Genomic DNA, 72,089 nt, shown 5'->3' with positions numbered 1-72,089 from the left:
TTCTCCTGCGGACTTCTTGCTCATGCGTGGTTTGCGTTCCTCACTTCTGCCGGAGAGTGTACAATAAATCTCTATTGCGCAGGCGCCGGCAGATGCGGAGGAAGCGACGCTTCGTGCCAGAAGACTGAAGATAGGAATGTATGTTGGGGACGGGGGGTGCGGGAGTATTGGTGATGCTTCGCTTCCGGAAATACAAAAATGGAACGTCACCAGATCATCAGAAAATGTGCCTGGGGTGGTGACATGACTGCCCCAGGTATGTAGGTCAATATAGATTTTTTTTTTTTCAAAGAAGTCATTCAGAAGTTAGGTGGGGGAGGGGGGTTTAGTTTAAGATTTATTTTCAATTTATCCCGGACAACCCCTTTAACATTGACTTTTTCTCTGCAGAAGATCCACCAGTCAGTGAGAAAGACAAAGCGAAGTACAATGACAAACTGGAGAATGTTGACTCGTCTTCACTTCCCGTTCTAGATCAGTCTTCATCATGTCCAGACATTGAGGACGACCTTGGATGTCAACCAACTCCCAGCAGATCCCAAGAGGATCTGACTGGAAACCAACCCGAAAATGCCTCCCCATATGCAGACAGTTTAAGCCCCAGCACGTCCCATCCTGACACTACAAAGGACGAGGGGGAGAAGCTCTACCAGTGCACAGAGTGTGGCAAAAACTTTCGAAAGCGGGACAGTCTGAAGCGGCACCAGCAGACGCACACGGGAGAACGTCCCTATAACTGCATTGAATGCGGGAAAAGTTTCATCCAGAAGCAGCACCTGGTGACTCACTTGAGGACCCACACGGGGGAGCGGCCATACAAATGTGAAGAGTGTGGGAAAAGCTTGAGCACCAACGAGCGTCTGAAGATCCACCAGAGGATCCATACAGGAGAGAGGCCATACAAGTGTGGGGATTGTGGGAAGAGCTTCAGAGCCCACCGAGTCCTCAAGGTTCACCAACAAACACACACTGGGGAGAGGATCCATAAGTGCGAGGACTGTGGTAAGAGGTTTAGGCACAAGCAAACTCTCCTGGCTCACCAGAGGAGTCACTCAGGTGAGACCACCTATAGTTGCAATGAGTGTGGTGAGAGCTTCCGCACCTTTAAGCACCTTAAGTTCCACCAGAAACAGCACCGTGGTGAAAAACCACATGCATGTGAGGACTGTGGGAAGGGATTCAGGAAAAGGGAACACCTGAGACGCCATCAGCAGATCCATACTGGTGAACGTCCATTCTCTTGTGAAGAGTGTGGCAAGGGTTTTATACAAAAACATCACCTTGTGAGACACCAGAGAACGCACACGGGTGAGAGACCGTTCACTGTGGTCATTGTGGAGGAATTCCCCTACAATAACTCCTCCACTGGCACATGTCGAGGAAGCCCCCATATCTGCAGCGAGTGCGGTAAGAGCTTCACGACGTATGAGCATCTCAAGAGGCACAACAGGATTCACACCGGAGAGCGGCCCAACAAGTGCAATGACTGCGGCAGAACCTTTAAGTCTCAGAAACAACTCAAGGCACATAAAAAAGCACAGGACGAGGAGACGGGTCTCTGCCGAGATGAAGATAGCGAGAACAGCGAGAGCCAGAGGGCAGGACCCGGCGAAAAGCCATTTGAATGTGGTGAATGCGGCAAAACTTTCCGATTCCTGAAACACTTGAAGTTCCACCTACACACTCACACCGGGGAGAGACCCTTCAAATGTGAGTCGTGTCAGAAGACCTTCCGTAAACGTGACTGTCTGAAGAGACATCAACAGATACACACGGGGGAGAGACCCTTCACCTGTGCAGACTGCGGAAAGGGCTTTATCCAGAAGCAGCATCTAGTCAGACACCAGCGAACGCACACCGGGGAACGCCCTTATATTTGTAGTGAATGTGGGAAGACCTTCAGTACCTGTGAGCACCTTAAAATACACGGTCGGACCCACACCGGGGAGAAACCCTACAAGTGCAATGACTGTGGGCAAAGCTTCCGGAAGAGAGAATACCTCAAATGTCATCAGCAGACCCACACTGGAGAAAGACCCTTCAACTGCTCCGAGTGTGGGAAAAGCTTCATCCAGAAGCACCATCTCATTGCTCATCTACGGACCCACACCGGGGAACGACCATACCAGTGCAATGACTGCGGCAAGACCTTTAGGCACAAGCAGAATCTTACCACACATCAGAAGACCCATGGGATTGGCCTGTAGGGTGGAAATGTCCTGATGTCTTCGAACGCCACTGTGGACCCTGGAGATTGGTATCTGCTGCCCTTCTCCTCTGTTACCTAGTCTTTATATTCATGGCCATATTACAGAACGCTATAGTCAATATTAAGATGATTATGACCAATCCCACCACAGTTTGCAGGTGCTTCAACTTCAATGAGTCAGGTCCATGGTTCTTACAATATTTTTTGGTTTTCTGGTTGACAAAGGTGGAAATGTCCTGTTGTCTTCGAATGCCACTGTGGACCCGGGAGATTGGTATCTGCTGCCCTTCTCCTCTGTTACCCAGTCTCAATATTCATGGCCATACTAGAGAACGCTAGTCAATAATAAGACGACAATGACCATCTCCATCACAGTCTGCAGGTGCTTCAACCAGTCAGGTCCACGGTTCTTACAATATTTTTTGGTTTTCTGGTTGATGTCTCTTTTCCGATCCACACAATGAAGTTTTAAAGAGATGTGAGATGTGCCAAGTGTGATTTAAGCTTCCACCACCTGTATTCTGAAGACTTTGCTTTGTTACGGTAACACGCTGATCCTCACCCCTCCCTGGTTCGATGCTCTCTTTACCCTTACAGGGCCTTGCACCCAGAGCAGTTTTCTTCAGTATAAACCAGTTGTATTGTGGACATGCTAGGGATGGCGTGTGCCAACATACCCCAGATATGCACTTCTAGTGTTTAGCCACATAGTATTATGCGGCAACAAGACACATGAGCACAGGTGCCATTGACAGACTGCTCCCTTACTCCGATCGCAGGACGTCAGGACAGGCAGAGTGACTCCACGTAGAAGATCCTCAGCCTCGGGGGAGCAATGGCTGACCTTGTGTGACCCGCCATAGAACATGTTACATTGTCAGCTGGGTATGTGGAATGTGCAGACCCCAGACCGTACCATTATTTTTATAATATAAAAGGCAGTATTTACTTTATGTCTCCTCCTTTATGTCTCCATATGATTTTTGGTCTCCGGGTGGCAGTGTTATCCACAGCTGCAGGTTATCAAGGAATGCTGGGAGTTGTAGTTTTACAACAGCTGCTCATAGTGGAAGAGTATAACTACACTATACATATGAAAGACATTTTTTGAGAGAAGTCCTCAGTAGTTGATACCTTTTTTAATGGCTAACTTAAAAAAAAATTTGATGACATATCGAGCTTTCAAGACTCTATAGAGGTCTCCTCATCAGGAGGGTATAACACAATTTCTGAAGTTAGGTACATATATATATACAGAGGAGTGGAGTGTTAGATGCAAAATAGATGGAGAACAGAACATGTAAATAAACAGTTTAAAAAAAACCTATATATCAGTTCACAGGAAAGTTCTCTGGGTTTATGGCTTCTTTTGATCAGTGATGTGTTGTCTAGTGGTTATAAAAGGCCATAAAACCCTGGGCCTGATTTAACCCCTTTTGGAGAGTGTTGAAGGTCATCATGAGTTTAATCTCCCATATGAGGCGATCTTTTCTGCTCTTGAAGTTTCCTCTTAGTACCAGGATCTTCATATCCTGGGTCATATTACGACTTTCATTGCAGAAGTGTTCTGGCACCGGGAGGTCCATTCTCTGCTCTCTAATCATATGTCTGTGTGAGTTCATCCTCATCCTAAGTGACTGTCCTGTCTCACCTACATACAGGCCCTCAGGACACTTAGTACACAATATCAAATACACTACATTAGGTGGCTGCAGGTGAAGTTACCCGGGATCTTGTAGTGTCGATCAGAGTTTGGGATCTTTATTTTATCCATGGTCAGTATGTGCAGGCAGGTTTTGCACCTCTTCTGTCCACATGGGAATGTTCCTGTGTTAGTTGGAGGTGACAGTAAGCTGCTAATAATCATATTCCTGAGGTTTGGTGGCTGTCTGTAGCACAGGAGAGGGGGATCTGGAAATATGGATGTTAGACGGTGGGCTTTTTGCAGTAGTGGATGCAATTTGCGTGTGATTCCTCTCAGCATCTCCAGGTGGGGGTTATATGTGACAACCAGGGGCACCCGATTGTTCTCCTGTTTGGTATTGTATCTTAATAACTCCGATCTTGGTATTCTCGTTGCCCTGTTAATTTGGTTTTCAACTGTTCTTGGATGGTAACCCTGCCTCAAGAATGTGTTTTTGAGGCCTCCGAGGTGTTCATCTCTGTCCACAGGGTCTGAACATATGCGAAGGTATCTGATGGCCTGGCTTTAGACAGTGGAATTCTTTATGTGTTTCGGATGAAAGCTATCCCATCTTAGGTAGGTAGGGCGGTCATTCGGCTTCCGATATAGTGATGTCTCCATTTTGTTGTCCTGTATCTTGATGACTGCGTCCAGGAAGTTTATTTCAGAGAAGGAGTGATTGAGCGTCAGGTTGATGGTGGGATGGAACTGGTTGAATTGTTCATGGAAGGTTTTCAGCTGTTGTTCAGACCCAGTCCAAATGATTAGGATATCGTCAATGAAACCGTAGTAGGCCAGAGGTTCGATGGTGCAGGTGGAGAGGAAGTCACTCTCAAGCATGGCCATGAAGAGATTACCGTACTGTGGCGCCATTTTGCTCCCCAATGCGGTGCCAGTCTGCTGTAGATAGATACAGTCACCAAAAGAGAAGTAATTGTGGGTGAGGATGAATTTTGTGAGTTTCACCACTGATTCAGCGTTCATACCTCGCTTTTCCATGAATATCTGGCACCGTCCTGGTGTGGGATGTTGGAGTACAAAGATTCTACATCCATGGTGGCCAGGATGGTTCCACCTGGGAGAGGACCTATAGTGGATAGTTTATTTAATAGGTCTGTGGTGTCCTGAAGGTAGCTGGCTGCATCCTTCACTAAGGGTTTGAGGATGCCCTCCACCCATCCAGAAATCTGAGCGTCCCAACACATGAAATGATAGGTCTCCTTGGGTTCCCAGGTTTGTGCAGTTTTGGAAGCATATAAAAAGTCCCTGTCCTTGGACTTGCCGGTATGAGGCTGCTTAGGCCTTTGGCTCCATCAGATAGGCCGGAGATCACCTTTTTTTAGTTTTTTGGAGTATTCCACTGTGGGGTCTGAATCCAATTTGGAGTAGTAGTGTGTGTCAGTCAGTTGTCTGTGTAATAGCGTGTGTCAGTCAGTTGTCTGTGTAATAGTGTGACAGTCAGTTGTCTGTGTAATAGTGTGTGTCAGTCAGTTGTCTGTGTAATAGTGTGTGTCAGTCAGTTGTCTGTGTAATAGCCTGTCAGTCAGTTGTCTGTAATAGCATGTGTCAGTCAGTTGTCTGTGTAATAGCGTGTCAGTCAGTTGTCTGTGTAATAGTGTGTGTCAGTTGTCTGTGTAATAGTGTGTGTCAGTCAGTTGTCTGTGTAATAGTGTGTGTCAGTCAGTTGTCTGTGTAATAGCGTGTATCAGTTGTCTGTGTAATAGCCTGTCAGTCAGTTGTCTGTGTAATAGTGTGTGTCAGTCAGTTGTCTGTGTAATATCGTGTGTCAGTCAGTTGTCTGTGTAATAGCGTGTCAGTCAGTTGTCTGTAATAGCATGTGTCAGTCAGTTGTCTGTGTAATAGCGTGTGTCAGTCAGTTGTCTGTGTAATAGCGTGTCAGTCAGTTGTCTGTAATAGCATGTGTCAGTCAGTTGTCTGTGTAATAGCGTGTGTCAGTCAGTTGTCTGTGTAATAGCGTGTGTCAGTCAGTTGTCTGTGTAATAGCGTGTGTCAGTCAGTTGTCTGTGTAATAGCGTGTGTCAGTCAGTTGTCTGTGTAATAGCGTGTATCAGTCAGTTGTCTGTGTAATAGCGTGTCAGTCAGTTGTCTGTGTAATAGCGTGTATCAGTCAGTTGTCTGTGTAATAGTGTGTCAGTCAGTTGTCTGTGTAATAGCGTGTCAGTCAGTTGTCTGTGTAATAGCGTGTGTCAGTCAGTTGTCTGTGTAATAGTGTGTGTCAGTCAGTTGTCTGTGTGCTTCATGTATGTAGTCTGATATGTTCATCATGACTATGGCACCACCCTTGTCCGCTGGTTTAATGATGATGTCTTTGTTAGTTCTCAGGGATTGTATGGCCCTTCTTTCCTGGGCACTGAGGTTAGATGGCAGTCTTTTGTCTTTATCCAGTATAGTTGATTTGACCATGTGTCTGAAACAGTCTATGTAATTATCCAGATGGATATTGCGTCCGTTGGGAGGAGTCCTTCAGATGTCTCCTTTTTGGCTAAGGTTGGACCCTCTGTATGAGTAGACTGGGTTCCCTCTGTGTCATCTGTGTCATGAAAATATTCCCTCAGGCGCAGTCTCCTGAAAAAATCCTCCACGTCGCTGCACAGTTCTATTTTATCCACGGTTTTTGACGGACAAAATGAGAGTCCCCTGGAGAGTCCCCCAAATTCTGCTTCGGTGGGTTCATAAGTAGAGAGATTGATCACACAGTTCGGTGTTTCCAAATCTGTGTGTGAGTGATGGTCCCATTTATTAGGTATAGCTTTTAGCTTATAGCTTTTGCTTTGTGTGTATTCTTATAGACTCCTGCAGCAAGCCTCAGTCTGTGGAGTTTCTTTTGTCAGGACAGTCACTTAGGATGAGGATGAACTCACACAGACATACGATTAGAGAGCAGAGACTGGACCTCCCTGTGCCAAAACACTTCTGCAATGAAAATCATAATATGACCCAGGATATGAAGATCCTGATACTAAGAGGGAATTTTAGGAACAAAAAGGATCGCCGCATATGGGAGATTAAACTCATGATGACCTTCAACACTCTCCAAAAGGGGTTAAATCAGGCCCAGGGTTTTACGACCTTTTATAACCACTAGACACCAATCAAAAGAAGCCGTAAACCCAGAGAACCTTCCTGTGACTGATATATGTGTGTGTTTAAACTGTTTATTTACATGTTCTGTTTTCCATCTATTTTGCATCTAACACTCCATTCCTGTATATATATATATACCTAACATCAGAAATTGTGTTATACCATCCTGATGAAGGGACCTCTATAGAGTCTTGAAAGTTCGATATGTCATCAAAAAAAAATTTTAAGTTAGCCATTCAAAAAGGTATCAACTACTGAGGACTTCTCTCAAAGAATTTCTTTCATTTCATATCCACTGGCTAACACGGTACAAAGACATTTTTTCTTATACACTATACATGTTATAGGTCACTGGTTAGACTCCGTGGGAGAATCACTGGGTTGTCTAGTGGCACGGACTCTGCAACTGAATCAGCAATGGAATCCACAGCAAGATTGAGAAGGACCCTTATTTTTATCTGTATAATCTGTATGTAGTGAGCTCCCCCTAGTGGTGACTGTATAATCTGTATGTAGTGAGCTCTCCCTAGTGGTGACTGTATAATCTGTATGTAGTGAGCTCCCCCTAGTGGTGACTGTATAATCTGTATGTAGTGAGCTCCCCCTAGTGGTGACTGTATAATCTGTATATAGTGAGCTCCCCCTAGTGGTGACTGTATAATCTGTATGTAGTGAGCTCCCCCTAGTGGTGACTGTATAATCTGTATGTAGTGAGCTCCTCCTAGTGGTGACTGTATAATCTGTATGTAGTGAGCTCCTCCTAGTGGTGACTGTATAATCTGTATGTAGTGAGCTCCTCCCTCTAGTAGTGACTGTATAATCTGTATGTAGTGAGCTCCCTCTAGTGGTGACTGTATAATCTGTATATAGTGAGCTCCCCCTAGTGGTGACTGTATAATCTGTATGTAGTGAGCTCCCCCTAGTGGTGACTGTATAATCTGTATGTAGTGAGCTCCTCCTAGTGGTGACTGTATAATCTGTATGTAGTGAGCTCCTCCTAGTGGTGACTGTATAATCTGTATGTAGTGAGCTCCTCCCTCTAGTAGTGACTGTATAATCTGTATGTAGTGAGCTCCCTCTAGTGGTGACTGTATAATCTGTATGTAGTGAGCTCCTCCTAGTGATGACTGTATAATCTGTATGTAGTGAGCTCCCTCTAGTGGTGACTGTATAATCTGTATGTAGTGAGCTCCTCCTAGTGATGACTGTATAATCTGTATGTAGTGAGCTCCTCCTAGTGGTGACTGTATAATCTGTATGTAGTGAGCTCCCTCTAGTGGTGACTGTATAATCTGTATATAGTGAGCTCCCCCTAGTGGTGACTGTATAATCTGTATGTAGTGAGCTCCCCCTAGTGGTGACTGTATAATCTGTATGTAGTGAGCTCCTCCTAGTGGTGACTGTATAATCTGTATGTAGTGAGCTCCTCCTAGTGGTGACTGTATAATCTGTATGTAGTGAGCTCCTCCCTCTAGTAGTGACTGTATAATCTGTATGTAGTGAGCTCCCTCTAGTGGTGACTGTATAATCTGTATGTAGTGAGCTCCCTCTAGTGGTGACTGTATAATCTGTATGTAGTGAGCTCCCTCTAGTGGTGACTGTATAATCTGTATGTAGTGAGCTCCTCCTAGTGATGACTGTATAATCTGTATGTAGTGAGCTCCTCCTAGTGGTGACTGTATAATCTGTATGTAGTGAGCTCCCTCTAGTGGTGACTGTATAATCTGTATGTCGTGAGCTCCCCCTAGTGGTGACTGTATAATCAGGTCAGTGTAAGGCCCCCTATGGCGCATGTCCTATGGCTGTAACAAGTTACCAATCAGTATTCATGCAGAAAATCCTTTCATGGGTTATTTATTTCTGTTATATTTCGCCATCATCTTCCGCAGCGCTTTTACAGACATTGTTGGTCACAGTATTATATACGGCTTACAATCTACATTCCTGAGAAACCCATACAATCAAAGGGAGAACATATAGACTCCTTGCAGATGTTGTTCTTGGTCAAATTTGAACCCAGGGCCCCATGATTACCTCACTGTCCTGGACCATACCACTGTATAAAGGAGGATGCGGTGCCGGTCAGAAATCCCAACCAAAGGATCCCAATAAAAAGTCAAAAAAAGAGGTTTATTCTGGAATTATTTAGCTCATTAATGCGACTTCCAGTTCCCATAGTTAAAGGATTACCGTCCGGTATTTTCTGGCCTGTAGAAAAGATGGAAAATCTTAATTCTGGCCCAAAAATTTTTAATTAATTTTTTAAAAAATTAAATACTGTAAATAGAGATGAAGTGCTCAATGCCAGGCGGCAGCTGCAAAAGCAAACACTATGTTAAAATAACTACTGAGAGACTCTCCCTCCACAGGTAATAGTGGCCTAATTATCTCCCCCCTATAATAGTGCCAACCCCCACATAGGTAATAGTGTTCTAAATACCCACCCAGTCAGATAATAGCCCCCCCCCCCCCCAATAGGTAATAGTGGCCTAAGTATTCCTCCGGCTTACAGGTTGTCTCCTGCAGGTAATAACGTTCTAATTGTCCCCCCACATAGATATTCGTGACTCCCAAAGTAAATCACATACAGTCCAGGCTACACAACTCTGAGGAATGTCATACTTACGTCTTCTTCCTGCAAAGTGCTGATGTGGTCCCAGGCCGTGCTCCTCTTCTACTGTCCTCCCAGCTGTCCACCCTTCTATTCTCCTCCCAGCTGTGCACCTCTTCTGTTGCCCTCCCAACTGTGCACCTCTTCTGTTGTCCTCCTGGTCATGCACCTCTTCTGTTGTCCTCCCGGTCATGCACCTCTTCTGTTGTCCTCCTGGTCATTCACCTCTTCTGTTGTCCTCCCAGCAGTACACCTCTTCTGTTGTCCTCCTGGTCGTGCACCTCTTCTGTTGTCCTCCTGGTCATGCACCTCTTCTGTTATCCTCCTGGTCATGTACCTCTTCTGTTGTCCTCCCGGCCATGCACCTCTTCTGTTGTCCTCCTGGTCATTCACCTCTTCTGTTGTCCTCCCAGCAGTACACCTCTTCTGTTGTCCTCCCAGCAGTACACCTCTTCTGTTGTCCTCCCAGCAGTACACCTCTTCTGTTGTCCTCCCGGTCATGCACCTCTTCTATTCCCCTCCCGGCCATGCACCTCTTCTGTTGTCCTCCCAGCCGTGCACCTCTTCTGTTGTCCTCCTGGCAGTACATCTCTTTTGTTGTCCTCCTGGTCTTGCACCTCTTCTGTTATCCTCCTGGTCATGCACCTCTTCTGTTATCCTCCTGGTCATGCACCTCTTCTGTTGTCCTTCAGGTCATGCACCTCTTCTGTTGTCCTCCTGGTCATGCACCTCTTCTGTTATCCTCCTGGTCATGCACCTCTTCTGTTGTCCTCCTGGTCATGTACCTCTTCAGTTTTCTTCCCGGCTGTGCACCTCTTCTATTATTGTCATGGTTGTGCACCTCCTCTGTGGTCCTCCCGGTCGTGCACCTCCTCTGTGGTCCTCCCGGCCGCGCACCTCTTCTATTATTGTCACGGCTGTGACCCTTTTCTATTTTCGGCCCGGATACCCTGTCACCTGCACTATAGTACGGCAAGTGATACCACACAGTGGCAGACAGCATGGTCAGAAGGACATCAGCACTATCCTGGAAGAAGCGGTAACTATGAAATTCCCTACACCTGGAAACAGTAGTGTGGTGAGAAGGCCTATGAGGCCACTGGTTTAAGGGCCTGTTCACAAGGGCGACTACTGTGATCCCTATAGCTGCTTGCTCTGTCTTTGGCTGGACAGTCCACAGCCCCCCCCCCCCCAGCTATACAGTACTGAGGAGACATAAGTGATGTCACATAACGTGGCTCACTAGCCCCCAACACATAATATGGCTCCTACACAGTATGGCCCCTGTTTTTTTGGTATCCCACACAGTATAGGATCTCCCTTTTTTGTCCAGGCCACTCTCTGCGGTCACCACCAGGGCACGCTGTACCAGACGCGACATGCAGCGCCGCCTAGAGGCAGCAGAGGAGGGTGAGTAAATTATCACTTCATGGCAGCCACGGGCCTTGTGTTTGGCCCCATTGGTAATATAGGAAGTGCAGACAAAGTATGTCACCTAAGTAATAGTGACTATGTGGTGATGGTGATTTGTATCCACACAGGAGATGCCACGGAGAGGCCACTGACCTGTCTCCACCATGTACAATGCAGACCAATTACCAGCAGAATGAAGATGGCGGCACACATCGCTCTCACAGCCAGCGGCGGGATTAGATATTGTCCGTCCTTCCGTTCCTCTTCATAATTACAGACGTATTGTGTGGGGTCTAAAAAGACAAAACATAGGAAAAACTCTACAGTATAATACACAAGTGGTGGTATACAATACTGTGCAAAAGTTTCAGGCAGGTGTGGGAAAATGTTGCAAAGTAAGAATTCTTCCAAAAATCAAGCCCATCAATATTTGGTGTGACTTTTGCCCTTTGGAGGAGGAGTCCTGGAAGTGATGATCCCGCCCCCACAGATAGAGCCCTGATCTCATCATCATCCAGTCTGTCTGGGACGACAGGAAGAGACAGACGGATTGGAGCAAGTAACAGCCACAGATCTGGGCTCAGTTCTCCAAGATGGTGGGAATAACCTCCCTGCCGAGGTCTGCCAAAAAGTTTAAAGAGAAGAAGACAAAGGGCAAAGGTCACACCAAATTTACATTTCTCTTTTCTTCATTCACAAAAGTAGTCTATTAACCCTTCCATTTCTGGAAGCATTCTTACTTTACGGCATTTTTTCCACGCCTGACTATAACTTCTGCACTACATAGAAGAGATCGCAGCATTGCAGGAAAGACTGCCAGTTTTGAGCAATGTAGGTGCTCGCCCCGCGGGATTAGGATTAGGGCAGAATGATGCACTGAATGGCCACTTTATTAGAGACCCCCATCTAGTATCATGTGGGACCTTCACAATGGTAGTAATGTGCAGCAGCATACACTGGTATCGTCCATAGGTATTAGAGGACTCGGGGGCACCAAGAAGACCTTCCCCCACCCTTACTGACCACTGATGGGATGAGTTCATCCGTTCCTGCCCCCTGCGGCCTATTCTCCCCCCCATGAACCGGGCGTCACAGAAATCTGGATCCATCTGACCAGGCCGTGACTCTCCCCAGCTCAGCGATATTATATTTGTTCTTCTACCCCCTGGGGCCTCATCTTTCCCGTAGACGGCCATGTCACCCGCACTTATCAACTGCTCTGGTAGTCCATCCATGCTGAGGGGTGAAGAGTTTTGGACACCGGGGTTGTATTCAGCAGAGGGGACTTTGCTCCACCTAACCACCTCCAATTCATTCATCACAAGCTGTTTCTGTCCCCAGGGCGGTGGACACCATTGATGACATTCTTGGTATACTCTCCATACTGCAGTACCAGACAAGCCCACAAGATGGCAGTGTATGAAATCCTGGCCCCTACTAGTTGATCAGGCCTGTCCACGACACTCCGATCGCTGGAGATTTCCATCTAATGTGGATTCGCACTTGTCATTGGATTTTATCCTTTACTCCGGGGTCACATGACTAATGTCCATACAGTGAAAGAGTAGGGGTCTCTAATAAAGGGGCCATTCAGCACAGGTCAGGGTCACATCTCGTTTCTAGGCTTACCGACAAAATATTAAGGTTTCGAAAGACTTTAACTTAGGTGAAGAAGTCCAACATGACAGGACTATCAATAGATAGGACCTCATGACATAACGTCAGCCAGGGCGTCGTACCTGGGTCACCGGATGTGGTCTCAGGGTCATGTATGACCAACATCATGGATCGACTTTGGTTCAGCTCTTGAAAGGTCACTGTATATCGCCCCGAGTCATCCCACCGGACGTCCCTGAGCAGGAGGGAGGCGTTCTCTGGGAAGAAGACCACTCTGTGCTGATACCGCCCCACAACAATATGATACTCATCACTAATCCTCAGGGTTGGCGGGTCCTCGCTGCCGCACATGGTCATCTCTGAAAACAGGACGATGGAGTTCTCATGGTTCCAAATGACCTGCAGGGTGGTCGGCGGCTGAGAGATGCTGTAGGACACCGGCAGAAGGACAGAGTCACCAACTACCGCCTGTACAGGCTCCGCAGGGACCGAAATATTTACGGCTCTGGAGAATCCTGTAATAAGGTGACAAGAGTCAGGTGTTAGGGAATTCTGTGTTTCCTCATTGACGACGCTCATCTATTAGCCAGAGTGGATGTAAAGAGAGTCTCACACTGGAGGACCCAACAAGTCCATTCATATGGGAATTGTGTAATGCTTCACTTCACCTATGGAGGCACTGCAGGGATATTAGACACAGGCTGGCAGATCTCCAAAGTTGGGAGTGAAGGACTATTATTCTAATAAAAGGGGTTATATGAATAGGCCTAAGGAATGCTAACGGAGTGCAAATAATGGCCGAAGGGGCAGAGAGGCTTTCACAATGGTCGCACAACACTGCAGACAAGAGATGACTTGGGAATCGGTGGGAGAAAGCGGAGGGAGATCACATTGCAAATCAAAAAGCAGCTACAGGTCATGTACACTGTCATTATAGGTAGGGGGCACTTACTTTTCCTATACATATTCTACATGCAACGATATTTCAGCAATTGTGCAATGTGATTACTCAGGTTACCCCGGCCACTCAAAATACATACATACCCCGGCCACCCTAAATACATACATACCCCAACCACCCTAAATAAATACATACCCCGGCCACCCTAAATAAATACATACCCCGGCCACCCTAAATACATACATACCCCAACCACCCTAAATAAATACATACCCCGGCCACCCTAAATACATACATACCCCAACCACCCTAAATAAATACATACCCCGGCCACCCTAAATACATACATACCCCGGCCACCCTAAATACATACATACCCCGGCCACCCTAAATAAATACATACCCCGGCCACCCTAAATACATACATACCCCGGCCACCCTAAATACATACATACCCCAGCCACCCTAAATACATACATACATACCCCGGCCACCCTAAATAAATACATACCCCGGCCACCCTAAATACATACATACCCCGGCCACCCTAAATGCATACATACCCCGGCCACCCTAAATACATACATACATACCCCGGCCAGCCTAAATACATACATACCCCGACCAGCCTAAATACATACATACCCCGGCCACCCTAAATACATACATACCCCGGCCACCCTAAATACATACATACCCCGGCCACCCTAAATACATACATACCCCGGCCACCCTAAATACATACATACCCCGGCCACCCTAAATATATACATACCCCGGTCACCCTAAATACATACATAGCCCGGCCACCCTAAATACATACATAGCCCGGCCACCCTAAATACATACATACCCCGGCCACCCTAAATACATACATACCCCGGCCACCCAAAATACATACATACCCCGGCCACCCAAAATACATACATACCCCGGCCACCCAAAATACATACATACCCCGGCCACCCAAAATACATACATACCCCGGCCACCCAAAATACATACATACCCCGGCCACCCTAAATACATACATACCCCGGCCACTCTAAATACATACATACCCCGGCCATACATACTTAGATAAATACATACCCCGGCCAACCTAAATACATACATACCCCGGCCACCCTAAATACATACATACCCCGGCCACCCTAAATACATACATACCCCGGCCATACATACTTAGATAAATACATACCCCGGCCAACCTAAATACATACATACCCCGGCCACCCTAAATACATACATACCCCGGCCACCCTAAATACATACATACCCCGGCCACCCTAAATACATACATACCCCGGGCCACCCTAAATACATACATACCCCGGCCACCCTAAATACATACATACCCCGGCCATACATACTTAGATAAATACATACCCCGGCCAGCCTAAATACATACATACCCCGGCCACACTAAATACATACATACCCCGGCCACCCTAAATGCATACATACCCCGGCCACACTAAATACATACATACCCCGGCCACCCTAAATAAATGCATACATACCCCGGCCACCCTAAATACATACATACATACCCCGGCCACCCTAAATACATACATACATACCCCGGCCAGCCTAAATACATACATACCCCGGCCAGCCTAAATACATACATACCCCGGCCACCCTAAATACATACATAGCCCGGCCACCCTAAATACATACATACCCCGGTCACCCTAAATACATACATACCCCGGCCACCCTAAATACATACATACCCCGGTCACCCTAAATACATACATAGCCCGGCCACCCTAAATATATACATACCCCAGCCACCCTAAATACATACATAACCTGGCCACCCTAAATACATACATACCCCGGGCCACCCTAAATACATACATACCCCGGCCACCCTAAATACATACATACCCCGGCCATACATACTTAGATAAATACATACCCCGGCCAGCCTAAATACATACATACCCCGGCCACACTAAATACATACATACCCCGGCCACCCTAAATGCATACATACCCCGGCCACACTAAATACATACATACCCCGGCCACCCTAAATAAATGCATACATACCCCGGCCACCCTAAATACATACATACATACCCCGGCCACCCTAAATACATACATACATACCCCGGCCAGCCTAAATACATACATACCCCGGCCAGCCTAAATACATACATACCCCGGCCACCCTAAATACATACATAGCCCGGCCACCCTAAATACATACATACCCCGGTCACCCTAAATACATACATACCCCGGCCACCCTAAATACATACATACCCCGGTCACCCTAAATACATACATAGCCCGGCCACCCTAAATATATACATACCCCAGCCACCCTAAATACATACATACCCCGGCCACCCTAAATACATACATACCCCGGCCAGCCTAAATACATACATACCCCGGCCAACCTAAATACATACATACCCCGGCCACCCTAAATAAATACATACCCAGGCCACCCTAAATACATACATTCCCCGGCCAGCCTAAATACATACATACATACCCCGGCCACCCTAAATACATACATACCCCGGTCACCCTAAATACATACATACCCCGTTCACCCTAAATAAATACATACCCCGGCTACCCAAAATACATACATACCCCGGCCACCCAAAATACATACATACCCCGGCCACCCTAAATAAATACATACCCCGGCCACTCTAAATACATACATACCCCGGCCACCCTAAATAAATACATACATACCCAGGCCACCCTAAATACATACATACCCCATCCACCCTAAATACATACATACCCCGGCCACCCTAAATAAATACATACATACCCAGGCCACCCTAAATACATACATACCCCGGCCATACATACTTAGATAAATACATACCCCGGCCAACCTAAATACATACATACCCCGGCCAGCCTAAATACATACATACCCCGGCCAACCTAAATACATACATACCCCGGCCACCCTAAATACATACATACCCAGGCCACCCTAAATACATACATACCCCGGCCACCCTAAATAAATACATACATACCCCGGCCACCCTACATACATACATACCCCGGCCACCCTAAATAAATACATACATACCCCGGCCACCCTAAATACATACATACCCCGGCCACCCTAAATACATACATACCCCGGCCACCCTAAATAAATACATACATACCCCGGCCACCCTACATACATACATACCCCGGCCACCCTAAATAAATACATACATACCCCGGCCACCCTAAATACATACATACCCCGGCCATACATACTTAGATAAATACATACCCCGGCCAACCTAAATACATACATACCCCGGCCAGCCTAAATACATACATACCCCGGCCAACCTAAATACATACATACCCCGGCCACCCTAAATACATACATACCCAGGCCACCTTAAATACATACATACCCCGGCCACCCTAAATACATACATACCCCGGCCACCCTAAATACATACATACCCCGGCCAGCCTAAATACATACATACCCCGGCCAGCCTAAATACATACATACCCCGGCCAGCCTAAATACATACATACCCCGGCCAGCCTAAATACATACATACCCCGGCCACCCTAAATACATACATACCCTGGGCTACCCTAAATACATACATACCCCGGCCACCCTAAATACATACATACCCCGGCCACCCTAAATACATACATACCCTGGGCTACCCTAAATAGTGGCTAGTCTGTGCCAAATACACAACACCCGAGGAATCTACAAGGGGGTGAATAATTCTGCACAGCTCTGTGTTTCCTTCTCTGTACATTATACAGACATATATGAATGACTCGCAGATACCTACAGATCTGGGTCATTGTGTGACATCGCTCAGGTCACCTACCAATGAGTAGAACGCAGGCAAGATAAGTCACAGGCGATGGCGGGGGTGCAGGCTTCATGTCTACGGCTTGCTGGAAGAAGGGACAGGAAGTGAGTGACGTATACATCGCCTTTATATAGGCTTACCTTCCAACTTTTGAAGAACTGGTAGAAGGACAAAATGTCGGCGCGCGTAATTTTAGCAAATTTAGCCCTGCCCACTTTTATGTTGACTCTGCCCTTTCTCATTAATTTTTCATGTGCCCCCAAACAGTATAATCCTTCTACAGTCACCAGTAAATTATATGCCCCCCTCCATCTCTCCCCCAGTTTCATATACACCCTTCATCTGCCGCCAGTTTCATGCCCCCCCAACTTTGCCCATAGTTTCATGTCCCCCATCTCTGCCCCCAGTTTTATGTCCCCCCATCTCTGCCCCAGATTCATGTCCCCCCATCTCTGCCCCCAGTTTCATGTCCCCCATCTCTGCCCCAGACTTATGTCCCCCCCCCCATCTCTGCCCCCAGTTTCATGTCCCTTCCATCTCTGCCCCCAGTTTCTTGTCCCCCCATCTCTGCCCCAGTTTCATGTCCCCCATCTCTGCCCACAGATTCATGTCCCCCATCTCTGCCCCCAGATTCATGTCCCCCATCTCTGCCCCCAGAATCATGTCCCCCATCTCTGCAGTTTCATGCCGTTCCCCCCCCCCCCCCTCATCCGCCCCCAGTTTCATGGAACCCCTTCGTTATGTTCAAGCTCAATGTTTAACACAAAAAAACCACCTATACCCGCCTTTCCTCGCTCCCCCGCCGCTCTCTCCGCAGTTTCACTAGAATTGTAGGCGCGATGTGACGTCATCACATCGCACCTACACATCCACTAGCCGGAGCGACGCAGCAAAGCAAGGAGCTGAGCTGTGACAGCTCCTTGCTTTAGTCACATATGTATTCAACTCAGACCTGCGTGATTTGAAACCGGGAAATACCTCCCGCCGACATGGACCGCGAGACAGGACACCGAAATCGTGAATGTCCCGCTGAAATTGGGATGGTTGGGAGGTATGTATAGATGGTATAAGATCAGGCAATGTAGTAGAGATCACCCACATATCATCAGAGGCTCCGCCCCACAACCTTACCTCACAAAAATTCTCAAAAATATCAATCTTTGGGTCTACTTGGCTGCTTTTTACTTTTGTTTCTGACAAGCTAGGTCATATCCAATAAGACTGCCATTACTGGTCCAACAAAAGGTGTCCTGCAGTGTAAAGCATGGTGAAATGGTGAATACAACACAGCTGCCTGACCCTCTGATGAAACAGAACAGGCTTCTCAGACCTCTGGTTACTTATCAATCCTCCACACAGAAGAATACGGGGACGGCACTGACTGGTTTGTCGTCCTCCTGGCTGCAGCAGGAGCCTCCCCCTCTGATGTGTCCTCAGATACTGCCATACTATATCTATAATACAGGGCCTTGGGCAAGGATCACACTATTGTCCTTATGGCAGGGTCCGTGTAAAAGTAAAAGCAGAGCAATGGATGATAGAGATCAGCGCAGGGTGTCCAGCGTGACCACAGCGCAGCCACTACAGCTCCACTGCAGCCGCTGCCATCTTGCCTTGTAACCTCCAGTAACACCACAAAGCCAGCACTGCTACATCATTGACCTCTCTCTGTCTCACTTCAGGCTGACCTACAATTATCAGACAATGGTTTAGTCCTTTTGTTCAGGACCCTATTATACTGCCTCTGTGCTGCTTATTCTTCCTCATACTGTTCGGCACGCACTACTTTGCTACCTCCATGGTCTCCTACACGCTCATCTGTGCTGTCTCCATGTTCTGCACATCTACAGCTATCTGTTGTGTCTTCATGTTTTCACCCCTCATACAAACCTGTTACCTGCTTTGCTACTTCCATGTTCTCCCCCACATATGTCTCTGCAGTCTCCATGTCCTCCACAGATAACTGGGATACCGCCAAGTTCAGCTTCCTGCACACAACTCTGCTACCTCTGCACTTTTCCCGAAACTCACAACTCTGCTGCTTTCATGTTTCCTCCCTGCATACAGTAATCTCCCACCAACACTCTGCTCTGCTGTCTCCATGCCCCTGTCACACACTGCTCTGTTACATCCACATTTCCTCACACACTCAGCACTGCTGCAGTCTACAGTCCTATGAAAAAGTTAGTGCCCCCCTATTAATCTTACTCATTGTTAGCTGTAAATATTTTGGTGTTTGCCATGTCAGTCTGATCTATCTAATAACTGATGGACACAGTAATATTTCAGGATTGGAATGAGGTTTATTGTACTAACAGAGAATGTGCAATATGCAATACACCAAAATGTGACCGGTGCAGAAGTCTGGGCACCTCAACAGAAAAGTGGCAGTAATATTTCGTAGCTCCTCCTTTTGCCTCTAGTCGCTTCCTGTAGCTGTTAATCAGTTCCTGGATCTGGATGAAGGGATTTTGGACCATTCCTCTTTACAATTCGCGTTCAGTTCAGTTTGATGGTGGCCGAGCATGGACAGCCCGCTTCCAATCATCCCACAGATGGTCAATGATATTCAGGTCTGGGGACTGCGATGGCCATTCCAGAACATTCTCATTGTTCCTCTGCATGAAGGCCTGAGTCGATTTGGAGCGGTGTTTTGGATCATTGTCCTGCTGAAATATCCATCCCCGGCGTAACTTCAACTCCGTCACTGATTCTTGAACATTATTCTCAAGAATCTGCTGATACTGAGTGGAATCCATGCGACCCTCAACTTTACCAAGATTCCCGATGCCGGCATTGGCCACACAGCCCCAAAGCATGATGGAACCTCCACCAAATTTTACAGTGGGTAGCAAGTGTTTTTCTTGGAATGCTGTTTTTTTGGACGCCATGCATAACACCTTTTTGTATGACCAAACAACTCAATCTTTGTTTCATCAGTCCACAGGACCTTCTTCCAATATGAAGCTGGCTTGTCCCAATGTGCTTTTTCATACCTCAGGCAACTCTATTTGTGGCGTACGTGCAGAAACGGCTTCTTTCTCATCACTCTCCCATACAGCTTCTCCTTGTGCAAAGTGCGCTGTATTGCTGACCGATGCACAGTGACACCATCTGCAGCAAGATGATGCTGCAGCTCTTTGGAGGTGTCTGTGGATTGTCCTGGACTCTTCTCACCATTCTTCTTCTCTGCCTTTCTGATATTTTTCTTGGCCTGCCACTTCTGGGCTTAACAAGAACTGTCCCTGTGGTCTTCCATTTCCTTACTATGGTCCTCACAGTGGAAACTGACAGGTTCAATCTCTGAGACAACTTTTTGTCTCCTTCCCCTGAACAACTATGTGGAACAATCTTTGTTTTCAGATCATTTGAGAGCAGGCTGTCCATGCTCGGCCACCATCAAACTGAACTGAACGCGAATTGTAAAGAGGAATGGTCCAAAATCCCTTCATCCAGATCCAGGAACTGATTAACAGCTACAGGAAGCGACTAGAGGCAAAAGGAGGAGCTACTAAATATTACTGGCACTTTTCTGTTGAGGTGCGCAGACTTTTGCACCAGTCACATTTTGGTGTAATGCATATTGCACATTTTCTGTTAGTACAATAAACCTCATTTCAAACCTGAAATATTACTGTGTCCATCAGTTATTAGATAGATCAGACTAACATGGCAAACACCACAATATTTACAACTAACAAGGATTAAGATTAAATAGGGGGCACTAACTTTTTCATAAGACTGTATGTTTCCTGAACACAGATCTATAATATCCACACACTCAGCTCTGCTACATACACATTCCAACACAAACTCAGCCCTGTCACATCCACTTTTCCCTCCACTCAGCTCTACTACATCAAAATTTCCCCTACACACTGAGCACTACTACATCTATATTTTCTCTTGCACTCTCAACTCTGCTACATACAGTTTCCTCACACACACTCAGCTTTACTAAATACACCTGTCCGCACACACTTAGCACTCCTACCTCCGTGTTCTTCTACAAGCAATCATAGATAGATCCTATAGTATAGAACCTATACTGTATACTTAGCTACTGTGCAAGGTCTGCCCCTGCATGTGACTGGTCACACAACTACAGCGCCACCACAGGACAGATGAAGCATTACACATATTTCATTGACTATGTAAAGCAGGGCAGGTCCTCCGGAGTGCCAGACACTCTTTGTAGCCCCATCCGAAGCTGCACTCACTGTATATAGTTTTATTCTCCAGTCACACCCAAATCTGCATTCACAATTCTGCCAGCTGCTGAGTCATCTGTAATATCCCAGCCCCACAATATACTGTATATAGGGCCGAATTATCAAGACTGACGGTTTCCAAATGAGAAGTTTTGCACAAAGAATTCAACTTTCTGAGTTTCCGAATTGTGCAAAATAATTGCAGTGTTTTCATGGCTTTGTTGGCCAGTTTTTTGGGACACGTCATGATAAATCCGCCCCTATGGATCCTGGGAAGCTGATAAAATATACCTGTTATCGTAGCTATAAATAAAACACATAGTAGTACTGACACAGTGGTTATAACCTGTCCATCACTGTAAGTAGGTCGCGGTCACCAGGTGGTTTATATTGGTGAAGAGTATACAGCAATGTCCGGAGCCACATATACAAGTGAGGTTATGTATTACCGACAGGGCGGAAACCAGCAGCATCCTGCAACGAGACAACACTTCAGATATAGTATATACCGTACAGAACACCCACGGCCTAACAGGAAGCATCAGCACCAGTGATGTTATTCCCCTTCTCCTCCAAATAGGGGTGCACCATGATCAGCGACCCCGAGAAAGTAAACGCTAACCCCCCCAGTATGTTATATCAGTGCAATAACTGGGGACAAATACATGGCATATTATTATAGTACCTGTAATATTGTGGAACTGGAAGGTGTATACAGCAGCATTAGCCGGACACTATAGAGCAGTATAATAGTAATAAAGAGAGCAGAGATAACAAGAGAAACTCCTGGAAACTGAGAAACAAGAAATGGCCTAAAGGTCTCATGTAAATAGAGAAATATTCTAATACATTACATTATATCTGCATTAATACATTGATATACATTACAGGCAGTATTATAGTAGTTATATTCTTGTACATAGGAGGTAGTATTATAGTAGTTATATTCTTGTACATAGGAGTAGTATTATAGTAGTTATATTCTTGTACATAGGAGTAGTATTACAGTAGTTATATTCTTGTACATAGGAGCAGTATTATAGTACCGTATTTTACGGACTATAAGGCGCACTGGACTATAAGCCGCATTGCCCATGAGCGCCTTATAGTCCGTCTCGGTTCATATATAAGGCGCACCGGACTATAAGCCGCAGTCCGGTGCGCATTATATCTTATTGAAAGCGGCGGCAGGCAGACTTTGCCAGCGGCCGCTTAACCCCCCGCGTGCCAGCCGCTTCTATTGGAAGCGCTCGGCAGGCGAGGAGGGGCTCTATCAACAAAATCATGCTGATAGAGCCCAACCGTAAACGTTAGATTAAACTACCCCCCCCCCCCCCCCCCGTTTTAAAATAAAAGCCTGAAACAGAATGTGAAACTTACCGAGCGGTGCAGGGTGGGCGGGCATTCAGGCCTCCTCTTCCTCCGATGTTCCGTCCTCCTCCGGCGCTCGCAAGCTGATAATGGCCAGGGCACATGCGCAGTAGAAGCATTATGATATTGCGCATGCGCCCTGGCCATTATCAGTGAGCGCCGGAGGAGAAGGACGGAACATCGGAGGCAGAGGAGGCCTGAATGCCCGCCCGCCCTGCACCGCTGGGTAAGTTTCACGTTCTGTTTCAGGCCGGCGTGACAGCAGGGCTGCCGGACACTTCCTATTCATTTCTATGGGAGCAGGCATGCGAGCGCTCCCCATAGAAATGAATGGACTGCTTTTTTCCATTCATTTCTATAGGGAGCGCTCGCATGCCGGCTCCCATAGAAATGAATAGGAAGTGTCCGGCAGCCCTGCTGTAACGCCGGCGTGTACGGCTGTGATACACGCCGGCGTTCGGTAGTGTGAATGCACCCTTACGGTGCCTTTTATGTATGTATGGAAGCGGCACGCAGTCTTTGCCGCCGCTTCCATCCATATATAAGCCGCACCGGACTATAAGCCGCACTTACGATTTCTGAGGAAATCGTAGGTTTTTATGTGCGCCTTATAGTCCGGAAAATACGGTAGTTATATTCTTGTACATAGGAGGTAGTATTATAGTAGTTATATTCTTGTACATAGGAGGTAGTATTATAGTAGTTATATTCTTGTACATAGGAGCAGTATTATAGTAGTTATATTCTTGTACATAGGAGCAGTATTATAGTAGTTATATTCTTGTACATAGGAGCAGTATTATAGTAGTTATATTCTTGTACATAGGAGCAGTATTATAGTAGTTATATTCTTGTACATAGGAGCAGTATTATAGTAGTTATATTCTTGTACATAGGAGTAGTATTATAGTAGTTATATTCTTGTACATAGGAGTAGTATTATAGTAGTTATATTCTTGTACATAGGAGCAGTATTATAGTAGTTATATTCTTGTACATAGGAGCAGTATTATAGTAGTTATATTCTTGTACATAGGAGCAGTATTATAGTAGTTATATTCTTGTACATAGGAGCAGTATTATAGTAGTTATATTCTTGTACATAGGAGCAGTATTATAGTAGTTATATTCTTGTACATAGGAGGTAGTATTATAGTAGTTATATTCTTGTATATAGGAGCAGTATTATAGTAGTTATATTCTTGTACATAGGAGCAGTATTATAGTAGTTATATTCTTGTACATAGGAGCAGTATTATAGTAGTTATATTCTTGTACATAGGAGTAGTATTATAGTAGTTATATTCTTGTACATAGGAGGTAGTATTATAGTAGTTATATTCTTGTACATAGGAGTAGTATTATAGTAGTTATATTCTTGTACATAGGAACAGTATTATAGTAGTTATATTCTTGTACATAGGAGCAGTATTATAGTAGTTATATTCCTGTACATAGGAGGTAGTATTATAGTAGTTATATTCTTGTACATAGGAGCAGTATTATAGTAGTTATATTCTTGTACATAGGAGTAGTATTATAGTAGTTATATTCTTGTACATAGGAGTAGTATTATAGTAGTTATATTCTTGTACATAGGAGGTAGTATTATAGTAGTTATATTCTTGTACATAGGAGTAGTATTATAGTAGTTATATTCTTGTACATAGGAGTAGTATTATAGTAGTTATATTCTTGTACATAGGGGCAGTATTATAGTAGTTATATTCTTGTACATAGGAGGTAGTATTATAGTAGTTATATTCTTGTACATAGGAGTAGTATTATAGAAGTTATATTCTTGTACATAGGAGTAGTATTATAGAAGTTATATTCTTGTACATAGGAGTAGTATTATAGAAGTTATATTCTTGTACATAGGAGTAGTATTATAGAAGTTATATTCTTGTACATAGGAGTAGTATTATAGTAGTTATATTCTTGTACATAGGAGGTAGTATTATAGTTATATTCTTGTACATAGGAGCAGTATTATAGTAGTTATATTCTTGTACATAGTAGGTAGTATTATAGTAGTTATATTCTTGTACATAGTAGGTAGTATTATAGTAGTTATATTCTTGTACATAGGAGGTAGTATTATAGTAGTTATATTCTTGAATATAGGAGGTAGTATTATAGTAGTTATATTCTTGTACATAGGAGTAGTATTATAGTAGTTATATTCTTGTATATAGGAGGAGTATTATAGTAGTTATATTCTTGTACATAGGGGCAGTATTATAGTAGTTATATTCTTGTACATAGGAGTAGTATTATAGTAGTTATATTCTTGTACATAGGAGGTAGTATTATAGTAGTTATATTCTTGTACATAGGAGTAGTATTATAGTAGTTATATTCTTGTACATAGGGGCAGTATTATAGTAGTTATATTCTTGTACATAGGAGGTAGTATTATAGTAGTTATATTCTTGTACATAGGAGTAGTATTATAGAAGTTATATTCTTGTACATAGGAGTAGTATTATAGAAGTTATATTCTTGTACATAGGAGTAGTATTATAGTAGTTATATTCTTGTACATAGGAGGTAGTATTATAGTTATATTCTTGTACATAGGAGCAGTATTATAGTAGTTATATTCTTGTACATAGTAGGTAGTATTATAGTAGTTATATTCTTGTACATAGGAGGTAGTATTATAGTAGTTATATTCTTGTATATAGGAGGTAGTATTATAGTAGTTATATTCTTGTACATAGGAGTAGTATTATAGTAGTTATATTCTTGTATATAGGAGGAGTATTATAGTAGTTATATTCTTGTACATAGGGGCAGTATTATAGTAGTTATATTCTTGTACATAGGAGTAGTATTATAGTAGTTATATTCTTGTACATAGGAGTAGTATTATAGTAGTTATATTCTTGTACATAGGAGTAGTATTATAGTAGTTATATTCTTGTACATAGGAGGTAGTATTATAGTAGTTATATTCTTGTACATAGGAGGTAGTATTATAGTAGTTATATTCTTGTACATAGGAGTAGTATTATAGTAGTTATATTCTTGTACATAAGAGTAGTATTATAGTAGTTATATTCTTGTACATAGGAGGTAGTATTATAGTAGTTATATTCTTGTCCATAGGAGTAGTATTATAGTAGTTATATTCTTGTACATAGGAGGTAGTATTATAGTAGTTATATTCTTGTACATAGGAGCAGTATTATAGTAGTTATATTCTTGTACATGGGAGCAGTATTATAGTAGTTATATTCTTGTACATATGAGCAGTATTATAGTAGTTATATTCTTGTACATAGGAGGTAGTATTATAGTAGTTATATTCTTGTACATAGGAGTAGTATTATAGTAGTTATATTCTTGTACATAGGAGGTAGTATTATAGTAGTTATATTCTTGTACATAGGGGCAGTATTATAGTAGTTATATTCTTGTACATAGGAGTAGTATTATAGTAGTTATATTCTTGTATATAGGAGGAGTATTATAGTAGTTATATTCTTGTACATAGGAGCAGTATTATAGTAGTTATATTCTTGTATATAGGAGTAGTATTATAGTAGTTATATTCTTGTACATAGGGGCAGTATTATAGTAGTTATATTCTTGTATATAGGAGTAGTATTATAGTAGTTATATTCCTGTACATAGGAGTAGTATTATAGTAGTTATATTCTTGTACATAGGAGTAGTATTATAGTATTTATATTCCTGTACATAGGAGTAGTATTATAGTAGTTATATTCTTGTACATAGGAGTAGTATTATAGTAGTTATATTCCTGTACAAAGGAGTAGTATTATAGTAGTTATATTCTTGTACATAGGAGTAGTATTATAGTAGTTATATTCTTGTACATAGGAGTAGTATTATAGTAGTTATATTCTTGTACATAGGAGCAGTATTATAGCAGTTATATTCTTGTACATAGGAGTAGTATTATAGTAGTTATATTCTTGTACATAGGAGTAGTATTATAGTAGTTATATTCTTGTACATAGGAGCAGTATTATAGCAGTTATATTCTTGTACATAGGAGTAGTATTATAGTAGTTATATTCTTGTACATAGGAGTAGTATTATAGTAGTTATATTCTTGTATATAGGAGCAGTATTATAGTAGTTATATTCTTGTACATAGGAGCAGTATTATAGTAGTTATATTCTTGTACATAGGAGCAGTATTATAGTAGTTATATTCTTGTACATAGGGGGTAGTATTATAGTAGTTATATTCTTGTACATAGGAGCAGTATTATAGCAGTTATATTCTTGTACATAGGAGTAGTATTATAGTAGTTATATTCTTGTACATAGGAGCAGTATTATAGTAGTTATATTCTTGTACATAGGGGGTAGTATTATAGTAGTTATATTCTTGTACATAGGAGTAGTATTATAGTAGTTATATTCTTGTACATAGGAGTAGTATTATAGTAGTTATATTCTTGTACATGGGCAGTAGTATTATAGTAGTTATATTCTTGTACATAGGAGCAGTATTATAGTAGTTATATTCTTGTACATAGGAGTAGTATTATAGTAGTTATATTCTTGTACATAGGGGCAGTATTATAGTAGTTATATTCTTGTATATAGGAGTAGTATTATAGTAGTTATATTCTTGTACATAGGAGTAGTATTATAGTAGTTATATTCTTGTACATAGGAGCAGTATTATAGTAGTTATATTCTTGTACATAGGAGCAGTATTATAGTAGTTATATTCTTGTACATAGGAGTAGTATTATAGTAGTTATATTCTTGTACATAGGAGTAGTATTATAGTAGTTATATTCTTGTACATAGGAGCAGTATTATAGCAGTTATATTCTTGTACATAGGAGTAGTATTATAGTAGTTATATTCTTGTACATAGGAGTAGTATTATAGTAGTTATATTCTTGTACATAGGAGCAGTATTATAGCAGTTATATTCTTGTACATAGGAGTAGTATTATAGTAGTTATATTCTTGTACATAGGAGTAGTATTATAGTAGTTATATTCTTGTATATAGGAGCAGTATTATAGTAGTTATATTCTTGTACATAGGAGCAGTATTATAGTAGTTATATTCTTGTACATAGGAGCAGTATTATAGTAGTTATATTCTTGTACATAGGGGGTAGTATTATAGTAGTTATATTCTTGTACATAGGAGCAGTATTATAGCAGTTATATTCTTGTACATAGGAGTAGTATTATAGTAGTTATATTCTTGTACATAGGAGCAGTATTATAGTAGTTATATTCTTGTACATAGGGGGTAGTATTATAGTAGTTATATTCTTGTACATAGGAGTAGTATTATAGTAGTTATATTCTTGTACATGGGCAGTAGTATTATAGTAGTTATATTCTTGTACATAGGAGCAGTATTATAGTAGTTATATTCTTGTATATAGGAGTAGTATTATAGTAGTTATATTCTTGTACATAGGGGCAGTATTATAGTAGTTATATTCTTGTATATAGGAGTAGTATTATAGTAGTTATATTCCTGTACATAGGAGTAGTATTATAGTAGTTATATTCTTGTACATAGGAGTAGTATTATAGTATTTATATTCCTGTACATAGGAGTAGTATTATAGTAGTTATATTCTTGTACATAGGAGTAGTATTATAGTAGTTATATTCCTGTACAAAGGAGTAGTATTATAGTAGTTATATTCTTGTACATAGGAGTAGTATTATAGTAGTTATATTCTTGTACATAGGAGTAGTATTATAGTAGTTATATTCTTGTACATAGGAGCAGTATTATAGCAGTTATATTCTTGTACATAGGAGTAGTATTATAGTAGTTATATTCTTGTACATAGGAGTAGTATTATAGTAGTTATATTCTTGTACATAGGAGCAGTATTATAGCAGTTATATTCTTGTACATAGGAGTAGTATTATAGTAGTTATATTCTTGTACATAGGAGTAGTATTATAGTAGTTATATTCTTGTATATAGGAGCAGTATTATAGTAGTTATATTCTTGTACATAGGAGCAGTATTATAGTAGTTATATTCTTGTACATAGGAGCAGTATTATAGTAGTTATATTCTTGTACATAGGGGGTAGTATTATAGTAGTTATATTCTTGTACATAGGAGCAGTATTATAGTAGTTATATTCTTGTACATAGGAGCAGTATTATAGTAGTTATATTCTTGTACATAGGGGGTAGTATTATAGTAGTTATATTCTTGTACATAGGAGCAGTATTATAGTAGTTATATTCTTGTACATAGGAGCAGTATTATAGTAGTTATATTCTTGTACATAGGAGTAGTATTATAGTAGTTATATTCTTGTACATAGGAGTAGTATTATAGTAGTTATATTCTTGTACATAGGAGCAGTATTATAGCAGTTATATTCTTGTACATAGGAGTAGTATTATAGTAGTTATATTCTTGTATATAGGAGCAGTATTATAGTAGTTATATTCTTGTACATAGGAGCAGTATTATAGTAGTTATATTCTTGTACATAGGAGCAGTATTATAGTAGTTATATTCTTGTACATAGGGGGTAGTATTATAGTAGTTATATTCTTGTACATAGGAGCAGTATTATAGCAGTTATATTCTTGTACATAGGAGTAGTATTATAGTAGTTATATTCTTGTACATAGGAGCAGTATTATAGTAGTTATATTCTTGTACATAGGAGTAGTATTATAGTAGTTATATTCTTGTACATAGGAGTAGTATTATAGTAGTTATATTCTTGTACATAGGAGCAGTATTATAGCAGTTATATTCTTGTACATAGGAGTAGTATTATAGTAGTTATATTCTTGTACATAGGAGTAGTATTATAGTAGTTATATTCTTGTACATAGGAGCAGTATTATAGTAGTTATATTCTTGTACATAGGAGTAGTATTATAGCAGTTATATTCTTGTACATAGGAGCAGTATTATAGTAGTTATATTCTTGTACATAGGAGTAGTATTATAGCAGTTATATTCTTGTACATAGGAGCAGTATTATAGTAGTTATATTCTTGTACATAGGAGTAGTATTATAGCAGTTATATTCTTGTACATAGGAGCAGTATTATAGCAGTTATATTCTTGTACATAGGAGCAGTATTATAGTAGTTATATTCTTGTACATAGGAGCAGTATACAGTTATATGTAGAGGAATAACACAGGTTTTGTGTATATACCATGTGGTGTAATGTTTTATACTATAGCCTCTCTCACATGCTGCCATGTTAGTGCCTATAGATTATTACACTATATATATATATGGGGTGTATTATTCCTGTATACTGTGTGATGTCTCTCTGTACTACTTCCTATATATAGACTATACATATACATTTCTAGACCATACATTACTGGGTCACGTGATAAGGCTCGGCTTCCATGGTGACTGAGTCATTTGGGGATTTCCGTCGATTTTCTTTGGCTCCGCCCTCTGTTTATTGTTATTATAGGCTCCGCCTCTTATTCCAGCCAATCCCACACGTCCTGCCCTTCCTCCCCGATAACACTTCCCGCCTTTTCCTGTGGTAACATGGTTGCTCCGCCTCTTACCCAGAACCAATCGCTAGGGACTTCACGCTCCTCACATTAGCCCCTCCTTCTGACTCCGCCTTTCTCGCTGATCCAATCCCACGCCGTCTTTCTTCCTCCCGCCTCATTTTAACTCCGCCTTTGTTTTCAGTCCAATCGTCCTTCGCCTGCTGTCTCCGCCTCGTTCTTATTCCCGCCTCCTCCGTAGCTCCGCCCCCGGCACGATTCGCTCCTCCTCAGTTTCTCGCCCAGTTTTCGGGCTGTAGTCGGTGACCGGGAGCGGCGGAAGATGGAGCGGCCGCTGCTGTCGGAGAGTCTGGCGAAGGTAAGAGCGGCTGTGAGGAGCCGGGGTGCGGGGAGCGCTGCTGCTTTGTTCTGTGTGCACGGCGCCTCACTCATCCCTGTATATATGTATGTGTGTTGTGTACATGAGGGGCTGTGAGCAGTGTGTATACGGTCCTATATACAGCCCAGCGTGTTCTATAGGGGCTCCGCACTGCACTAGGTAACCTATGGCTCCTCCATCCTATGTTATGTATAGGTCCAGCAGCTATATGCTCAGTGCCAAGTGCTCCTGCTTCTCCCTGTTATCTATAGGGCCAGCACCTATATAATGTATTATATACTGATCCCGCACTCCCCTATGTCATCTATAGGACCAGCATCTATATATAATGTATTATATACTGGTCCCACATCTATATAATGTATTATACACTGGTCCCACATCTATATAATGTATTATACACTGGTCCCACATCTATATAATGTATTATACACTGGTCCCACATCTATATAATGTATTATACACTGGTCCCACATCTATATAATGTATTATACACTGGTCCCACATCTATATAATGTATTATACACTGGTCCCACACTCCCCTATGTCATCTATAGGGCCAGCACCTATATAATGTATTATATACTGATCCCGCACTCCCCTATGTCATCTATAGGACCAGCATCTATATATAATGTATTATACACTGGTCCCACATCTATATAATGTATTATACACTGGTCCCACATCTATATAATGTATTATACACTGGTCCCACATCTATATAATGTATTATACACTGGTCCCACATCTATATAATGTATTATACACTGGTCCCACATCTATATAATGTATTATACACTGGTCCCACATCTATATAATGTATTATACACTGGTCCCACATCTATATAATGTATTATACACTGGTCCCACATCTATATAATGTATTATACACTGGTCCCACATCTATATAATGTATTATACACTGGTCCCACATCTATATAATGTATTATACACTGGTCCCACATCTATATAATGTATTATACACTGGTCCCACATCTATATAATGTATTATACACTGGTCCCACATCTATATAATGTATTATACACTGGTCCCACATCTATATAATGTATTATACACTGGTCCCACATCTATATAATGTATTATACACTGGTCCCACATCTATATAATGTATTATACACTGGTCCCACATCTATATAATGTATTATACACTGGTCCCACATCTATATAATGTATTATACACTGGTCCCACATCTATATAATGTATTATACACTGGTCCCACATCTATATAATGTATTATACACTGGTCCCACATCTATATAATGTATTATACACTGGTCCCACATCTATATAATGTATTATACACTGGTCCCACATCTATATAATGTATTATACACTGGTCCCACATCTATATAATGTATTATACACTGGTCCCACATCTATATAATGTATTATACACTGGTCCCACATCTATATAATGTATTATACACTGGTCCCACATCTATATAATGTATTATACACTGGTCCCACATCTATATAATGTATTATACACTGGTCCCACATCTATATAATGTATTATACACTGGTCCCACATCTATATAATGTATTATACACTGGTCCCACATCTATATAATGTATTATACACTGGTCCCACATCTATATAATGTATTATACACTGGTCCCACATCTATATAATGTATTATACACTGGTCCCACATCTATATAATGTATTATACACTGGTCCCACATCTATATAATGTATTATACACTGGTCCCACATCTATATAATGTATTATACACTGGTCCCACATCTATATAATGTATTATACACTGGTCCCACATCTATATAATGTATTATACACTGGTCCCACATCTATATAATGTATTATACACTGGTCCCACATCTATATAATGTATTATACACTGGTCCCACATCTATATAATGTATTATACACTGGTCCCACATCTATATAATGTATTATACACTGGTCCCACATCTATATAATGTATTATACACTGGTCCCACATCTATATAATGTATTATACACTGGTCCCACATCTATATAATGTATTATACACTGGTCCCACATCTATATAATGTATTATACACTGGTCCCACATCTATATAATGTATTATACACTGGTCCCACATCTATATAATGTATTATACACTGGTCCCACATCTATATAATGTATTATACACTGGTCCCACATCTATATAATGTATTATACACTGGTCCCACATCTATATAATGTATTATACACTGGTCCCACATCTATATAATGTATTATACACTGGTCCCACATCTATATAATGTATTATACACTGGTCCCACATCTATATAATGTATTATACACTGGTCCCACATCTATATAATGTATTATACACTGGTCCCACATCTATATAATGTATTATACACTGGTCCCACATCTATATAATGTATTATACACTGGTCCCACATCTATATAATGTATTATACACTGGTCCCACATCTATATAATGTATTATACACTGGTCCCACATCTATATAATGTATTATACACTGGTCCCACATCTATATAATGTATTATACACTGGTCCCACATCTATATAATGTATTATACACTGGTCCCACATCTATATAATGTATTATACACTGGTCCCACATCTATATAATGTATTATACACTGGTCCCACATCTATATAATGTATTATACACTGGTCCCACATCTATATAATGTATTATACACTGGTCCCACATCTATATAATGTATTATACACTGGTCCCACATCTATATAATGTATTATACACTGGTCCCACATCTATATAATGTATTATACACTGGTCCCACATCTATATAATGTATTATACACTGGTCCCACATCTATATAATGTATTATACACTGGTCCCACATCTATATAATGTATTATACACTGGTCCCACACTCCCCTATGTCATCTATAGGGCCAGCACCTATATAATGTATTATACACTGATCCCACATCTATATAATGTATTATATACTGATCCCGCACTCCACCAATGTCATCTATAGGACCAGCGTCTATATATAATGTATTATATACTGGTCCCACACTCCCCTATGTCATCTATAGGGCCAGCATCTATATATTGTATTATATACTGGTCCCACACTCCCTTATGTCATCTATAGGGCCAGCATCTATATACAATGTATTATATACAGGTCCCACACTCCCTTATGTCATCTATAGGGCCAGTATGTACGTGCTATGTATTATATACTGGTCCCACACTCCCTTTTCTGATCTATAGGTCCCTTATCTGTATACAGTGGGTTATATGGAAATCATACGGTTGATATGACATCTGCAGGTGCTGATACGCAGAGAATAGCGCAGGAAGCAGACAGCGCTGTTCTCTGTGCAGTGGTCAGATCGGGTACTGCAGGTCAGCCCAGGCTAACCGTTCCATTCCCCTGGAGGTCGGGGCCCCACATGATGTAACCGTTACGTGTTATGGCCCCTATAGTGGATGAGTCCGGCCAATCCCATCCATCTATGGGTGAAATAAATCTGCCGCAGAAAAGCTTCCACTTCAACATCACTCTAGTATTTGCAAATCTCAGCCTGACAGATCTATCTGCGGAAACGCCGACCTCATTCATGGAGGTGTTATAAGGGCGGGAGGTCCGCACAGGAAAACGCTGAAGACTTTCTGTGAAAAATATTGTAGAAATAATTGCAACGCATTTCTGCCACACAGTTTTCAGCCACGGCTCACTGTGGGGCTTTATCCTCAACACTAATGTCCCACATTGTGGAAATGTAGCAGAGAAGACGCTGCGACGTGAATGAGATTGTGGCTGTTCACGTCCGCACGACGCGTTTTCCCTAAAGATTTAATAAGGGAAGAAAATCTTGGCAAAAACACTGCGTGAAATAATGCAAAGAGTTTCTGCTGCGTTCCACAACGGGAGGCCTTAATAGAAGTCCTACACTCTTCTATAGAATCTATAGGTCCTGTATAGAGACCTCTGTATGTTGTGTTCTATAGGGCCTTACCCCTATGTAGTGTATTGGTCCAGCATCTATATACCACATATTATATAGTGGTTCCACATTCCCCTATGTAATCTATGGGTCCTGTAGCTACAGTATATACTGGTCCGCTATAGAATACATGAGGTTCTGTACATTCCACTTGTGTTTGTATAGATTTTGTTGTCTTGTATATATGTCTGTAGTCCTGTCCATCTATAGGTGATAGCAGCTGTATAGGATCACTCCCGTAGTTTGGGTCCCTTTGCTCTTATTTCTGGTGCGTGTTATACTTCTCTATAGGTGCTACGCTCTCTTACATGTATGACTACGTATGTATAATCTATGTAGGGGGATATATAGTAACTAATCCCTGCCAGACTTCCCATATACATGATGGGCCCACACTTGGGAGGTCTTTTTGACACTTTTTGCTTTGTTGTGGTGTCAGATTGTCGCACTTTATTTTCGCACAAAGACTCACCAGATTTAGAGGGAGAGTTTAAGCCGAGGAGGGGCCAATGACGGGGGCTGGTGCTAAACCTGCTGTGTATGGGCGTGGTGTATTCTGTGTTTATACCCACTTAGTCATTGTTGCAATTAGGAGTCCTTTGTAATGTTTATCAAAGCCCCGCCTCCTATTATTGCACTTCCCTCTGTGAATGAGGCTCCGCCCCTCAGCTCCTCCCTTCGGTTTCTGTTTCCTGTTGAGCTTTTGTTTATAAACAGCAGCAAATGTGAAGAAGTGGAGCTGCAGTGTAAAGTAAAGGTAACCTGGTCCGAGTATAGTCCGTTTCCATGCGGCTTGGATCCTGATATTTACTTTTCCTGTAATGGGATCATGTGAGATGTAAGAAGATAGCGGAGGATTGAATGACGGATATACTAGTCACACACAGAGCAGCAGGTTACATTGTATCCAGTGCAAGAGCTGCAGTAACCGAGACGTAACTTCAACTTAATGGACCTGAATGACATCATGTCTTGTCAGTCAGAGCTGCATTCTTAATTCTGCTGACTTTATCTCTCCGGGCCCAACGTCTTACAGCTTTATATAATTGCAGAAATGATCAGGCAGCTGGATGTCGGTATGTCCGATTCTTTTGTTCTGATGAATCTTTGTTGACACTTTCTTGCAGATTTTGGGCAAGTTGTGGCTTAAAGGGGTTGTCCCATAAATTAAAGTGGAAGGACCTAAGAGCCAGGTCGTGTGTGGGTGGGACTGGTGGCCAGAGATAAAATCCAGCCCTCCCCTTGAAGTGAATGGGAGCACCAACCGTCACCAGTCCCGCCCACATTCAGCCCGGCGCCTCCCACTTTACTTCATGAGACAATCCCTTTAATGTTTAGATTTGTTCTGCAGTGAAAACCATTTGTCACCGCTTTGTTTTTATACTTTTTTATAGTTTTATCTCCATTTTTTTTTAACTTTTTGACAAAATTGGATATTACAAGAGGTTAAAAAAGAGAATCGGCAAATTTTCTTCGAAGATGTTTTGTTAGGATAGTTTTTTTTAAATCTAGTTGTAGGCGCTTGGCGATTGTTACCGCTGGTGGTTCCATACATTTTCTGACTTTATTTGTATATTACCTTCTGTTAGGACTGAACATGTAAGGAAATTAAATCAGTTCATTTGTATTTTCAAAGTACAATTCAGATTTTCATCAGAATCGTGAAATCGGCGCATGTGGCCTGGGCCGGAGTCCGATGTTCAGAGCTGATAGGCAGGTGGGCGGGAAATACTGTGAAGTAAGAATGGGTTCAGAAATAGAAGGGTTAATAGTATATTCTATAAATTGAGTGAAGGAAAGAGAAATGTAAATCCCATCAATATTTGCCTTGGCCTTTGCCTTCCATCAGTTTTTGCAGACAGTTTTTGGCACAACAGGGAGGTTGTTCCCGCCGCCATCTTGGAGAACTAAGCCCAGATCTTTCGTGGATGTTGCTTGCTCCAATCCGTCTGTCTCTTCACATCAATCCCAGACAGACTGGATGATGTTGCCATTTGGACTATATTTGTGGGGGCCGGATCATCACTTCCAGGACTCCTCCTCCAAAGGGCAAAGGTCACACCAAATATTAATGGGATTTACATTTCTCTTTTCTTCATTCACTTCAAAAATAAACTATTAGCGAGGGCCGGGCAACCTAAAACGAAATCACGAGTAATCGGGCACTTTACCTTGATTACGATTTATGGCGATTATTTAGGTCACACCCCTTTTAAAGTATATGTTGGGATGAACCTCATGACCTTCATCTCACAGGGTTTTTTTTTTTTTCTGAGACTCCTCCTCACTGTGCCAGTCCACTGAAATAAAAAAAATTTTTAAAGCAAAAATTGGAAAATTACCCATGAGCTTGAATAAAATTGATTTTATTTTTAGGTCAACCTGCTCAGTCCTGCCTTATTTCTAAAACTTTTTAAAGGGATCCTATCTTTCAAACACATTTTTTTTCTGAGTAAGATGTTGTAATAGCCTTCAGAAAGGCTATTCCTCTCCTACCTTTCGTTGTCTTCTCCGTGCCGCCGTTCCGTAGGAATCCCGATTTTTAACGGTATGCAAATGAGTTCTCTCACAGCACTAGGGGTGGGCCCCAGCGCTCAGACTGTACTGGAGGCGTCCCCAATGCTGCGAGAGAACTCTTTCCAGCGCCGCCTCCATCTTCCAGCTTACAATACTGTGTAAGCGGCCATTTTCTTGTGGCCAGGCGCAGTCTGCTCTGCCCGAGGCCTAGAAGTCTGAAACCTGCCCCAGAAGAAGAGAATGTTGCTGATGAAGATGGAGGCGGCGCTGGAGAGAGTTCTCTCACAGCATTGGGGACGCCCCCAGTGCTGCAAGAGAACTCATTTGCATGCCGTTAAAAACCAGGATTCCTACAGAACGGCGGCCCGGAGAAGACAATGAAAGGCAGGAGAATAGACTTCCTTAAGGCTATTTCGACGTGTTACTCAGAAAAAAAAAACCTTTGTATGATAGGATCCCTTTAAACCTTATTAGAGTGCGGGTTTCTATGCCATAGAGGATTCGGACGGTTGGGTGATGGTCCTTACGGCACAGTAATAGCTTTTATTACAATGGAAGACTTGATGCCCAAGGTTGACGTAGTTCTTGTGACTTTTCTTGGAATTTGGATTAGTGGTGAATAACAAAAGAGGATTTCCTTATTCTGGGAAGGGACGGCCAACCATAACACTTCCTGAGCAGCCGGAAACTTGAGGTGTGTGGGAATACTTTGCAAATCAGCACATCCCGTTAAAGGGATTTTCTCAGGTGCATGACCACATGTAAATTTCTAGACAAAAGTAAAACATTTTTACAAATAATTAAAAAATTCAGCAAAATTGTGAAGGATTCCTCTAACCATCTTAGTGGTGACATCTGTTGTCTTGATTGGATGCCTATGGGTATGACTATGAATGCAGGAATTTTCTATAGTCTTGGACTTGTTAGATACCCAGCCTTGGTTTCCTTATTGTGGCCGGTTTATCTTATACATATAGTGTCCCTGCCCAACAACCCGGCCACAATAAGGACAAATTCCAGATCATAGAAAGTTTTTTCATTCATGGACCAATCCATTGGCAACTGATCAAGGCGAAAAGATGTCTCCACTAAGATGGTTAGAGAGAATCTTTAAAACTCTTCAATGTTTTTAGACAAGTTTTCAAAAATGTTTAACTTTTAATTATTTACAAATTTTAACAACAAAGACAGTTTTTCATCTCAATGAAGATCTTTGAGAATCACAAAGACGACAGAAAAAACATCCTAGAAGATCTTTGACCATTGACCAAACTTTTCACTGACGGCACATATGAATGGTCTGAATCTTATTCGACAAGTCTTGAGAAGTCCAACATGGTTGGAAGACTGAAGAAGGTTGGCAACATGACCAATGAAGACAACCGTAAAGATCATGAAGACCCAACCGGAAAATGAAGATCTTTGTGCATCACAAAGATGCCAAGTAAACACCCAAGATGATCTTTGACCAATGGCCAAATCTTTAACTTGCGGCACAAATGAATGGATTGAATATCATTCAACAGGAAATGAGAAGAACCCGTTCCGTAGAGAAGACCAACATGGTTGGACGATTGGCAATATGATGGATGAAGACAACTGCAAAGATTATGAAGACCCAACCAGAAAATGAACATTCTGGAGAAAACCACTTCTCAAAGCAAAGCTATGAGTAAGAGACCTTGCGTCTTGAAACGCGTCAGCTAGAGCTATCAGAATGTGGTTTTAATCACCATTTTTCTTCTTTTTTGTCATTTCACATCTATTTACTTTTGTGTGTTTTTTAACCATGTCGGATTAAAAGTTATTTTTTAACTTACCTGGTCGAGCGGATCCTACTATCCTTTTCTATATGCTTTAGCTTTAGTCCTGTACAGGAGGCCATAGAGATTATTGACTGTCTCGGAGTCAGGGTGTGACTGCCATGATGTCACCCCACTATGTAATTAAATGTTTTATAAACTACCCCCACCCTGTGGGAGGTGCCCAGCCCATCCCATGCACTATGTAAGGTCCTGAATCAGAGGTGGCAGTCTTGAGGATTACAGACGGTTTCCTGGGTGTATGTATCGTTGGACAAGTCTTTATCGTGTTCCTCAGATTCTTACACAATGTTTTGCCTCTTCTCCATATTTACACACATGTTTAGACCTGAAGACTCCACCACCATGTAAAATGCCATACTGGATCTATTCTGGCCCACGTAGCATCTTTTTGGGTTCAGGTATCGGACTCTTGATGCTAAAGCTCGTCTTATTGGTCAGGGCTGGAAACGATCATGGAAGAGGAGCAGCCGGGGTGTCTTAGAAGTCTTAAACTAAGCCGTAAGTCAGCCGTGGAAATAAGACGACAAGCAGTGGATCTTGGAGCAACAACAAAAATACGTTTATAACTTGTAGTGACTTCTAAGCGATCCCTGATAAGCCGGTCTACGAGAAAATGCTTTGTAGGTATGACTGCGCGTTTGTTGTGTGACCTGGGATATAAGGCCCCATGGACTCGACAGTAGAGCTCGTGTAAAGATGGATCCGACCGCAGAGATGGAATTTCTATCAATCCATCTGTAGAATAGATGGACCGAGCCACAAAAACAGACGGAATAGGACCTGCTCCATGTTTTGTAACCTAGTAGATGAGGTTGGATGAAGACCTAGGTCCATCAAGTCCAACCTGTGACCCTAGAAGATGCCAACCCCATGCCAGAGGACAATATGGCTTCCTGACTTGCCTTATCTAGTTTTAAAAATGAAAAATTTACATTTTTTTTTCCACACAACATAGAAATAAAATAAAAAGAATAAAACCTATGTGTAAGAGCGAACGGGAACATCAATGAAATTGTAAAATACCGTATGCACTCGAGAATAAGCCGACCCCCCCCCCCTTAATTTTACCACAAAAAACTGGGAAAACTTATTGACTCAAGTATAAGCCTATGGGGGGAAATGCAGCAGGTACGGGAAAATTTCAAAAATTAAAATGGTTTTTGGGTGCAGTAGATGCTGGGGAAGGGGAGGGGGTGTTTTGGTTGTCTGCCCCTTCCCTGAGCTTGAGGAATGGTCCCCCCCCCCCCCCCCAACTGGAATTCAGCCTGGCTGAATATAGGGGATCTGTGGTGCTCCTATAAACCCCTTCCCGATGGAACAGGAGCACTGCAGATACCCTATAATAATTTATATTTTTTATTTATTTTTTTTTTTTGCTTGACTCGAGTATAAGCCAAGGGGTTTTTTTTAGCACAAAAACTGTGCTTAAAAATTCGGCTTATACTCGAGTATATCCGGTAATTGTGTAATCTCAATAAAAATGCACCTGGTGTTAGAGTTAATCACAAATGGCTCTGTTGTGCTGCTGTAGGCCGAGATAACCCTGTGTAGACAGATAAGTCTCTGTACGCAGCTCCCCTGCCGCTCCCTGGTCTCTGGGGGAGGGCCAACACTGCCGCCAAGGAGACTGTTGTTATCTCTGACATTCTATGCCATAAAGTGCACACGCCATGCTGCACAGCCCATACAGGAAGGGTGTGTTTTTTCAACATGGCCTCCCCCAGGGAAACTTCTATTTAGTTGAAATTAAGTTTGTGCTACCCCCTCCCCCGATATTCTTGGGATGCTCCGCAAGAAACAAGCATAGGGCTACATGGTGACGGTGGTATCTGTGACTTCTAAGACCTTGTGCACACAGCTGGATGGCAGCACCTATACAAGTCCATGGCATTAGATTATAGTCATACTTGATGGTTTTGGGGGCAGCCGGGGGTCTGATACTGATTTTTGTTGCGGTTCAGGAGCTACAAGCTGCTCCTATGTCGGTGCCTTATAAAGGAGCGTTCTGTAACGTCCTGGCCCCGGGGCATTGTGTGAGGAGTACATTGTAGAGATAAGCAGATGCTGCGCTCCTTATCTGTCGCCGTCTGCTTGTGCTGCAGGTCACCAGGGTGGTCGGCCCGGGATGGACCAGATTTATACAGTAAGGCAGTGTTCACATTGTAGTTATGGTGCGGTTATTGTTGTGATGTTGGAAGACCGTGACAAAAAGCGCAAACCCTGATCCAGATCTAATGCAGGGCATACAGCTGCAGGTTTGTTACTGTGTATCGGTGTTTGGCCTGGTGCACACGACGGACTCTGCAGGCTGAGGAGGAGCTGATTTTGATTATGCACCCGGATGACATCCAAGTAATTTCCATCCCCCACTAATTTCAAGGGGGATTCAGGAGTATCGCTGCCCCCCTCCAAGAACACTCCCTTGGTCATGTACACGGGGCCTTTGGCTCAGAGGATTGTCTACACCGTATATACTGTAATTGTAGTAAACCCTCCGCTTCGCTCTGTGCAGGACTTCAGTCACTGACAGCAAGCAGAGCTCCTAATACCTGGATGAGCCCCTGTAACCCAGGATTGTCCTACAAAACCGGTCCGGACCACGGCTATAATGTGCCCCGACTACCAGCGCCCCAGTGATACCTCGTGCCGGTCGTTTAGGATTAGGGCTGGGATTTTCAGCCATGTAGAGCGCCATCTGAAGGACTCGGTGATTGTGCGCCGTGCACCTGTTACCTGCGGCTCCCACCTCGCTGTATGAAGTTCTGCGCTGAGAATCATTTACACTCCTCACATTAAATATTTCTCTTTATTTGCTAATGGTTTTGCACTAATTGCCTCTCCGAGAGGTTAATAGCCGTGCGTGTAAATCCTGCTAATTGCCGTGTAATTATTCACTGTGAGCACGTGTATGCAGATGACGGCGTCTACAAAGCATCAGAGAGAAGCAGCGAATACTCCCAATCCTGGACGGCGGCCTCACACCTTCTCTACTGCCTGCAGGGGACTACAAGGCTCAGCATGTCAGGAGATCCTTCAGTTTGCTGAGATTATGAAGTCTCCTCCAAGATCCCATTTATTTACCGTGTATGTTACCGAATCCCGCTCCTGCATTTAGGGAACAGGGCCGGGTTGCACCTTTTGCAGCTTCAGTAGTCTCCAAGGGCGAGGATACGGTAAGAGCGGAGCGTGCCGCGCGTCACCCCAGCTACCATAGACTAAAGGAGAAGATTCTGTATAGCGGTCTGGTCACATCTTGCTCACTCTTGCCGTTTCCGGATAGGTGCAGCCGCCTCGATAAGGCGCTGAGGATGCGCCCAGTGGATATGCTATATATTAAAATGAGAATATTCGTGCTTTAATAATATATATCCTATGCCCACTTACTGGAGAATGGCTGGTGATGAAGAGCTAGATCAGGCTTCCGACATCTGACACTCTGATACCAATCGCCCACCGGCAGCAGAATTGGAACCACAGTTTTATGCCGTGTGTAGTAGCCATGGCCACTGCACCACAGATGCAGTAACCCAACTTGTCCACTGCATGTAGAGTGGCGCTGTGGTTCTGGCTCTGATCTCTGTGTTTGTGACAACAATTCCCATTGGAGTGTCAGATGTAGGAGCCACATCAGTCTGATATTCTGAGGAAAGGTCTATTAAGGTCATGCCTTAGAGGGGTTCTCCAGGAAAAAGTCAAAACCCAAGGACTTGCCTATCCCCGGCACTCTTGTACAGCCTCGGGATCAGTGGCCAGAACGGGAATCATGGCTGTACAATGAACGGTGCGACACGGTAGTCGAGTGTGACATTTAATTCATGATTTTTTTTATTCCCGGCTGCTCCTGGGTTTTGACTATATATTCCTGGAGAACCCCTTTTCTTCCCAACTTAGATGCGGACGTTGCTGATGCTTAATCCCCAGTGGTCGCTGCAGCTGCTCCCCAGGACTCTATGAAGATACCGGCTGTGCGGGTGGCAGGCTGGTGTTGGATTTCCATCGGTGGAAGGGTCGTCCTTCTACTTCACCACCAGTGACTGATTGGCTGGTGGGGGAGGCCAAAGTGCATACATGCAATTTTGCCTCCCCTAATTTTTTGTTGAATTTTTGTTCGTTCTAAGGCATGTCCATACCAACTAGCCTACAATGGTTAGCAAAGGAATGATGAAAAAGGAGGAAGGACTTCTAAATCTCCTCCGACCAAATTTTTGCAATGATAAAAAAAAAAAACTAAAACTTAACCTAAACCCATTTTGTGTCTCCCTCTCAGGTGACCTTTGACGATGCAGCGATTTACTTCTCAGAAGAACAATGGCAGAACCTGGAGGAGTTTCAGAAGAAGATTTACAAGGAGCTCATCAAAGAAATCTATGAGACGATGCTGGCGCTGGGTAAGGATGGCGCACAATGGTCACTAGAAGGAAATCTCTATCTGCAAATCTCTTTTGTGTGCAAATTTTCAGCGAGGGCAAATTTACAACAATTTGCAACCAGTTTTCTACAAATGCCAGCATTCCTTGTTCTCCTCTATGCACATCAGTTTGTGCCCACTACTTGTTTCGGTAGCTCCTTCCCCAGTCCAGCCTGTAAGATTGTTTTCTTCCTGGGATAAAGCATGCATAGTGCCATACCCTAATGGTCTTGCTGTGCCAACACGACCAGGAAACAGAGGCCGTACTCGATCACGTGGGGCTGTGTCAGGCGTCACCAGATCGCACCACGTGGCCAGGTTGTTGAGTCAGATCAGAATTGAAAAAGCAAATATTTAGTAAGTCCCTCATCGACTATAGTGAGAGTGATGGGTAATTTTTGGCCTCCAGATAAGCAGACAGCCCTGATACCATCACAAGTGCAGGTAAAGGCAGACCTTGTCCTAGTCTGTAAGATTTCTTCTGCATCCTCTGGGTCTTCGGTTTCACCGGACGACAAATTTTTCCCATAACAACTCCGCCGGTTCCTCCGCCATTGGATCTCCAATTTGCATTCTCGGCTGTTTCATACAAATCTAAAGACTAAACATATTTTCATCCAACCAAATCCGCCCCTGACTTGTGAAATAGAAAGGTCGTCTTTATTTCCATATAACCAAAGTGACATCCGGTTTGCCTACAGGCAGCTGACTGTACGCACCGACATCACGATCTTGGCTGATGTTCTTATGTTGGGCTTACCATAAAGTTTATGGCACGTACAATAATATGATGGCCGATATAATGTGTCTCTGCTACATGTGTTTTAGGGGCGGGTCAGACATTGCAAATTTTGCAGGTCAGAGCAAAAAAAAATTTCAAAGAAATAGAACACAAGCAATAGACGGGTATTGTAAACAAGCGAGCGAAGATTGTCACAAAACGAAATCTGACAAGTCAAGTCGGTAACCAGGAAGCCATACATACCAGTCAGATTATATCAGCAGCTAGAAACCTTCAGCCTCAACCCAAAAGAAGTGGGCTAGTGAAGGGCACCACATCAAAGGGGTGTGCCATAAAGGGGGCAGTAGAATAGTAAGCAGCTGACCCCACGGTATGATGTCATGGAGCTGATGGGGTTGGCGTCACCAGGCCATGTTGTGAATGCCAGCCAGTACCTTTAGGACTCTTCACTAATTTACATAGTCCCCGGAGTCCCAGGTATAGCAGGGCCTTCCATAGAAGTGGACTACAGCAGTGTGTAGTCATGGATGGTTGAGCATGGCCTCTGTCAGAGTATAGTCCATTAAAGCCAGGTAAAATATGGAGTGCTGAAGAAATGCAACCAGTCCTGAGCACTGCGCCCGCTTTACCCTGAGCTAGTTCTTAAAACAAAAATGGTAAACTTGTGGTGTGATTTTCAATCTACTTTTTTGTTTCATAGGATACCGCATCCCAAAACCTGAAATTGTGTCTCGGATTGAGCGGGGGGAAGAGCCATGCATTGATACATGCAAGAAGCCAAAACTGCAAGAGTCTCAGCCAGAAGGTGCTCCAGATGCTAGTAAAGGTGCCTGCATTATAATACTACCTCCTATATACAAGAATATAACTACTATAATACTACTCCTATATACAAGAATATAACTACTATAATACTGCTCCTATGTACAAGAATATAACTACTATAATACTGCTCCTATGTACAAGAATATAACTACTATAATACTACTCCTATGTACAAGAATATAACTACTATAATACTGCTCCTATGTACAAGAATATAACTACTATAATACTGCTCCTATGTACAAGAATATAACTACTATAATACTACTCCTATGTACAAGAATATAACTACTATAATACTGCTCCTATGTACAAGAATATAACTACTATAATACTCCTCCTATATACAAGAATATAACTACTATAATACTACTCCTATGTACAAGAATATAACTACTATAATACTACTCCTATGTACAAGAATATAACTACTATAATACTACCTCCTATGTACAAGAATATAACTACTATAATACTACTCCTATGTACAAGAATATAACTACTATAATACTGCCTCCTATGTACAAGAATATAACTACTATAATACTGCCTCCTATGTACAAGAATATAACTACTATAATACTGCCTCCTATGTACAAGAATATAACTACTATAATACTGCCTCCTATGTACAAGAATATAACTACTATAATACTACCTACTATGTACAAGAATATAACTATAATACTGCTCCTATGTACAAGAATATAACTACTATAATACTGCCTCCTATGTACAAGAATATAACTACTATAATACTACCTCCTATGTACAAGAATATAACTATTATAATACTACTCCTATGTACAAGAATATAACTATTATAATACTACTACCTATTGATAGGGAAATTAATACATTCATATATATTTCCTATATGTGTGTACATTCATTTTCTCCAGGTCAGCCTGACCCATCTTCCATATTAATCAGAATATATGCAGACTGGTGCACCCAGATAATAAACCAGATCATAATAAAGTCATAAACTTCTATTAATACAGTACAGATAAAATTAATAGTAGACAGTCATTGGGACTTTGCCTTGTCATGTAACACGATGATTTCATCTAATATTACCTCGGCTATCATGTGGTGTGATTGAAATTTACCTTTTTGGGAAATTGTCATTGGATACTAATAGAGATTAGTGAGTAGTATTCGATTGAATGCTGCGGTATTCAAAATATTCGTACTCGGTCAAATACTACTAACCGCAGTAAAGATTCGATTCAAAGCCAGCGTTTATTGGCCGAATGCTATACAGTGTATAGCATTTGGCAAATCAAGGTTCTGCAGCAGGCTCGTCCTTGCTCGTCGAGAGAGCTGGCAGCTTGCTGTTACGAGCGAGCTTACTTTTTCTCATAGGAATGCATTGACCAGCGTTGATTGGCTAGTGTACAGTCATGGCCAAAAGTTTTGAGAATGATACAAATATTACTTGTTACAAAGTCTACTGCTTCAGTTTTCCTAACGGCAATTTGCATCTACTCCAGAATGTTATAAAGAGTGATCAGCTTAACAGCAATTACTTGCAAAGTCAATATTTGTCTAGAAAATGAACTTTATCCCCCAAAACACATTTCAACATCATTGCAGCCCTGCCTTAAAAGGACCAGCTAACATAGTTTCAGTGATTGCTCCATTAACACAGGTGTGGGTGTTGATGAGGACAGGGCTGGAGATCAATCTGTCATGATTAAGTAAGAATGACACCACTGGACACTGTAAAAGGAGGCTGGTGCTTGGCATCATTGTTTCTCTTCTGTTAACCATGGTTATCTCTAAAGAAACACGTGCAGTCATCATTGCACTGCATAAAAATGGCCTAACAGGGAAGAGTATTGCAGCTAGAAAGATTGCACCTCAGTCAACAATCTATCGCATCATCAAGAACTTCAAGGAGAGAGGTTCCATTGTTGGGAAAAAAGGCTCCAGGGCGCCCAAGAAAGACCAGCAAGCGCCAGGACCGTCTCTTAAAAGTGTTTCAGCTGCGGGATCGGGCTACCAGCAGTGCAGAGCTTGCTCAGGAATGGCAGCAGGCAGGTGTGAGTGCATCTGCACGCACTGTGAGGCCGAGACTCTTGGAGCAAGGCCTGGTCTCAAGGAGGGCAGCAAAGAAGCCACTTCTCTCCAGAAAAACCATCAGGGACAGACTGATATTCTGCAAAAGGTCCAGGGAGTGACTGCTGAGGACTGGGGGAAAGTCATTTTCTCTGATGAATCCCCTTTTTGATTGTTTGGGACATCTGGAAAACAGCTTATTGGGAGAAGAGGAGGTGAGCGCTACCACCAGTCTTGTCTCATGCCAACTGTAAAGCATCCTGAAACCATTCATGTGTGGGGTCGCTTCTCAGCCAAGGGAATCGGCTCTCACAGTCTTGCCTAAAAACACAGCCATGAATAAAGAATGGGACCAGAATGTCCTCCAAGATCAACTTCTCCCAACCGTCCAAGAGCAGTTTGGCCACCAACAATGCCTTTTCCAGCATGATGGAGCACCTTGCCATAAAGCAAAGGGGAGAACTAAATGGCTCAGGGAACAAAACAGAGAGATTTTGGGTCCATGGCCTGGAAAGTCCCCAGATCTTAATCCCGTTGAGAACTTGTGGTCAATCATCAAGAGACGGGTGGACAAACAAAAACCTACAAATTCTGACAAAATGCAAGCATTGATTGTGCAAGAATGGACGGCTATCAGTCAGGATTTGGTCCAGAAGTTGATAGAGAGCTGCCAGGGAGAATTGCAGAGGTCCTGAAGAAGAAGAAGGGGCAACACTGCAAATATTACACCGCTGCAGTAACTCCTTCTAACTGTCACTATAAGCTTTTATTACTCAGAATATGATTGCAATTCTATCTCTGTATGTGATAAAAACATCTGACAAACACACAGAAACCAGAGGGAGCAGATCATGTGACAAGAGGAGATTTGTGGCAGTCTCAGAACTTTTGGCCATGACTGTACAAGAATATAACTACTATAATACTACCTACTATGTACAAGACTATAACTACTATAATACTACCTACTATGTACAAGAATATAACTACTACTAGCTGGTACCCGCGACTTCGTCTGCGGTGATTGTAGCAGTGGGTATATACAGGCGCGGGTAAGGTTTTCGTACTGTGTATAAAGGATGGGATATGAAATGTAAGTTTGTATCTTGTTGTTGCTGTAATTCAGAGAATACGTGAGACTTTTGTGTTGCAGTTACTTTGTATTAGAGCTGCTATATATACGGTGTTGTGAGAAACTTTACATAGTGACTTTGGGACAGAAGTATTTGAAGTTAACCCTTTCCCGCCGATGGCATTTTTTGATTTGACTCCCCTCCTTCCAAACCCCATAACTTTTTTATTTCTCCGCTCCCAGAGTCATATGAGGTCTTAATTTTTCCAGGGACAAATTTTTCTTCATGATGCCGCCATTATTTATTCTATATCATGTACTGGGAAGCAGGGAAAAAATTCAGAATGGGGTGGATTTGAAGAAAAAATGCATTTCTGCGATTTTTTTTTTTTTTTTTTTTTTTTTTTTTTTTTTTACGGGCTTTGGTTTTACGGCGTTCACTTTGCAACCAAAATGACATGTCCCCTGTATTCTGTGTTTCGTTACGATTCCGGGGATACCAAATTTATATGGTTTTATTTACATTTTGACCCCTTAAAAAAAATCCAAAACTGTGTTAAAAAAATTTTTTTTTCAAAAGTCGCCATATTCCGACAGCCGTAACTTTTTTTTATACGTGCGTGTACGGGGATGTATAGGGCGTCTTTTTTTGCGGGGTCGGGTGTACTTTTTAGTTCTACCATTTTCGGGAAATGTTATTGCTTTGATCACTTTTTATTCAAATTTTTATCAGAATCAAAACAGTGAAAAAATGGCGGTTTGGCATTTTTCACCATTTTTCCCGCTACGGCGTTTACCGAACAGGAAAAATATTTGTATAGCTTTGTAGAGCGGGCGATTTCGGACGTGGGGATACCTAACATGTATGTGTTTCACGGTATTTAACTACTTTTATATGTGTTCTAGGGAAAGGGGGGTGATTTTAATTTTTAATCCTTTTTAATTTTTTTTTATATTTTTTTTTACTTTTTTTAAACTTTTTTTTTTTGCTTGTATTAGACCGCCTAGGGGTATTGACATGGGTGGGCGGTGTCGCGGATTGTCAGAGCGGTGGGGGTCGGCAAACATGGCTGCTCCGGAGCGTTAAAGAGCCTCCTGGAGTATTGGTAAGGTGAGGGGCAAAGTGGTAAAGTTTATGTATATGTGATTGTGTGGGGTCAGGGGCGAGGCTGTAGAGGGCAATATGAATTGTGTGGCTTGCTATGGTCCAAAGTGTGTGAGATTGCAGAGATGGTGGTGTGAGTTTGGGTTTTGTGGGGGTCCTGGCACAAACGTATGTGTGCTATTGTGACGAAAAGTAGCCTATTGCGCAGTCGGGTGTATTAGCTATGTTTGTGGAAAATTTCAGCCAAATCGGTGGAGCGGTTTTTGCGTGATTGAGGAACAAACATCCGAACATCCAAAATTCACAAACCCACAAACTTTCACATTTATAATATTAATAGGATAATACTACCTCCTATGTACAATAATATAACTACTATAATACTACCTCCTATGTACAATAATATAACTACTATAATACTACTCCTATGTACAAGAATATAACTACTATAATACTACTCCTATGTACAAGAATATAACTACTATAATACTACCTCCAAAGTATCTGGAGGTCAGAAAAAAGCCAGATAATGTAAAATTGTGGAGAAATGTATATATCGATTGCTGAATACTCTGATAACACTGCAAATAAGTCTGTTCATTTATTTATGGATTTATTTTTTCCCCTCTTTTTCCTGCCAGCAATGGACTCTTAAGTTAAAGTGATTATCATATGTGTTATCTGACGGACATGTCTGATTTATGTTATATTATTATTAGCTATTAATTCTGCTGGAATGTAATGTATTTTTTTTTTTTGTTTTTACTAATAAAAATTACCTCCTATGTACAAGAATATAACTACTATAATACTACTCCTATGTACAAGAATATAATTACTATAATACTACTCCTATGTACAAGAATATAACTACTATAATACTGCTCCTATGTACAAGAATATAACTACTATAATACTACTCCTATGTACAAGAATATAACTACTATAATACTGCTCCTATGTACAAGAATATAACTACTATAATACTACCTCCTATGTACAAGAATATAACTACTATAATACTGCTCCTATGTACAGGAATATAACTACTATAATACTGCTCCTATGTACAAGAATATAACTACATACTACAGATGTATATTATAGCGGTGTATTTTACCAATGGCATGTTTTCTTCTCTACAGACTCAGAGCCGGTGATAAAGGTTGAGCGGGAATCTCCTGAGGCTTCCATTCCTGTTGCTCCTAGTGAGATTTCTTCGTCTCAGGAGCGCCTTGGTGTTCAGTGTTTACGTTGCGGGACTTTCTGTAACAACCAGTGTAGAATGGGATTTCAGTGGAATACACAGGGAATGTATCCGGGACCTCCTATGGATGGAAATCATGGGAAGCCGTATGTGAATCCTCCACCCGCTTACTTCAATGGGAGCCCAATATCTCCAGGATATGCAGGGAGAAATGAAGGAATGTCCCATCCCCCCTCTCCATTGGCGCACTATGGGAATGCAGGAATGGTGCCACTGTCTCCACACTATCTTGGTCCTGGATACAGAAATGCCACTGACCCGAGCCCTCCATTTTCAATGCCTGAGAGACCTGGAAATCCAGTGTTTGCTTTTGAGCAAATGCCCATGGGCCCGCCTAGTAGTCACATTGGTAAGAAGGAAGTTTGTCCTTTTTTTTATTTATTTATTTTTTTATTAATACAAAGTGCAACTAAAAAACTTGTCCCTCTCTGTTATACTGTTATTGGAGGTGGGACTAGAGGCTGTGTTGGGGGTGTGGTAATGGCATATTTTTCTTTTTTTTTAATATTGTACTTAATTTTTTTTCTTTAAAATAAATCGAATTTTTTTTTTTTTTTTTTTTTCTTGGGGAGGGTGCTGATTTTTCCTGTAACTGGGACTGAAACCTTATCCCCAGTTACAGGAGGAGTGCACCCTCCCGCCCATTGCTGCTGAGCTGATCTGCGTCCTCTAGGACCCAGCAGCTCTAAGAGTCTCTGATCCTTGGCGGATGATGTTACTGCCAGGTCAGAGGGGAGCCGTATCATGGCGGCTCCTATAGCTCTGTATACCCTAATAGGGTACAGAAAGCAAGCCCCCACACAGCTATAGTCATGTAAAAATAAGGTTTATGTACTCATCATAATCTGACACACAACTTTTTTTTTTTTCCAAAGAATAATTAGTAAAAATTAGTACCGTGTACGAGCAGAAGCCGACTTGAATATAAGCCGAGGCCCCTAATTTTACCACAAAAACATGGGAAAACTTTTTGACTCGAGTATAAGCCGAGGTGGGCGGGGGGGGGGGATCCACCATTGCAGATAATACGTCTGGTCATGTGCATTACAGCTTAATAACTCCATGGGGATCATAGTAATAGCAGTTAACCTCATCATGTCCCTCACATTAACCCCCTGTGTGCCTGACATAAGTTACTGATATGTGGGACATATGGAGGTAATAATTAGGTATATTCATCAATAAGGTCCTTCATTAGTACCCCCATGTGTCTCACCTATTAGTAACCCTTATATGGGGCACACAGGGGTTAATATGAGGGACATGATGGGGTTAACTGCTATTAATGGGAGGCGCATGGAGTTACTGAAACTAATAACCCCAAGTGCCTGAAATTACTAGGAATAGTGACCCCTGCAGGTACCTGAGTGTTACTGTCACCTTACTGTAGCCTCCTCTCCTCCATACTACAGACATCTTCTATAAGACGCAATGAATCCTGCACATAATGGCCTCTGATTTATCTGCAGATTCTAGTGGCTACAGGACCTTTGATGACATCACAGTCACGTGACCTAATGACAAGCCAATCCCAGAGCAGTAGCACTAAAGGACCTCCCACTTTGTTTAATTTATGCAGGTCCTTCAAGTTTCTGTGCTCCGTGGAGCCTGACTCGAGTATAAGCCGAGGGGAGCATAAAAACTGTGCTGAAAAAGTCGGCTTATACTCGAGTATATACGGTAAATAATAATAATGGTATTGCAGTGATTGTATCAGCTTAGAATAACGGTAAGAGGGTAGTGTACGTCATGGCGGTTTTTGTGTCAGATTTCTATTTAGTTTCTAAGGGAATGAGACCTACAGAGGAAGGTTCCTCGGCCCTGCTGCATCCACTAATGGCTTCAGCTCAAAAAATCCATCACAAACCACCACCGCAGCTCTACCATTATAGCAAAAAAGAAATGTGGAATTACTCTTGTTTTTTCCTTTTCTCAGTTCCCTCCCTGATAACATTAATAAGTTACATTTACCCCAATATAGTGCCTAACCCCCCAAAAAAAAACACTTAGAACACAAGCCCTCTGACAATCATGTTAATAAAGGTAGAGGACAGGGTCTAAGAGAATTGGGATGGGAACGGCGTGACCGGAGTGTGCCCCTTCCTCCTACACGTCTACTAGGAAGGAGGGGGCTGCCTGCCATTCCTTGGACAATGTACATGGGGGATGTGGAGATAAAACCTGTGGTGGGAGTGCAGGAATATCAAGGAGCCTTGTAAGACTAAGTGCTGGCGAAGACACAAACCTAAGCGAGTGCTGCAGACTGTATCTGCGGGAAAGGTTTATATACCAGAAAGCTGGAAACATGGTGCTTTCCCCTCCTCCGCACTGCAGAGATTCTCAGGATTTTTAGCTCGTGCACTTTTAAAGGTTACATTTTTTATTTGGATTATTCAAATAACTTTGCCTCTTTTTTGGTAAAGCCTATTTGCAGATTTTAGTTTTACTTTCATTTAATATGTGGGGAAAGAAGAAAAGTTTTTCCTTTATTTTATTTTCTTAACTCGCATAGTCTGCTAAAGGGCTACTAAAATATCTTGTAAATCTGTTCAGTTTTCTTTCTCCCTTTTACAGGTAACTTTTATGCAAAGTTTTGTTGGTGGGGGTGGGGCTTTGTGTGTGGGCTTTGGGCTTCGTGTGTCTTACATTTATTTTTTGGTGTTTTAAAACCCCAATTACAAGAACAATACCCCCCTCCTAACATACACTGCAGAACTGATCTGAGTCCTCTAGGACGCAGGAGCTCCTGCAGTTCCCCGGCACACACTGATCTAGGTTCTCTAGGACCCAGGAGTTCCTGCAGTTCCCCAGCACTCAGCGATCTAGGTTCTCTAGGACCCAGGAGCTTCTGCAGTTCCGCAGCACACACTGATCTAGTTTCTCTAGGACCCAGGAGCACCTGCAGTTCCTCGGCACACACTGATCTAGGTTCTCTAGGACCCAGGAGCTCCTGCAGTTCTCTGGCACACACTGATCTAGGTTCTCTAGGACCCAGGAGCTCCTGCAGTTCCTCGGCACACACTGATCTAGGTTCTCTAGGACCCAGGAGCTCCTGCAGTTCCCCAGCACACACTGATATACGTTCTCTAGGACCCAGGAGCTCCTGCAGTTCCCTGGCACACACTTATCTAGGTTCTCTAGGACCCAGGAGCTCCTGCAGTTCCCCGGCACACAGCGATCATGTGATCATAACATGGTGGCTTCCATAGTTGTATACAGGCCCCTCTGTGCTCAGCGTGTGCAGTAGCCTCTTTATTTACATTTGTCTGGACACTGTTCATACTACACATCGCCATTCACGTCAGTGGATCAAAGCTGCTGTACCAACCAATGTGCACAATAAAGGGGTCACAGTACTCGTGCCCGTGCTCCAGACTCTTCATTGCTCACATCGGTTGGTACTACAAACGCCAAATATCAGACCACCACAAGTCTTCTATGGATGGTCAGTCCTAAGGTTAGGCTTAGTTTTAGAATCCTCAGTATCCCCTTTAAGGAGCACTTTCTTGGAAACCACATACAGAATCTCGTTAACGCTAATTATTAGAATTTTTCTCCAATTTTTTGTGCCGAATAAGTATTAAGGGTTCAGAATGCAAAAGACAGAAAGTAGGAGGAAAGTTTATGGACCGAGCGAATAGTCCGGACTGTGTTGTGGATCTCTCTACGGATGTGCGACCTGTAGTGACGATACACCGTACGTTGTCCATAGTGTAAAGTAGAACTGACCGGTGAAGAGAACTCGATCTAACGTTACAAAATGTTTCTTGTTTCATTTCAGATCTCGAGAACAGAAATCGAAATCCTCATGTAAACAATGCGATGTTCCATGATCGAAGAAATCCTTTGCCCCCGTGTCCCGCCTGCGGAACATTTTGTAATAACCAGTGTGGAATGAACATTCATTGGGATCAAAGGAGGTTGCACCATCCTGTTCCTGGGCCGGTGGATGGGGCACAGGGGCATCGTTACAATTCTCCTCCAAACCCGTACTTTACTGGTGGAGCAAATCCTGCAGCTTTTGCAAATATACGCCCTCCTGTCAGACACGGAACCCCTCCAGTAAATGTTCAAGGGAACGCTGGGATGAGTCAGATATCCGCACCTTATTCCGGATTTCGCAGGCCTGGAGATGCTAAGTCTCCAAATGTTTTGCTCAACAAACCAGAGCTCTCTGCCGGCAATGCCATTCATGGAAGTGGTGCAGCAGCTTCTTCGCCTCATGGCCCTAACCAGGCGGTCAAGTACGGAACGGTACCTACAAACAATGGTGGGAATCACAAGAAGTCTCAGTCTATGTCTCCACTGGCAGCTATTGAAACGATGCCAGTGTTTTCTGCCAGTAACAGTCCTGTTGGTGACCAGAGGAATAGACCTTTACCCCAAACAGTGACCAGCAGTGATAATGGCAGAGACCGAAACGCATTGCCTCCGTATAATGGACGACAACACCAAAATTATTCTATCCATAGTAACAAAGTTACCCGAGTACAGCCAGCGACATCAGCAACTGGAAACACTGGACAGTCGAAACCTGGTGAAGCAGCTGGAAATAAGAATGCCTTGTCATCGGGTGGAGGGGACATGGTTTCCAAAAACACTGCTCCCTCATCTTCTACGTTTCTTGGTCAGGATGTGGAGCGGGTTATAGTAAATGAAAGTCATGTCGCTAAAAGGGCCTCTAACCAGACACCTGAAAGTGGACCTCCTGCAAAAAGACCCAGTCCACCGGTGATCATTGTTGACTGCGATGAAGATAAACTCATCCTGCCTTCGAGAACCTCTGGGAATAATGAAGGTCCTGCATGTGTTGTACTTCCCACCAGCAAACCAGGTCTTTCTGCAGCTCCTGTTCTCGTTGGCGGAGGTCAGGATTCTAAGAAAACTCCGCCGCCCGAGGCAAAACAGAATAGGTGTCCCACGCCACCAATTACCATCAGCAACATTCGGAGTGTCGCCACATCTGAAATCAAAGAAAATAAGCGCCAAACACCACCCATTACCATCAGTGACATCCGGGGTGCTGACACGCCTGAAAATAAGCGCCAAACACCGCCAATCACCATCAGTGACATCCGAGGTGCTGACACACCTGAAAATAAACACCAAACGCCACCAATTACCATCAGCAATGTCCGGAGTGCTGCAACGCCTGAGAATAGGCGACAAACGCCACCAATTACCATCAGTAACATCCAGGGTGCTGGCACGCCTGAAAATAAGCGCCAGACACCACCAATCGCCATCAGTAATATCCGCAGTGCTGGCATTTTTATCCCTCCGCCTTCCAGGGGACCAAAAGAAATAAAGAAGGACTCCAACCCAATCATAATTATTGATGACAAGGATGGGGACCAAGTGGCCCCACCACGTGCCCCTCCTGCCAGTAATCCAAATACTGAGCTGAAAACATCTAAACCTATGACCCCTCCATCAACCATCCACAAAAGTCACAGGGACCCTCCTCCAGTTCTTCCTCCTCTCACCTCAGTTAATAAAACCATCCAAGCTCCAGGTGGCCAACAGGGACCTGCAGTTTTGGTCAATAAAGTTCAGATGCAGCAGCCCTCACCGATTATTGTCACCGGAGGTAACCAGCCCTTGTCTGTCCCTGTAAACGGCAACCAAAGTATCATGCTTACATTCCCCGTCACCGTCGGTAGTTCGGGAATTGTGCTCGCAACCCCTGTGAATATTGCAGAGAACCAGATTTCGGGCATGAATCAGAACACCAGAGTGCCAATTAGTAAGAACACCAGACTCGTGCCAACAAATAACACCACCAATCCCAAGACCGTCAATCCTAAATTCAGCTCCGTAGCGATGACCCCAATAATTGGTCAAACGAATACACTTCCAATGTCTGTGCCTCCCGGACATGCAAAACCCGTGGCCATTAATGTTAACCAATCTGGCAATATCACCAGTGCTCTCAATATAAAGAACTCCAACCTTAGCAGTGGAACCCTCAAGGCTGTGCCGGTATCGGCGGCAGGTAATGCACCCGTTGGACAGACAATTCCACTCTTTGTAGATGCCAATTCGGGTCTCATTTTTACTGGATCTGCGGTCCCTTCCAAGGATAACGTCTCCTCTGGTATTAGCAATGCCACGGTGGTCACTGTTAATGGGGGTGTCGTCGCTGGAAATGTCGCTCCGGTAACCTTGGGTGGAAAACTGGCGTTTAGCAACATCACCGGTGTAAATGGACTACAGATTGGCAACAATTCTCCCGTTGCGCTTACTGGCAACACCAATAACTTCAGTAATAAAGGAACATTGAGTATCAACAATCCCACGATCCTCACCTTAAATGGTGGCTTGGGCATTGGCAATTCAGGGTCTGTCGCGTCACCCATAGCGAATATCGCTTCTGTCAATGCAAATAGGACTTTGCAGGTGGCTCCGCCTCCAGCTTCTACTGTCGTAGGTGGTGCCAGTCAGCAGAATAATCACATACTTATAAAGAGGGTTGGAGAGCAGAGCGGGGTGTCCAGCCAACCCAACAGCGAGCAGCAGCCGCCGCCCCCGGTCGTAGTGGAAAGACTCTTCAAATGCAGCGACTGTGACGAGAAGTTTAATTCCCTCGAGAACTTGACTTCCCATCAAGTAGTTCACAGGCCGAGAAATGACCCATCTGGCGGCCAAGTTGCCAAATCATCCTCCAAAAACTCTAGCGAAGTTCTTCCAGGAACAGGAGATGACGATGCTCCGACCATTTTGTACACTACACAAGGAGACGACGGAAGCACGGTCTATGTCGTTACCGTGTAGATGTAGCAGATGCAACATGTTATACGTTGTTCTTTTTTTTTTCTTTTTTTAGGGGTCGTTTTAGTTACAAAAAGGGGGTACACGAAACTTTCTATATGTGTAAACGTTTTAAAACCTATTAGAAAATTAGATTTGCATTGTGTTGTACCCCGGGCATTAGTCTTGGAACGTCTAGAACATCGGCATGATCGTCGGTAGGTGACCTGCCTTTCCACCGCTGGATGTTTAACCAGAAAGGGAAAAGTCAATCGTCGTTTAGAAATGTAAAAAATGTAAATAACGCAGCGTAGATTTAGCGATTAACGCAACGTACTTGAAGCAAATCGCTTTACTGTTTCCACTAACCAGCTTCCCAAACTTCCACAAGGTCTCTGAATCCGGAGGGGTCCGGTAGGTTGGCACAAGTTATGGTGAACTTCTACAGGACTGTTCATGAATCCAGGGGGCAGTGACAGAATTTGGGGGACATCATATACACTAATGCCTCAACAGGGGGCGATATATCAAGCTTGTACGTTAGCCTTCTGTTGTCCAAGATTTACAATATAGGGTTTTTTGGTTTCTTTACGACGTTGTACATTTTCACACTGCTCACTCCGCTGGGTAACACATTGGGTATATTTGGCGACTGACCTGATAAATCTCCCTCGTGACATAGTGCCGATCATTCTCCACCTGATTCCACAGTCGCTAAAGTCCTCATTTTTGTTCCCCCCGGCACCTACTTTCATATTTTGCCACCAACACAGTCCTCTCGAAATAAGCAGATCACTCGATGAACAATTGTCGGCACTATTGGACAGGCTGCTGATCGGGAAGGCGAAGGTTTACATAGTCAGATAGTCCTGTCTATGCCCTCTCTGGACCCATACACTATACTATCCCCTGAGTGGCCTGGTCATGGTATAATGCACCATTGGTGGCCCCCACACAGTATAATGACCCCTAGTGGCCAGCTGTATAGTGCTATAGGTGCCCTCGTACAGCATAATTCCCCATTACTGGCCCCAAAACAGTATAACGCCCAGTTGATTTTCCCTAACGTTATGATGCCACATCTGTGCCCCCTCATTGAATAATGTCCCTTCCCCCATAGTGCAGTGCTCCATGTACACCGGTGTAGGGGTCCTGTAGAAATCCCGTCCTTGCTCTGACCACATCGGGAGAACGACTTCTCTTCAGACCGTTGTCCCTTTTGCCCTGATGTAACCCGTTGGCAGCAGAGCGGGGCCTGGCAGTCACCCGGCTGGCCATACAGCAGCGTAGTCCTATTAGTGCTGTGGTTACGTACGAGGCAGGGACTATTGTCGATCTCTCTCTGCCACTATTGCGCTATATCTGTGTAAGTAGGACAGTGGTTGGGAGATGAGTTTTTCTCCGGACCACTATCATGTCGGGGCAGGGAGCCTGGTGCACCTCATGGACTATAATGGGATCCAACACCTGTCCATCGTTCTAAGACTGAAAGTGGTGGCCAAAAAAGACTTTTTTTGCCTACAGATTCCTCGACTCGTCAGTTTGGCTCACTGCTAAGCTACCAGTCCTTGCCAGCTTCACTGTGGCCGTTGCCTCCAGCTTCTTCCACCTCAAGTCTCCATAGTATCGGTGCACGTATCTAGACATCTTCTGCATCACTGACCCAATGTCCTCCTGCCCGGCCTCATCTCCTTGTCTCACCAGACCAAGGACTAAGCAGCTGTTAGACTTCCTTGCTCCCTCCAGACTCCTTGGGTCGTGGATTATCGCCTCGGATTTGGCAGCTGAAATACAATTTTTAGATCCTTCAACATCTGCTGTGCGGAGATCTGGATGGTTGGCCAGTCCGTCCGAGATCGTCAGATTAGCGTTCTCTACTGTGTATGGCCGAGATTAAAGGGGTTTCCAGGCTTAACAAGACTAGGTTATCAATTTAAGATTTTGGGGATCTAACACTGGGGTCCCCGCTGATCTGGTGAGCTCTGCGGCTTCTTCATGATTGATATCGCAGCTCAGCCCATTCTCTTGAATGGGACTGAGCTGTAAACAGTGTGACTTGTGAAGGATTAAACAGCTGATCTGTGGGGGTCCCGGGTGCCTGAGCCCTGCTGAAGTCCTTATGGTCAAATGACAACATGCGGTGAGGATGTTCTCTAGTCCGTGGCTATACAGACCGATCACATCGCTCCCCCTCTGTGCTTGGGGTGGAGATCTTTCGTATATTAGAGGGCTGATCCCCTAAATCTAAGTTCGCCCAAACTGTAATTCTTTTGACGTTTTTGCTGTAATACATTTGTCATACACTCCTTAAAGGGAGTCTGTCAGCAGAGCCGGCGGCGTCACCCCACAGATACATAGGTTACGGTCGCCTGGATCAAGCGCTATGTCCTTGTGCGTCGCTGACTCCATTGCTGTGTTCGCTGTTTTTGACAATATGCAAATGAGCTCTTTGTAGTAATGGAGGCTCTCGTTGCTCCAAAGAGCTTATTTGCATAATGACAAAATGTCAGCAGTGGAGTCAATAGGAGGAGACCCGGAGCTGTATATCCGCGGGGTGGGCCGATGTGTGAGCTTCTGCTGACAGACTCCCTTTGTTGTTGTCTATTAACCCTTCATGCCTCTGCACATTGTTATTGTTATTTTGTCCGGTTTGTGGATTAGATGTTCGTTTCATCACAATGGGGAAATGACGGTAATTTGCCCCTTTACGAGGTCGCATCGTTTGGGATGTCCTAGAAATGGAGGTGTGACCGGTGCCCAAGCAGTCGGCTTTCTATAGGTGTCTGACACCGGTCACCATCGTTATCGCCCCCCGGAGCTCTGGCCCGGTTACTGCCCCCGCGACGTGTTCTGGTCGCCGCCAACGTCAACTTGTAAATATTTTCTATCAGTGTTTTATTACCCGATGTAGTGTTATGTACCTGACCCGTCACTTCTACCTCAGCATACGGTCCCGGGGTACACGGCCTCTGATTTCGATTTTTCACATAACTTTGTACTCAATAAATATTTTAAAGTCCGACCTTGGGTCGCCTTTCTTTTTTGTGCAAGAATCTTATGGAGGACGAAGCTGCTGAGGGTTGGGGTAGAGATGGGTGGGCCGCGCAAATGGGAAGAACGTAGAAGTAACTTTATGCAGCATTTATTGGTCGAGCCGGCGGACACAGGCAGGGGTTCACTTATATATGTCTCAGAAGAGGATTGAATGAAGAGGACCTATGTATCTGTGGGGCTGGGTGATACGTGAGGTTCTGCTGACAGACTCCCCTTGTCATTGGCTATTAAGGGCAAGAAAGGGAATCCGCCTCGTGACAGCGCCTTTCGGACTAGGCCCATTCATTTGGGCTTACTCCAGAGCGGGAAGCCATGGCAGGCGCGTTTTGGTCCTGTGGCTTCCCGCCCAGAATCAGGACCAAAATACGCAGTCACTAGTCCCGTGTGAACGAGCCCTAACCCTTCACACATCTGCACGTTATTATTATTTTGCAGTCTTGTGGCGACTAGATGTCGCTTAGATCACAAGGGGGACAGTAATGCGCAGAGATTTCTGGGACGGCGTGTTCCTTTGAGGCGCCCTCTAAATGCAGCTGTGGCCTGGCCGTTTACTCCCTTACATTTATCCAGATATTAAAATGTTAAAAAATCATAATGGAAAAATAAAATCCCCTCCTGTGCGGAGAAAAAAAAGACACATGGCCTGGTCATGAACTGGTTAATGAACCAAGCGAGCGCAGGCGCCATAGAGAGAGGAGGAGAAGGGGTGGGGGGCGGGTGACAGCCCCCGGATACAGAGGTGAGCTGGCAGGCGTTGGCACTGGAGCTGCATCCCCTGGACTGTCGGATCCATCCGGTTTATCAGAACAGGCCCAAAAAGCAGGAAAAAAAGCGGACACTAATAAACGGAGACGTCGGTGTCCGCTATGGGAGGAGTTGTCAACGGACTCTACAATAACGCACATCCAATGGTCTGAGCGGGAGATTGTTTCATCATATACCATTATATATTGTATCATATTATATACTCTTTTTTTTTTTTTTTTCTTGAGAGATGACACAGACTGTCATCGCTGGTTTTGGGGTTTTGTTTTTTGTGCACACTGTACGGTATAAATGACAATCGTTATTCTGCAGGTCAGAGATTTCTCGCCGTACCAAATTTTTTTTTTTTTTTTTTTTTATACTTTACTATCATTTGCTTTGCCAGGCCGTCACATTTTCTGTCTCCGGAGCGGTGAGGGCTTGTATTTTGCTCGCTGAGCTGTAGTTCGGTCACATTATGCGGTATTTATGCCGATTTGATTTTTGTTCCAATGTTTTGCTGGGAGAAGATGAACAAAAAATTTATTTTTTATTTTTTTTTTCCCCTCTTCAACAATTCACTGAATGGGATTGAAATAACAACAATGATTTATGAATGGGAATTTCAGACATCACCGTCACAATTCTGAGTTTGTTTTAATGATTCATTAGAGATTTTCCATTTTTTTGTATTCTGTTTCTCGTCCTCGTAGTGTTTGATACGAGATTGTTCTCCTATAATCACTGACGCTAGTCAAGGCCGCGTGTACTGATAGTAGCCAAGGCCGAAATCCAGCGGAGCCTCATTCATCCGTTATATCGCCCCCCTCAGGTCACCTCTACGTCCTCTATATGGGAGCCTTATAGTTCTTCGGGGGTCTCCCCTCTGGTTTAGCTTTACCCCTTCACGCCTGGTTTCCTCTATTATTATTCCTCCTCCGAGTTCTCCTTTTGTCCGGTTCCTCGCACTCCTTCTCTATGTGGGAGTTGTGATAAATACAATATGTCACCTCCAGGTCAGATTTCTGTTGTAGTTGATGTGACTTTTGTCCCCGTGTCCTGCCCATCCCCGCCCGAGCTGAGTGATGTCGGTTCCTTATCGTGACCCCCTGTGGAGACTGGACGTTGCAGACATTTATCACTTCTGGGACCTGCCTGAGTACCCATGTCCTGGAGATGTCCCCTGCAGTGCCGGCACCCGTCTCTATGAAGGGGAGAACTAGAGACTGTCCAAACTGAGCTCCACTTTAGGGAGTAGAAAGCAGTTGTTGTGGGTGTAAATATGATATAGACCACTGTTTCTTGTTGTTCCTCAGCCAAGTGTCCTCTAGTCATATACATTACATTAAAGAATCCAAAAACTGACCCTACAAGCAGGTAAGTCCCCCCTAAATGTATGGCGTGCCCCCTTGGGTAGACTGTCCTCTGCAGGATAAATGGCCGAGCCTCCCAGTGGATTCATTTTACTGTCCTGACACATTGTAACAGCAGAGACAAGGCCTAATAACGTCTAATGACACTTCATGTATATCCACATTGCACTGTAAGGTCATTGCCCGGACTCTGCTGCCCTCTTCTGGTATCACTGGAGTGGCGCACCCTATTTGTAAAGGGGGTTTGCGGCCCCTAATGCCGGCTTCGTACTGATGGCCTATCAAGGCTGAGGTAACCACTAAAGTAGCAAGATCAGGAGTAATCGTGGCAAGAAGCACTCCGGGGGTCAGGACTTTATCTGGGACCTCCTTAGGGGATTGCTGGGACTCATACATGTTTAGTGGCTGGACGACACCAAAAAATGAAAACGTGAAGAATCGCGGCCAGTGGTCCCTGCACACAGTATTATCCCCCATAGTGGTCCCTGCACACAGTATTATCCCCCATAGTGGTCCCTGCACACAGTATTATCCCCCATAGTGGCCCCTGCACACAGTATTATGTCCCATAGTGGCCCCTGCACACAGTATTATCCCCCATAGTGGCCCCTGCACACAGTATTATGTCCCATAGTGGCCCCTGCACACAGTATTATACCCCATAGTGGCCCCTGCACACAGTATTATGTCCCATAGTGCCCCCTGCACACAGTATTATGTCCCATAGTGGCCCCTGCACACAATATTATCCCCCATAGTGGCCCCTGCACACAGTATTATCCCCCATAGTGGCCCCTGCACACAGTATTATGCCCCATAGTGGCCCCTGCACACAGTATTATGTCCCATAGTGTCCCCTGCACACAGTATTATACCCCATAGTGGCCCCTGCACACAGTATTATCCCCCATAGTGGCCCCTGCACACAGTATTATGTCCCATAGTGGCCCCTGCACACAGTATTATCCCCCATAGTGGCCCCTGCACACAGTATTATCCACCATAGTGGCCCCTGCACACAGTATTATGCCCCATAGTGGCCCCTGCACACAGTATTATGCCCCATAGTGGCCCCTGCACACAGTATTATGTCCCATAGTGGCCCCTGCACACAGTATTATCCCCCATAGTGGCCCCTGCACACAGTATTATCCCCCATAGTGGCCTCTGCACACAGTATTATGTCCCATAGTGGCCCCTGTACACAGTATTATGTCCCATAGTGGCCCCTGCACACAATATTATCCCCCATAGTGGCCCCTGCACACAGTATTATGTCCCATAGTGGCCCCTGCACACAGTATTATGCCCCATAGTGGCCCCTGCACACAGTATTATGTCCCATAGTGACTCCTGCACACAGTATTATGTCCCATAGTGGCCCCTGCACACAGTATTATCCCCCATAGTGGCACCTGCACACAGTATTATACCCCATAGTGGCCCCTGCACACAGTATTATGTCCCATAGTGGCCCCTGCACACAGTATTATGTCCCATAGTGGCCCCTGCACACAGTATTATGTCCCATAGTGTCCCCTGCACACAGTATTATGTCCCATAGTGGCCCCTGCACACAGTATTATGTCCCATAGTGGCCCCCTGCACACAGTATTATCCCCCATAGTGTCCCCTGCACACAGTATTATGTCCCATAGTGTCCCCTGCACACAGTATTATCCCCCATAGTGGCCCCTGCACACAGTATTATACCCCATAGTGTCCCCTGCACACAGTATTATGTCCCATAGTGTCCCCTGCACACAGTATTATCCCCCATAGTGTCCCCTGCACACAGTATTATACCCCATAGTGGCCCCTGCACACAGTATTATGTCCCATAGTGGCCCCTGCACACAGTATTATGTCCCATAGTGGCCCCTGCACACAGTATTATGTCCCATAGTGTCCCCTGCACACAGTATTATGTCCCATAGTGGCCCCTGCACACAGTATTATGTCCCATAGTGGCCCCCTGCACACAGTATTATCCCCCATAGTGTCCCCTGCACACAGTATTATGTCCCATAGTGTCCCCTGCACACAGTATTATCCCCCATAGTGGCCCCTGCACACAGTATTATACCCCATAGTGTCCCCTGCACACAGTATTATGTCCCATAGTGTCCCCTGCACACAGTATTATCCCCCATAGTGACCCCTGCACACAGTATTATGTCCCATAGTGGCCCCTGCACACAGTATTATACCCCATAGTGTCCCCTGCACACAGTATTATGTCCCATAGTGTCCCCTGCACACAGTATTATCCCCCATAGTGGCCCCTGCACACAGTATTATGTCCCATAGTGACCCCTGCACACAGTATTATGTCCCATAGTGGCCCCTGCACACAGTATTATGTCCCATAGTGGCCCCTGCACACAGTATTGTGTCCCATAGTGGCCCCTGCACACAGTATTATGTCCCATAGTGGCCCCTGCACACAATATTATCCCCCATAGTGGCCCCTGCACACAGTATTATGCCCCATAGTGGCCCCTGCACACAGTATTATGTCCCATAGTGACTCCTGCACACAGTATTATGTCCCATAGTGGCACCTGCACACAGTATTATACCCCATAGTGGCCCCTGCACACAGTATTATGTCCCATAGTGGCCCCTGCACACAGTATTATGTCCCATAGTGGCCCCTGCACACAGTATTATCCCCCATAGTGGTCCCTGCACACAGTATTATCCCCCATAGTGGTCCCTGCACACAGTATTATCCCCCATAGTGGCCCCTGCACACAGTATTATGTCCCATAGTGGCCCCTGCACACAGTATTATCCCCCATAGTGGCCCCTGCACACAGTATTATGCCCCATAGTGGCCCCTGCACACAGTATTATGTCCCATAGTGTCCCCTGCACACAGTATTATACCCCATAGTGGCCCCTGCACACAGTATTATCCCCCATAGTGGCCCCTGCACACAGTATTATGTCCCATAGTGGCCCCTGCACACAGTATTATCCCCCATAGTGGCCCCTGCACACAGTATTATCCACCATAGTGGCCCCTGCACACAGTATTATGCCCCATAGTGGCCCCTGCACACAGTATTATGCCCCATAGTGGCCCCTGCACACAGTATTATGTCCCATAGTGGCCCCTGCACACAGTATTATCCCCCATAGTGGCCCCTGCACACAGTATTATCCCCCATAGTGGCCTCTGCACACAGTATTATGTCCCATAGTGGCCCCTGTACACAGTATTATGTCCCATAGTGGCCCCTGCACACAATATTATCCCCCATAGTGGCCCCTGCACACAGTATTATGTCCCATAGTGGCCCCTGCACACAGTATTATGCCCCATAGTGGCCCCTGCACACAGTATTATGTCCCATAGTGACTCCTGCACACAGTATTATGTCCCATAGTGGCCCCTGCACACAGTATTATCCCCCATAGTGGCACCTGCACACAGTATTATACCCCATAGTGGCCCCTGCACACAGTATTATGTCCCATAGTGGCCCCTGCACACAGTATTATGTCCCATAGTGGCCCCTGCACACAGTATTATGTCCCATAGTGTCCCCTGCACACAGTATTATGTCCCATAGTGGCCCCTGCACACAGTATTATGTCCCATAGTGGCCCCCTGCACACAGTATTATCCCCCATAGTGTCCCCTGCACACAGTATTATGTCCCATAGTGTCCCCTGCACACAGTATTATCCCCCATAGTGGCCCCTGCACACAGTATTATACCCCATAGTGTCCCCTGCACACAGTATTATGTCCCATAGTGTCCCCTGCACACAGTATTATCCCCCATAGTGTCCCCTGCACACAGTATTATACCCCATAGTGGCCCCTGCACACAGTATTATGTCCCATAGTGGCCCCTGCACACAGTATTATGTCCCATAGTGGCCCCTGCACACAGTATTATGTCCCATAGTGTCCCCTGCACACAGTATTATGTCCCATAGTGGCCCCTGCACACAGTATTATGTCCCATAGTGGCCCCCTGCACACAGTATTATCCCCCATAGTGTCCCCTGCACACAGTATTATCCCCCATAGTGGCCCCTGCACACAGTATTATACCCCATAGTGTCCCCTGCACACAGTATTATGTCCCATAGTGTCCCCTGCACACAGTATTATCCCCCATAGTGACCCCTGCACACAGTATTATGTCCCATAGTGGCCCCTGCACACAGTATTATACCCCATAGTGTCCCCTGCACACAGTATTATGTCCCATAGTGTCCCCTGCACACAGTATTATCCCCCATAGTGGCCCCTGCACACAGTATTATGTCCCATAGTGACCCCTGCACACAGTATTATGTCCCATAGTGGCCCCTGCACACAGTATTATGTCCCATAGTGGCCCCTGCACACAGTATTGTGTCCCATAGTGGCCCCTGCACACAGTATTATGTCCCATAGTGGCCCCTGCACACAATATTATCCCCCATAGTGGCCCCTGCACACAGTATTATGTCCCATAGTGGCCCCTGCACACAGTATTATCCCTCATAATGGCCTCTGCACACAGTATTATGTCCCATAGTGGCCCCTGCACACAGTATTATGTCCCATAGTGTCCCCTGCACACAGTATTATGCCCCATAGTGGCCCCTGCACACAGTATTATGTCCCATAGTGTCCCCTGCACACAGTATTATACCCCATAGTGGCCCCTGCACACAGTATTATCCCCCATAGTGGCCCCTGCACACAGTATTATGTCCCATAGTGGCCCCTGCACACAGTATTATATCCCATAGTGGCCCCTGCACACAGTATTATCCCCCATAGTGGCCCCTGCACACAGTATTATCCACCATAGTGGCCCCTGCACACAGTATTATGCCCCATAGTGGCCCCTGCACACAGTATTATGCCCCATAGTGGCCCCTGCACACAGTATTATGTCCCATAGTGGCCCCTGCACACAGTATTATGTCCCATAGTGGCCCCTGCACACAGTATTATCCCCCATAGTGGCCTCTGCACACAGTATTATGTCCCATAGTGGCCCCTGTACACAGTATTATGTCCTATAGTGGCCCCTGCACACAATATTATCCCCCATAGTGGCCCCTGCACACAGTATTATGTCCCATAGTGGCCCCTGCACACAGTATTATGCCCCATAGTGGCCCCTGCACACAGTATTATGTCCCATAGTGACTCCTGCACACAGTATTATGTCCCATAGTGGCCCCTGCACACAGTATTATCCCCCATAGTGGCACCTGCACACAGTATTATACCCCATAGTGGCCCCTGCACACAGTATTATGTCCCATAGTGGCCCCTGCACACAGTATTATGTCCCATAGTGGCCCCTGCACACAGTATTATGTCCCATAGTGTCCCCTGCACACAGTATTATGTCCCATAGTGGCCCCCTGCACACAGTATTATCCCCCATAGTGTCCCCTGCACACAGTATTATGTCCCATAGTGTCCCCTGCACACAGTATTATCCCCCATAGTGGCCCCTGCACACAGTATTATGTCCCATAGGGCCCCTGCACACAGTATTATGTCCCATAGTGGCCCCTGCACACAGTATTATGTCCCATAGTGGCTCCTGCACACAGTATTATCCCCCATAGTGGCCCCTGCACACAGTATTATCCCCCATAGTGGCCCCTGCACACAGTATTATGTCCCATAGTGACCCCTGCACACAGTATTATGTCCCATAGTGGCCCCTGCACACAGTATTATGTCCCATAGTGGCCCCTGCACACAGTATTGTGTCCCATAGTGGCCCCTGCACACAGTATTATGTCCCATAGTGGCCCCTGCACACAATATTATCCCCCATAGTGGCCCCTGCACACAGTATTATGTCCCATAGTGGCCCCTGCACACAGTATTATGCCCCATAGTGGCCCCTGCACACAGTATTATGTCCCATAGTGACTCCTGCACACAGTATTATGTCCCATAGTGGCCCCTGCACACAGTATTATCCCCCATAGTGGCACCTGCACACAGTATTATACCCCATAGTGGCCCCTGCACACAGTATTATGTCCCATAGTGGCCCCTGCACACAGTATTATGTCCCATAGTGGCCCCTGCACACAGTATTATGTCCCATAGTGTCCCCTGCACACAGTATTATGTCCCATAGTGGCCCCCTGCACACAGTATTATCCCCCATAGTGTCCCCTGCACACAGTATTATGTCCCATAGTGTCCCCTGCACACAGTATTATCCCCCATAGTGGCCCCTGCACACAGTATTATACCCCATAGTGTCCCCTGCACACAGTATTATGTCCCATAGTGTCCCCTGCACACAGTATTATCCCCCATAGTGACCCCTGCACACAGTATTATGTCCCATAGTGGCCCCTGCACACAGTATTATGTCCCATAGTGGCCCCTGCACACAGTATTATCCCCCATAGTGGTCCCTGCACACAGTATTATCCCCCATAGTGGTCCCTGCTCACAGTATTATCCCCCATAGTGGTCCCTGCACACAGTATTATGTCCCATAGTGGCCCCTGCACACAGTATTATCCCCCATAGTGGCCCCTGCACACAGTATTATACCCCATAGTGACCCCTGCACACAGTATTATACCCCATAGTGGTCCCTGCACACAGTATTATCCCCCATAGTGGTCCCTGCACACAGTATTATCCCCCATAGTGGTCCCTGCACGCAGTATTATGTCCCATAGTGGCCCCTGCACACAGTATTATCCCCCATAGTGGCCCCTGCACACAGTATTATGTCCCATAGTGGTCCCTGCACACAGTATTATGCCCCATAGTGGCTCCTGCACACAGTATTATCCCCCATAGTGGCCCCTGCACACAGTATTATCCCCCATAGTGGCCCCTGCACACAGTATTATACCCCATAGTGGCCCCTGCACACAGTATTATGTCCCATAGTGGCCTCTGCACACAGTATTATCCCCCATAGTGTCCCCTGCACACAGTATTATCCCCCATAGTGGTCCCTGCACACAGTATTATGCCCCATAGTGGCCCCTGCACACAGTATTATGTCCCATAGTGGCCCCTGCACACAGTATTATACCCCATAGTGGCCCCTGCACGCAGTATTATGCCCCATAGTGGCCCCTGTACACAGTATTATGTCCCATAGTGGCCCCTGCACACAGTATTATACCCCATAGTGGCCCCTGCACACAGTATTATCCCCCATAGTGGCCCCTGCACACAGTATTATACCCCATAGTGGCCCCTGCACACAGTATTATCCCCCATAGTGGCCCCTGCACACAGTATTATGTCCCATAGTGGCCTCTGCACACAGTATTATCCCCCATAGTGGCCCCTGCACACAGTATTATCCCCCATAGTGGCCCCTGCACACAGTATTATCCCCCATAGTGGCCCCTGCACACAGTATTATACCCCATAGTGGCCCCTGCACACAGTATTATACCCCATAGTGGCCCCTGCACACAGTATTATGTCCCATAGTGGCCCCTGCACACAGTATTATGTCCCATAGTGTCCCCTGCACACAGTATTATCCCCCATAGTGGCCCCTGCACACAGTATTATACCCCATAGTGTCCCCTGCACACAGTATTATCCCCCATAGTGGCCCCTGCACACAGTATTATGTCCCATAGTGGCCCCTGCACACAGTATTATGTCCCATAGTGGCCCCTGCACACAGTATTATGTCCCATAGTGGCCTCTGCACACAGTATTATGTCCCATAGTGGCCCCTCCACACAGTATTATTCCCCAAAGTGTCCCCTGCACACAGTATTATCCCCCATAGTGGCCCCTGCACACAGTATTATCCCCCATAGTGTCCCCTGCACACAGTATTATGCCCCATAGTGGCCCCTGCACACAGTATTATGTCCCATAGTGTCCCCTGCACACAGTATTATGTCCCATAGTGACCCCTGCACACAGTATTATCCCCCATAGTGGCCCCTGCACACAGTATTATACCCCATAGTGGCTCCTGCACACAGTATTATCCCCCATAGTGGCCCCTGCACACAGTATTATGTCCCATAGTGGCCCCTGCACACAGTATTATCCCCCATAGTGGCCCCTGCACACAGTATTATACCCCATAGTGGCTCCTGCACACAGTATTATCCCCCATAGTGGCCCCTGCACACAGTATTATGTCCCATAGTGGTCCCTGCACACAGTATTATACCCCATAGTGGCTCCTGCACACAGTATTATCCCCCATAGTGGCCCCTGCACACAGTATTATCCCCCATAGTGGCACCTGCACACAGTATTATACCCCATAGTGGCCCCTGCACACAGTATTATGTCTCATAGTGGCCTCTGCACACAGTATTATCCCCCATAGTGGCCCCTGCACACAGTATTATCCCCCATAGTGGTCCCTGCACACAGTATTATGCCCCATAGTGGCCCCTGCACACAGTATTATACCCCATAGTGGCCCCTGCACACAGTATTATGCCCCATAGTGGCCCCTGTACACAGTATTATGTCCCATAGTGGTCCCTGCACACAGTATTATACCCCATAGTGGCCCCTGCACACAGTATTATCCCCCATAGTGGCCCCTGCACACAGTATTATGTCCCATAGTGGCCCCTGCACACAGTATTATGTCCCATAGTGGCCTCTGCACACAGTATTATCCCCCATAGTGGCTCCTGCACACAGTATTATCCCCCATAGTGGCCCCTGCACACAGTATTATGTCCCATAGTGGCCCCTGCACACAGTATTATGTCCCATAGTGGCCCCTGCACACAGTATTATCCCCCATAGTGGCCCCTGCACACAGTATTATCCACCATAGTGGCCCCTGCACACAGTATTATGCCCCATAGTGGCCCCTGCACACAGTATTATGCCCCATAGTGGCCCCTGCACACAGTATTATGTCCCATAGTGGCCCCTGCACACAGTATTATCCCCCATAGTGGCCCCTGCACACAGTATTATCCCCCATAGTGGCCTCTGCACACAGTATTATGTCCCATAGTGGCCCCTGTACACAGTATTATGTCCCATAGTGGCCCCTGCACACAATATTATCCCCCATAGTGGCCCCTGCACACAGTATTATGTCCCATAGTGGCCCCTGCACACAGTATTATGCCCCATAGTGGCCCCTGCACACAGTATTATGTCCCATAGTGACTCCTGCACACAGTATTATGTCCCATAGTGGCCCCTGCACACAGTATTATCCCCCATAGTGGCACCTGCACACAGTATTATACCCCATAGTGGCCCCTGCACACAGTATTATGTCCCATAGTGGCCCCTGCACACAGTATTATGTCCCATAGTGGCCCCTGCACACAGTATTATGTCCCATAGTGTCCCCTGCACACAGTATTATGTCCCATAGTGGCCCCCTGCACACAGTATTATCCCCCATAGTGTCCCCTGCACACAGTATTATGTCCCATAGTGTCCCCTGCACACAGTATTATCCCCCAAAGTGGCCCCTGCACACAGTATTATCCCCCATAGTGGCCCCTGCACACAGTATTATGTCCCATAGTGGCCCCTGCACACAGTATTATATCCCATAGTGG

General features: G+C 44.2%; 2 protein-coding genes across 3 annotated transcripts in view; both read left to right on the top strand.

Moving 5' to 3' along the window:
* The window catches only part of LOC142201047 (uncharacterized), an 11,306-nt gene extending 8,161 nt beyond the window's left edge, over positions 1–3,145 (top strand). Inside the window, exons 3-4 of one of the 2 annotated variants that reach the window (XR_012715480.1) lie at positions 391–2,390; positions 2,609–3,145. Coding sequence is in view for 1 of the 2 variants with exons in the window: in XM_075271869.1 (XP_075127970.1) it covers positions 391–2,207 (1,817 nt within the window). In the remaining variant the exon portion in view is untranslated. Of the gene's footprint in view, positions 1–390 lie in introns of both variants that reach the window. The other variant, XM_075271869.1, reaches the window with a different exon arrangement.
* Positions 3,146–30,686: 27,541 nt separating this feature from the next.
* On the top strand, positions 30,687–60,398 carry LOC142201043 (uncharacterized). The gene is made up of 5 exons (XM_075271862.1): positions 30,687–30,802; positions 43,413–43,533; positions 44,996–45,121; positions 50,507–50,977; positions 54,410–60,398. The coding sequence occupies exons 1-5, from the start codon at positions 30,767–30,769 to the stop codon at positions 57,400–57,402; spliced, it is 3,747 nt and encodes a 1,248-aa protein (XP_075127963.1). The 5' UTR covers positions 30,687–30,766; the 3' UTR covers positions 57,403–60,398.
* The last annotated feature ends 11,691 nt before the right edge of the window (positions 60,399–72,089 follow it).

This window comes from Leptodactylus fuscus, chromosome 4, assembly GCF_031893055.1.
Source record: "Leptodactylus fuscus isolate aLepFus1 chromosome 4, aLepFus1.hap2, whole genome shotgun sequence".
Classification (NCBI taxonomy): Eukaryota; Metazoa; Chordata; class Amphibia; order Anura; family Leptodactylidae; genus Leptodactylus; species Leptodactylus fuscus.
This window is presented reverse-complemented; position numbering and strand designations above follow the sequence as displayed.

Bases quoted from the DNA above. Each gene is read 5' to 3' on its own strand.
- LOC142201043 (XM_075271862.1), top strand. From the start codon at position 30,767: ATGGAGCGGCCGCTGCTGTCGGAGAGTCTGGCGAAG. The intron at 30,803-43,412 runs GTAAGAGCGGCT...TCTCCCTCTCAG, and splicing joins TGTCGGAGAGTCTGGCGAAG to GTGACCTTTGACGATGCAGC. The intron at 50,978-54,409 runs GTAAGAAGGAAG...GTTTCATTTCAG, and splicing joins CCCGCCTAGTAGTCACATTG to ATCTCGAGAACAGAAATCGA.